At 37.8% G+C, this 72,089-nt stretch overlaps 3 protein-coding genes across 6 annotated transcripts; 2 read left to right on the forward strand and 1 right to left on the reverse strand.

Moving 5' to 3' along the window:
- Positions 1 to 12,081: 12,081 nt before the first annotated feature.
- On the forward strand, positions 12,082 to 14,548 carry si:dkey-246g23.4 (uncharacterized protein LOC559426 homolog). Its single transcript, XM_063004352.1, is given in 9 exon segments — positions 12,082 to 12,112; positions 12,343 to 12,365; positions 12,367 to 12,490; positions 13,838 to 14,020; positions 14,023 to 14,244; positions 14,247 to 14,370; positions 14,372 to 14,425; positions 14,427 to 14,456; positions 14,458 to 14,548. Coding segments are annotated over 9 exon segments (882 nt in total).
- A 13,167-nt stretch (positions 14,549 to 27,715) lies between these two features.
- Positions 27,716 to 38,770, forward strand: wfdc1 (WAP four-disulfide core domain 1). Of its 4 annotated transcripts, none has more exons than XM_063004777.1 (7): positions 27,716 to 27,978; positions 35,993 to 36,188; positions 36,426 to 36,509; positions 36,786 to 36,926; positions 37,180 to 37,230; positions 37,368 to 37,431; positions 38,521 to 38,770. In XM_063004777.1, exons 1-6 carry the CDS (start codon positions 27,859 to 27,861, stop codon positions 37,424 to 37,426), a joined length of 651 nt encoding a protein of 216 aa, XP_062860847.1. In that variant the 5' UTR covers positions 27,716 to 27,858; the 3' UTR covers positions 37,427 to 37,431; positions 38,521 to 38,770. The 4 variants fall into 4 exon arrangements, with proteins under 4 accessions (XP_062860847.1, XP_062860848.1, XP_062860849.1 ...); XM_063004778.1 differs by having other exon boundaries at positions 37,371 to 37,431; XM_063004779.1 differs by lacking the exon at positions 37,180 to 37,230.
- A 720-nt stretch (positions 38,771 to 39,490) lies between these two features.
- utp4 (UTP4 small subunit processome component) lies at positions 39,491 to 49,469 on the reverse strand. Its single transcript, XM_063004781.1, has 16 exons — positions 49,385 to 49,469; positions 46,614 to 46,774; positions 46,318 to 46,506; positions 45,774 to 45,948; positions 45,421 to 45,632; positions 44,918 to 45,089; positions 44,412 to 44,503; positions 44,230 to 44,326; positions 43,577 to 43,641; positions 43,320 to 43,442; positions 42,590 to 42,746; positions 42,365 to 42,471; positions 42,187 to 42,282; positions 41,443 to 41,628; positions 39,826 to 39,936; positions 39,491 to 39,697 (listed from the first exon to the last, which is right to left on the reverse strand). Exons 2-16 carry the CDS (start codon positions 46,770 to 46,772, stop codon positions 39,581 to 39,583), a joined length of 2,058 nt encoding a protein of 685 aa, XP_062860851.1. The 5' UTR covers positions 46,773 to 46,774; positions 49,385 to 49,469; the 3' UTR covers positions 39,491 to 39,580.
- Positions 49,470 to 72,089: the final 22,620 nt, after the last annotated feature.

Consider the following 72,089-nt stretch of genomic DNA (forward strand, 5'->3'; position numbering starts at 1 on the left):
GAGCGATCGAACGCAGCATTTAACCAATCACAGCGCTGCCTCACCTGCGTTCATGTCTGTGGAGGAGAAATAAATCCCAATGAGGTAAGTGCATCCAAAGTTCTTCAGATCCACACAGTCAGCTAATTATTTATATTTCTGGTAAATACTCAACGTGCTTTACGAAAAGTTTTATATTTTGCGTTATGTAACACTGGTGGCGTGATAACGCGCGCGGTAAGGTTAGTTAGCGTTAGCTAGCTTCTTGGTAGTGGTTAGCTAAGAGTTTTGCTTGGCATGAGCTGGTCTGAGTTTAGGAAGGCATGGATATTCCGTTGCTTGCACATATTAAAACGGGGAGTTCAGAAATGTTGTGAAACTTCTTTCCTGGTGTGCCGTATAGCACTTCAGAGTTCAGTCTTTACCTCATTTACCTAACACACCTGGTTCGACTCATCTGGTCAGTTGAGGTTGACACTTTGGATGCACTTACCTCATTGGGATTTATTTCTCCTCCACAGACATGAACGCAGGTGAGGCAGCGCTGTGATTGGTTAAATGCTGCGTTCGATCGCTCTGGAAAGTTTACTTTTCCTGGGATACCCGGATGTTTCACCTCAAGCTTGAATTCGTATTTCTGAGATTTGAATCTGAGAGATCTGAATTTTTAAAATCTGAATTTTTAAAATCTGAAAATTGCAAGTTGTAATTTTGAAATGAAATTTTTTCAACAGCAAATTTCACCACCTCACAAGTTCAAATCACAAAAAAGCATTGTTAAAATTCAAATTTATAAATTACGCCATTAAATATTTCAAATTTATAAAATTCAGATTGAAATATTTCAAATTTATAAAATTCAGATTCAAATACTTATGGCAGCGTTTGAGCTCCATATGTTTGATACTAAGACTACCTGTTGAAATTGAAATCAACTGGACATAAACACACATAAGGGAAATAATTTAAACTGTATTTTGAGGACTAAAACCAAGCCGTAACATCCAAGGAACCTCCCTGATGTAATTTTATAGACCTCATGTGTAGATCAGCACAAGGAAATAAAACATTATCTAAGGTCTGGAGTTTTCCCAGGACCACAGCTGCCTTAAATTTTTTAATGGAAATGTTAGCATTAAGTTAGTAAGTTGTTCTTTAGCGGCAGGTACAAGGAGACTGGTAAGAATTGAAGGACTGATACAAGAACGTCCTTGAAGAAAACCTCCAGAGAATACTCAACCTCAGCCTGGAGTGACAGTTCATCTTTCAACCAACAATCCCATCTTTCAAAGAACAATGAGGGGAAGCCACCATCCATCCGTACACCCCAATCCATCATCATTGAAATAGCCAATCATGTCTGTGTAGGTGATCGACCAGCCGATAGCATTGCTTAGATTTAAACCTCAGATCTCAGAGGTAGTGGGTAAGTGTATTTGAACCCTGTGCCACTCAAGCACCCCAAATGCCAACTGGCAGTTGGCATGCTAGAAAACAATTCAACCTTTTAGATAAAACAATAGTGTGTAAGTAAGGTCAGGAGAGACGGGTTAATGATTAATGATTTTTTAACAGTAAAGTCAGATTAAAGTGTTATGTTCATGATCCTATCACTACAGACAGGCAATTCCATTCTCCCAAGTAATCCTGGCCAAAAGTAATCAATTACAGTCATTTACTAATTACAGTCATGCTAGAAAAAAACTATTCCCCTTGAAACAGCCAGAATTAAGTGCTGGACCTTTAGATGTCTGTTGAGTTTGTGTTCTGATTTACTGAGGGAGATTAGAAGGAAGCTAAATTGTTAAAAAATGGGAGGTGGGGGGTGGGAACGAACCCAGAGAATACCATGCAGATATAAAGTGAGCAGACCAGGCGAGGATTAAACGCAGATCCAGTATGTGCTTAAGCTGTGCAAGCAGATTGCAATTATTATAGAGACAGTCAATTAAAAATGCCATCAACATATTTTTACAAATAGAATATAAGGGTAGTAGTGGTTTATTAAATCAATATCTGAATAATTCAAAAACATTGAAAAGCCAAGTCAGATTAATTTTTAAATGACTCACCTTAGCAATTTCTTGTTTGTTGTATTTATTTTTTCCAGATACTGAAAAAGTATCTGCAATAGTATCTTTTGTACTTAATAGAGCACTCTTTTGCTGTTATTACATGGGCAATGACCTCCAGTTTACTCATTATTTTTGGGTTACCATGCTCCCTTCTCCTACTTCAAATTCCAGATTATTTTTAGTTCTTTTAAGTTCAGAAAATTGGCAAGAAATTCCCAAATGTTTGCATAAAACTGTATTAAAGCTGTCTTGCTGACTTCTGAGTTTATTACCAAATAATAGACATAGTAAGTAATGTTTAGATTACAGGCAAAAAACAATCAGGAAACGTTTAAACTGAAGCGTGAAGTAATTCGTTTGGAAAAGTTTTAGGCCAGCGGTCTTTGCAATAGTTTTCGAATAAGTGGTAACTGCATATGACTAAAAGAATAAGTAAATAGTATGCAGTATTGTGGCACAGTAGCCACACAGATCCACTAGGTAAGTAGGTCAACTTTTTTCAAGTCAAGTCAAGTCAAATTTATTTATATAGCACTTTTTACAATGAACATGGTCTCAATCAAATTTACAGAATCCAGGACCAACAGACCAAAAACCCCTATTGAGCAAGCCGAGGGCGACAGCGGCAAGGAAAAACTCCCAACATTTTGTTCATGATTTTTACCTTGACCTAGGCAACCCAAACAATGCATCAAAACAAAACACAAAATGAAATATACTTAATTAATAAAAATGATGGCAATCTGGTCCTACTGTGGTTTACAACAGTGGTCCCCAACCACCGATGCTGCAAAAAAGGTTGCGGACCACTGGTTTACAAGAAGTAACATAAAGCCTCCACATGGGGGTGTACATGTACAAGTTCATTTCATGTTTATGTGCCTGTTAAAATTAGTTTATTTAATTATTAATATTTTTTCTGCGATTCATTTTTATGGCTCGCGTCCCACCCAGGGTTTAAAAACCCTGCACTAGGTCCAATCCCAACTTTCTGTTACTTACTGTTTGGAGTTTAAAAGTTCTTCCTGTGCAGGTTTTTTTCCCCTGAGTAACCCAATTTATTTTACCTCCGAAAAATCATTACGCTAAGTTTAAGTGTGAATAATTAATTGTGATACCTTATATTGGGCTGACACTCTTACCAGGGTTCCAATGAATTAACCTTGACCATAAGCAATATAAATCACTCGCTAATAATGAATGAATGAAACTATTCAGCCTTTTTTAGCAGAAATGTGTTTAGTAAAAGTGCCTCACCTAATTAATCAGTGACAACAGCCTGATTTAATTTGCAGCATTTGGAAAGAACTGTCAGACTAGTCATTTAGTCCAGCTAATGGCATCATTAAGTGATTAAGCTACATAAATAAAATCATTCTGCTCTGTGTCCTTCACTTATTATAGGGACACTACTGTAATAAGATGAATATGCAGCTTTTTTCCTGCCCCTTTTAGAACTCTTCTCTTTTGTCCCACTGAATATATGATGAGCCATTCAGTGTTTGATCCTTTACTACACATCTCCAATAACCCCAACTCGTAAAAACTCTCAAGTGAATCCATCCATGTGTAGATCTGTTCTGAACCACCTTGCAAGTCAATTTCACCAGCTCATTTTCCACATTTAAACCTAACTGCAAGAGATGTAGAGAAAATAGTCAAATTGGATAGTGACTGGATGTTCTCCTGCCTCTCCCCTCAACCATACTGGATACCCACTGTAATTTGTGATTACTCCAGAGACAGAGCGGGGGGAGAAGAAGAGTCTCTGTCCTCTCAGCTGTGGCACTGCCGGATTGCTTCTTAATCAGCTGAACTATCTTCTTAGACTGTGAATAAGCCCCTGATGGGCCCTTCATCTTGTTCGCCTGGAATTGCAGAGCAAACCTATCATCTTGCATTAGTTTCTCACTGCAGGCACATCTTTATGCACACCAACACAAACACACTCACACACCAGAAAATATATAGTGAATATATATTTTATTGGACATAAATTGTGAAAATTGTGTGTTACATCTCATCTTTGTAAAAGATTAAGGTTCATTATTTTGTTAGAGATTAGGAAACTCACTGTAAAGCAGCAGTGTATAAAAATTTTGCAATAAAAAGGAAAGAGGGTTTTATATCAGCCTACCACTGTGATACTACAAGACTAGCTGGGTCCTGAACAGGCACAATTGGCTGTGTCTGAGGAAGTGAAGGCCTGAGATAGGGTTTCTTTTCATTGCTGAGAAGGGGGGTTCAATTTAATGGTCAAACAGCCACACACAGACTTTAGATCACTATGAGCAATGCCAATGCCATTAGCCATAGTGATGTAAAGCACAATACTATTTGGCTCTGGAGCAGCAAACTGTATTTTTTTTATTAATAAATATATACATCTTACAGTCTGATCGGTAAATGCATTGCCAATGCATAGTGACAACTGTACGTTTTCAGTGGAAGAGGAATAATACAGAGAAAGGACCTCTTTGTGCTACAAGATACAATGACCTAGAAGGCACATTTCCAGAATGATAGTGCCTCTATGCACAAAGTGAAATAAATGGAGAAGTGGGCCATCCAAGACCTTTAAAGTAAATTCACTCTCTTCTGCTTATGTAGCTGAATAAGAGCAAAGTCATGCCAAATTGGGCACCCATGAGAGAAGGGTCTTAGTCAGAGAGGTAAGAAAAAACACAATGATCCTTCAGCAGGCTTTTTCATTATCCTTGTGATTAGCAACAAACCTCAGTCAAGCATTTAAGGTGCAGTGGCTTTTGTTTTTTTACAGCAGACTCTAAGTCAATGGGGATTTAAAGCTCCCTGGACTGTGAACAGTGACACAGCTTTATTGTATTGCACTCCTGTAATCAGTCGTTCTTGGATTACCATCTGGGCAAATTTCTGACTGTTTTTGGCAAATACAGTAAATCAGCATAAAGTTTTTCCCAAGCTTGACAAAGAAACAACTGTCCATGGACTTTTAGACCATAGTTTGTACTGATCTGAAGTATAGAGCTTTCCAAACTTTCCTATTTTTGTGCTACATGGAACTTTAAACACTGTTCATTCATTCACTGTCTGTTTTACCACCGTTTCAGCCTGGTCGCGGTGGATGATATTCACTGGCCGAAAGGTAGGAAACACCCTGGACAGGTCACCAGTCCTTTACGTTATACACTACACAACTAAACACCTAAGTTTACATATAAATGAATGAAAATACATTTACTGGAATGATCATAGGTTGTACAGATCCACTGTCTCATCCTGTTTCACTACGTCTATAAAAATAGGTTGTACCCATGAGACCTTTTGCGTTTAAATGATCTCACTTTTCGTTCCTCAGCCTGTTTACCTACTGATCATACGAGCAGAGTCTACAGTCTAGTAACAAACCTGAGGATATCAAAACCTCCTACTTTGCAACAGCTAATGTAAATATGAGTTCATACACTGGCTCTAGATTTCTCAGAGACATATAACAAGGTGTTGCAGACCGTTTGTGTAGTTCTAGCCAAGAACAAAAGAACATCAAACCATAAATCTCAGTCATAAATAAAGCTTTAAAGTCAGTGGAAAGGAAATAGCAGGATATCATTCCTCTGTCAATATAGTGAAATATTATTAGACTTGGTAGAATATAAAAAATCTTCAGCGCCAAGTTCAGACAGACTTCCTACCAAGTGCTATTTCTCTATGGGCTAACTGGAAAAGGATTGGGCTGTAAGTGCCAGCAAAAAGAGCATCAATACCATTAGTGAGGGTGAAATCACACTTACACATAGTGAAAGGAGTGTGGGAGTGTTTGACTTACACCTTTCACTAGCATGCACAAAATCCCCCTCCACCCACATTCAATTTAATTCAGTTTAATTTGCACAGCAGTTTTAGCCATACTTGTCATCACAAAATTCTCTCTTTACAGAGAACTATGTCCAGACCTTACATTGGCAAGCTAAAAATGACAAAGGCTAGCAGAAAATCCTATGTAAAATCCTATGTGGTATGTGACCACAGGGACCGTGTTCTTTTCTTAAAAGGCCTCATTTCATTAGCCGTAAATGGTACAATGCTGTGTTTTACAAACATAATTTACAAAAGGACTGGAAAAAGGATTGCAACTTCTTTAAGTAGGTTCTGGCAAACTCCAGATTAAGGCTGAGTGAGGTTCTTATATCCACTATTCGAATAATTCTTCATTGCAATCTTGCATCATTTTTTCTCTGTCCATGTCTGTGGAGGTCAGCTACAGTACCATGGGCAGTAAATTCTTAATAATGTTGCACACAGTGGACACAGGAACATTAAGGACTCAAACTCTGGACACAAACTTTAGAAGTCCATGCACTTTTGGTTCTTACAATTTGAACAATCTTGAACAATTTCTCCATTCTCAGTGTTTAAAGACGATTCTGTAGCCCCTTTTATTTCAGTAAGTGTGCTATTGATCGCCCTGTCTTACTTGTGCCTGTTTACTGCATATGATTATAAGTGTTCCTGGGACTACCCTCACACCCTGTGATCTGAGCTGTGCTATGGACCCTAAGACATTGAGTATTATCCTGCATTAACTTCTGGCTTTTGCCTTCTTATGCCACTACCAGCACTGGTTTGCTTATTTGGGGTATATGATATGATATATGATTATATAATATGTCCCATTATAACCTGAACTAATTTCTCCTCCAGTGTAGACACTGTAGACATCAATACCTTGATAATTAGATACACAGCAGGTTAATACATGCCTAGCATGCCAAGAGTCCAGTATAGACATTTCCACTACTGACCAGAAAAAGTCAGCATTTATAAATAATTTGAATCGATACTGTAGGTATTAGATTCCCCATGGTAAACAAACCTACATTTTGTTGGAATACAATAATATGCTGAACTGATATGGTAAACAAAAAAAGTTGCCAAACAATTCCCTACCTGTTTGGATTTACTGTGTGCATAATGCACCACGACTTTACTGCTGAGTGGAATAATCAGCTTCAGTGGAGTCAGGCAGTGAATACAGAATCAGAAACAATACATTAACAGTATTTAAATCAATGCTGGTTTGTTGTTAGTGATAAACACAGAGAGAAGACCTGACAACACAAATAACTCTGTAACTCTTGGGGTTCCAAATTATCTGTTTCCTTTCTGTTTGTTTGTGGGTGTATTCCAATACTTTAATACTTATCTGCTATGTGCTGTAAGTTAATCAGTAGAATAAGACGTACCACAGATCATAGAAATAAAGTAATACAAATTCAGGCCAAGAAAAAGGCAAATGTATATGAACATGAAAACAACTATTTAAAAATGTACAGTTTTATACAGCATGTTAGCCAAGCAGAATTTGCTGCACCCTGGTGAGCCTGTGATAATTCAGAGCTTTGGATCTATATTATAGGCACATCAAGAACTGACCACCGGCAATATATTATTCAGCAGAGGTTTTACCACAGCAGATCTATTATTGAACAAGGCTTCCCAGAATATATATTTAATTTAAGGTAAGGGTTATGTGATGAAATGTGTAAGTTCACCTTTTATCACTGTTACTGTTTTTGCCCAGCATACCAGTGAGAATAAAGTATCAGCAGTAGTACTGCAGACTGAAAAATATGGATAACCCAAACATCAGCAGGTATTAGCTTGAAAACAACTCGATTGTTTATTACAATGTTAAGAAGCCAAAATGCAAAAAAATACGTAGAAAATGTATATTAGCTAACAATACAATTTTTTATAAAGAACATCAACAGTTTACATGTACTTGTAAGGAACATGCATATCACAACAGTTTTGGAAGTTCTTTCAGACCTTTTTAAAAATATGATGGGTCAAAAATACACACAGAGTAAACTAGGTCATTAATTTGCATCTGTAAAACCTGCTAGCCCACTTGATCTAGGGTTCGAATCTCAGTGGTGCTATTGACCGGTCTGTCGTCTACATAGACATGATTGGCTATATCTGCAGGAAGGGGTGATCAAGCAGCCTAGCCATTGGGAGGTGCCCTTGTCAGTGAGTTCCCAGTGCTGGTCCCAAGCCTGGATAAAAAAATGAGGAGAGTTGCATCAGGAAGGGCACCTGGCAAAAAATTTGTCAGGTCAGGTATCCAGAACAATATAATCCGCTGTAGTGACCCCTAATATGTGAGCAATTGAAAGAAGGAAAATTGTTGGTAAAGTTCTGCAATTTTATTGAGGCAATGATTCTCAATGATTGTGATTTTTCTATGCCTTACTTAATATGGCTAATTTGGCTAATATCTTATGTTAAAAGAAAATTTGTCTGGATGGTCAGATGTTATCCAGAAACCACAAAAAATCTGTCATTAATTATAAGATGCTGGAACAGATGTCACGGCGCACATTCAGTCAAGCTTTAAATACTGTCATGCAAGAAAACAAGAAAAAAATTCACAGCTCCAAAATCAGCTACATTTCTTTAAGCTTGAGGAATTCTGCTGAATCAGGATGTAGAAAAATAGTATTTATATACATGATGTATAGGATCTACATCTATCTATCTGAATTTGCTGAATTTGTACAGTAGGTGTGAAATGAACACTAAGGTTTATTCTATGCAACACTGCAGTCGAGTAATTAGACTTTTCTCATTTATATAATGGGATGTCAATGATCAATTGGTTAACAACAACGATATCAGTGTTTGATTAATGCTGTACATGTGGGTTAAAACTGTCATTAAAATTCCTTTTGAACAGCTGAGGCTTGATTTGAACTGAGAGCAAAGCTACAGATCTCTACACACACATCAGAACTCGCACTGCTGAGTCGAGGCTCACTCACAGAGTAGGTGTGCTGCCATTTTCAATTTGATGAGGAAAACATTTTTGTACTTTTATATAAAGTATATGATTAAAATAACAAGAGACAGAGCTATAAAAAGATTACAACTGAGAGCACATGAGGATCTCTGTGTAGTGTTGGGGTGATTTGCAAAGATTTTGCATAACGAGGATAAATATTAATGGTTAATGTTCTCTATGTCTCTGTATCTCTTATACCATCTTTAACCTTATGATTCTGAACATGTAGTTGAGCACAACTGTTATATTAACACATTCTATTCCAAACTGCTGTAAATCTGTAAACTGTAGCACTGTTTATATAATAATCTGTTTCACTGAACATTTGCATGCACTTTTGCACCTTTATTGCTTTATTTCTGTTTTGCTGTTTCAGTCAAATATTTGAAATTGCTACCTCAATTGCTACCTAGTAAGTATTCCTTTATATACTTTTTAACTCTGAGATGTTAGATGTTGAAACTTAAATTAATTTGCTTGCATGCAGTTAGAATTTTAGATGTAGCTATAATGCAGTACTTTAGAAACTCGACGTACACGCCCTTCATATTTAGTTTTGGGTATTGCTCACATTCCAAATGCAGTAGGATGTTACACCATAGCTCATCCTGGAGCTGTTCTGTCTGTGAATGGAAACACTTATGAGCAGCAGCAGCTTTTGAATTACAGCCAGGCCAATGCATCGCTCAAATGCTCCTGACGTGTTTAACATACTGTAGGCTACAACTGCTTAGCGTCCCTAATGGAGTGTCCAAAATTGGAAGTGCGAAATTCAGCCCGCTGGCTAATATGAATATTGTGATCAGGCAAGATCTTTTATTTCAGTAGAATTTTTGATGAATCAATAAATCTTACGTCCCTGCCTAGTGTAGAGTTGATCTCAATATTCTTCAGTCATTGAGATACAATTGTTCTCTTCATTATAAATTTAAGAATTAAAACAAATGGATCAACATTGTAGCCCAAAATGACACTGGAATGAATACAGAATGAGCACTTTCTTTGCTTCTGTGGTTTGCAGATTAACCTTCAGCAAAAATGAATCGCTTCTTTAATGGCACTCTGCAATAGTCAGATGAGAGACTATTAACTATAAAATAGAAATTAAAATAAAGGTTTTATGGCTCCCAAAGGTTGGTTAATTATTTGTGACTAAATTTATTTCACAAGTAGTTTTCTTTCCTGCAGTTTGAAATTAAGTATCAAATATTACAGCATAATTGGCTTTTTATCATCGGATAGCAGGCTGATCATTTGCATTTATGTCTGTAACTATACCCTACAGTCTATTACATTTTTAGACAAATTAGGTATGATATATGCAGAGAGTCTAGATTTTGCCATGGGAAATATATTTACATAAACAGTATTTTTGTTTTGCTGAATTAGGCTGTGCATTTTATTACGTAAAGTTAAAATGGTGTTAGTGTCAACCCTAAAGATTAATGACATTAACTTCTGTTGCTACAGCTGATAAATCTAAGGTTTGGATGTTACCTATTATAACATAACTAAAGCTTGTCCCAGATTTTATTGTATGTATTTAATTAGGTTTACAACACATAGACTGTGATTGGTTATGTCTGAGGGAGGGGGATGGCCAAAGTCCTGTGATAGATTCGCACCCTGTCCAAAGTTAATTCAGACCCACTGCCACCTTGACCTGGATAAAGTGGTTAATAAAAATTAAATAAAATTAACTATATGGCTAAAAGCATGTGTACACCCGGTGTATTCATTAAATGTAGATGTTTCAGCCAGACTCATGTTTAACATTAATTATATAAAATAAATTAAATGATTCCAATGCTGTTGCTATAGTTTGGGGAAACGACCTTTCCTGTTCTAGCAGGACTGTGCTCTTATGTACAAAGCAAGGTCCATAAAGACATGGCGTGGCAACTTCAGGAGCCTGCACAGCTCTGACCTCAAACCTACTAAACAGTTTAAAGATAAATAAACAAATTAGATTGTTGATTACAAGCCAGGCGTTCTTGTTTTTGAAGTGCCATATTCATATGGTGTATTGCTCTTTATTGAGCTGCCAACAGCTGGCACTTGGTAGCTATTATAAATTAGGATAAAACAAACCTCATCATGTTTTGGAAACTAAACAAAAGCTGTTTTGAAGAAGAAGTTGCTAGACTGGACTGCAGTAACAACTGTTGTTCCCACTGTCTAATTTATTATGCCAAAGAAAAGGCCAAGCATGAGTCGGTGAAGTAGAGGCATGAAATCTGCTGCCACCCCTCTCTGAAGCATAACATAAAGATATTGAGACCAACTCACTCAGTTTTCTTAGCGGGATTATAAAGCATTATTGGAGGATAAGCTCTGTGTGCAGAGTTGTATGTACTATATAAAGAAATATTTATATTACTATATAAAGATTGTTATATTTGCATTTTTATTTTACTTCATTTAACCCCCAGCCTCAGTACTTGGTGGAACATCTTTTTTGTCTTAATAACCTCTAATAAGCAATTTTGCTATGTGCTAACAAGCTTCTGACTTTTTCTAGTGCACATGTTTCTAGCTCATTGAGGTTTGATGGCTTTCGCGCTGCAGCTGCTTTCTCAAAATCCTACCAAAGATTTTTAATGGGATTTAAATCTTTAAGCCGGAGAAGACCACTCCAGGATATTCCAAGACAGACTGTTTAACTAAGCTTTGGTTAAAGAAGCTTACTATAAAATGCATGGTTGTTGTCCACCCCAACTATTGGACATGATTTCCGTTCTCTATTTAGAAAGGATGCCTGTGGTGGTCACATATATACTGGTGTGGATGACAACTGGGTAGAGCCAGTGTTCAAAGTGGGTCAGGAACTCACCAGTACGTAATACATTGTACTTGTACATTTTACTATTTGCCACACCCTGACTTTTTCTTGCGTAACAGCACTTCTCACCCCCCACTTCCTGCCACTGGTTAGAGCAACACCATTACAAGAGTATTAAGTTAGTATTAGCCATTCAAAAAGAGCTCATTATGACATGAATGTCTGTTTTGATCAAGTTAGCTGTAGATGTTACCACCAGAGGGCAGCTGCTGCCTAAATGTTTTACCCAGCTGCGCACGGAAGTCTCATTGCTATGCAGAGACCGATTTGTATTTCATAAGAGAAAACTCTGCAAATGTCAAGAAGCCCGTTTCTACACCCCTTTTCATTATACTTTATCTGTACAATCTGAGAACTGAAGTATGACTGCTGCTCCAGCCATCTCTAGATCACGTACAGTCTCCCGACATTTGTGAAAGTCATGTTCCTGAGATGTATCAGTAAATAGTCAAATAATGCTCTGCTGAGTTGTGCAGCACGGCAAAAGTCTATAAATATTAAATGGATTCCCAGTTTGATTCTGTGTGCTCCTCTGTGAACTGGAGTTTTATGCCCTGTCAGTGTTGCGTCGGTCCCAGTAGTACGGTTTTTCATAGAGCGTCTCTTGTGTGTGTCTGGTTCAGCTCCAGTTGGCTCTGCAATGAGTGTGTGTGTGTGTTGGGCACAGAGCTGTGGTGATGCTGGGAGGATTACTGGCCAGCGTGGGCATGGTGACTGGAGCATACACTCAAAACCTGGTCCAGTGCTACATTACTGTGGATTTTTTATCAGGTAAGAGTACTGCAATTAAAACAAACTAAAATCCAGTCACTCTGTTTCTCCATTTGGGACTATAGTCCTACCATGTACCTTTCTTTATTAATCTTTTGATTTTGACATTGATTTCATTACTCAGATTCCCCAGGTTTTATGCCCTGGAGTTTTATGCTGACACCTACTTTTACTGAACCTGACAAAAGAGTAAAATTTAATTTGAACTTCAGGATGGAAAACAAGTAATATTGATTAAAAAAAAAGCAAGTACTTCTAATTACTTTAGTTGCTTTAGTTTTACTCTATGCTTAAAGACTTAACTAAACCACAGTGAGAGCAATTATTTCCAAATAGAAGGGATATATCCATTATCTATAATAGGGCTGGCTCAAAACCACTGTTTTATGTCCGATACCAATACTGCAAATTGAGTATCTGCCGATACCGATACCAAACTGATACCTTAATTTCTCCTCTCAAACAACTAGGCTGTAATAACTAGCTATCTAAATAATAATGCTCAGGCTGTGAAACAAATATTCTACAGGAATAAATACAGAACCTACAACATCACACTTATGCAAAACTGCTGTTTTTATTTTAACTTTTACACACAGAACATTTAGCAGCATGTTTGGTTTCACTTACGTTCGAGCAATCAAACGCGATGGACCAATTAGAATTGACGCAGAGTTGAGGATGTGAGAGATCTCCAAGCCGGGACAAGACATGTCAATGATGTCATCAAGATGCTGGCAATAAATGGCACTCTGTTGTCACGTATCTTCGTGTGTTATTTGCTTTACACACAAACAATGGCCTTATTTACATTAAGTGTTATCTACATGATTTGGGCCAATATCGGACCAATACCGATACAGAGTATCGGATCGGTGCCGGCCCTAATCTATATTATAGTAAATAGTCCATGTTTTAATAAATTGCATTATTGTCTATTTTTAAGTTTTGTTATGGTCCATTTATTTCTGTAAAAATTGTCAAGCCCAGAAGCAGGTTCTAGCTTCAGTCGATTTTACAGGTCTTCACATGTTTCAAACTTAGGAAAGTATTAGCTGTCATTTTGGTTTTCCAATTGATACAGTTGGGGTTTTAGAGTGGAATTTTTAAATAAAGAAATGAATATTGAGACTTACTTCTTTCTAAAAATAAAAAGGCAATAAGTAATGTAATTAAATTTCCAGAAAAGCAATTAATACAATTTAATGCATTTCTAATTAACAAAACCCAATACTACAGTCATTTATTACATTTCTTGTATAATTCAAAACTGCATATAACACTCATAATTAACTAAGCACATCGGCTCTGCGAGTGTCATAGTGACCTCTTTTTTTCTCTGTGCAGGTTTTGGCTATGCCCTTACCTGGACCCCCACTGTAACCATGCCGGGCTTCTATTTTGAGAAACGACGGCTCATTGCCAACAAACTTGCCAGTGCTGGTGAGTGCATCATCGCCTTCCTTTTTACACCTTTCTATCAAATACTGGTGGACAATTATTCCTGTAGGGGTGCCATGCTGGTGCTAGGAGTTCCACCTGTGTGTGTGGTGCTCTGCTAGGACCATTTAACAACTGCTCTGAAGAGCTTTCAACAGATAAAGTTATTGAGGTAGACTCCTCATCCCAAATTCACACAGAATCTCAGAGGACATTTGATCAGAGACTAAATTCGAAGACAAAATCCTGCAAAAGCTCGAAATATCTGAGGAGCAGAGTCCTGCATTATGTGGACTACATATTATTTGCCAACCTTGCTTTATGGTTTACTTAATTATTGGTTTATTTGCAGCACTGGGATTCTTTGGTTCTAGGCTTTTTCTAGTGTTGTATGTCCATAGGCAGTTGCATTGATGTTGCACCTCTGAAATTCTGAACCTCTGGTTGTGTTTTATTTGGCTGGGTGGTCAGTTTAAGTCTGGTCGAGACTAGTCATCATCTTGCTAGGCATCATCCTACTGCTCTGCCACCACCTTCACCCAGCTAGCACTGTTCAGTTATGGTTATGGACTGGTTTCTGGACCAATTGTGGTCATTCATTATCACGGTGCTGAATAAATGCATGTAAAACAACCTTACAAAACAATCAGATTCGAGCAGATAATTGAAATTGAGCATTTAATATAGCAGCATAAACACAACCAATATATTTCCTGAACTGAATATAAAAGGTTAGGTATTACCAACAGATTTCAAGATAACAATATGTACGACAGCTGTCTCACTGAATGTTTTCTATACATTGCTGGGTTTTTGTTCTGTTTTTTTTCCTTTACAAGAGCAGTCATGGCTGTAATAACAACGGTATTGCATTCAAAGCTTCCCAATAAACAAAACTTCTGTTCAGTTTTTATCTTGACTTCTATATTGCTCAGAATGAAAAAGTAAGCAGTTTTTTTGTCAAAGCAATAAACGATGTCCCTTTTCGCTGTGCTACAGCTGTGTTAATTTCATGCATTATTGGTCACTGGACAAATAGTCTTTCTTGTCTTTTGCATAATCAGTCGTGTTATGCTTTGGTGCCTCATTCGTAATTTACAGCATGTTTTATATGCTGCAATTCTCCACATGTCCTGCTGTATGGAATATTTATACTAGCTCACAAACAATAATCCGACAATCTATCACAAGTGCATGACAATGGCACCAAGTCACAGTAGTGAGAAACGGTAGGAACAGCAGTGTGCTGCATACTGCAACTGGAATCACTTCTAATTTCTGTTCCATTAATTCAACCACTGTCTTTGATTAATTGTTTTATAAGGCGACCTTTGTGAGTAAACAACTACTAACTGTATTTCATCTGTTGCTCTACACTTCACCCCCCTGTGGCTCATTTATCTATACCACATTGTGCATGAAAAAGAAACTAGCTCCAATCTCTAACTGTACACCTACGACAAGTGCTAACAGGGTATGTGTTTCTAATTAAAAGTCAATCAGTTTGAACAGCATTTAAAACTCCCAACAACAATGCTGCACCTGATATACTTATACCAGAACACACATTACCATGTCACTATCATGTTACTGTCATTGCAATGCTGAGAATGATTCACCACCCAAATATTATCAGGTTAGTGGGCATCCTATGAGGTCCCTTTCAATTCATAAATGGGGTGCAGAAGTATATGAAAGTGCACCGATGGGCTGAAGTTTGGTTTCTAAAATAATCAATAAATGTATGTACCAGGAAAGTGTACATAATGAAGTGCTCTTGAAGTATGAGGAAAAAAACTATTATATATGAATATACAGTAGATGTCCTGAAAGGTATTTGAATGGCATACTTTGAATCATCGTGTCCTCTTAGAATTAGGGGTCAATACAAATCAAAACAATTTTTCTATTTTTGTGTGAAAGAAGCTAACAAAGTTCAGACTATCCTATCCAGCACTGCTGGAATGTATTGAAAGCAAGATTTATTGCAAGCCAGGCTTTATTTCCCAACATTAATGGTTGACCTCACTAATGCTCTGACTAACTGGAAGTGAAAAGCAGCAGTTTTCTTAATGGAGAGCCATTACGGAGAGAGAAAGCTGTTGAAGAAGCCATGAGAGAATTACTGTTCATTAAAGCTCATAGTAATATCAATGCAATACATGGACAGGCTGATCAATGTCTGATTGATGATGCCTGAATGAGATCGAACAGGATCAGAACTCTTTTTATCTTGAATTTGCATTTAGCATTCAGCTGATGATTAAATACAAAGAAAAGTTAGGATCCAGTTTTTAAGCTAATCTTATTGTGGATATATTTGTTAGATGTTTTAGAAAAATGCTGCAGTGCAATCATATAGTATGGCATAGGCTTTCTGAAGACTGGTGTTGCACTTACAATCTTACAGCTCTGCCTGCTTCTGCTGTATCAAATTTCCAGAAGGAAATGACTCAAACAAAACCTATATAGTTACACATCAGTCAAAGACAGAAGTAATACAAGAATGACAGAATAATGAATAGAAATTAAATATATCTGCGGAGTAGAGTACAATAAATCTAATTTACATGAATAATTCATTTTAAATAATATCTGCGATTTACGGGCACTCAGTGAAGCCAGACCTTGCGACCCTTTCCAGGATAAAGCGGTTTATGAAAATGAAATGTATGATGTGTATGTGTATCCTGTATGTGGTAAAATAGGTTATTGTTTATGAACAAATGTCTTGGTGGATTATAAACTTTTACTTATAGACGAGGGCACTTAATTTGTCTTCCACAACGAATGAAAATTCTTCTGGTTTTATGTAAAATGTTTGAAAACTGTTTTGCTGGCAAGTGTGATCTATTCTCTGAACTGTGTATAACTGCTGCAGTGAGAAAACAGGTACTCCGGTGCCCCCCTTTACCATAAGACATGCAGAAAGTGGTTTGCTTTAAATTTCCCTATGTATTTACTTTTACTGCATTTTGCAGACACTTTTATTCAAAGCGACTAACAGTACTGTGAGAGTATATTGTATACGCAATTGAGGGTTAATGGCCTTGCTCAAAGGCCCAACAGTGACTAACAGTGGTTGGGCTTGAACCAGTGACCTTCCAGTACCTTAACCGCTAGGCTACAACATCCCAATGTATGAGTATGTGAGTGAACCCTTTCCAGGGTGAATTTCTGTCTTGCATTCCTAGTGTTTCCGATTGGTGCTGAATTCACCACAATCATGACCAGGATAAAGCAATAAATAAAAATAACTGAATGGCTGCTTTAGTTCGAAATAATGGCAGGTAGAAGTTAAACGCTTTTATTGAGCTCTCTCTAGTGGTGGGGAAAGATAAGCACTACAAGCGGCAATCTATGAAGCTTTTCTTTTTTTCTTTTCTTTTTTTTTACAATTACAGTATATTGCACATATGCTGCAGTTCCACAAACTTAAATTTGCTGGTACTAGTTGTATTGACTGTATTCAAATCCATGATCAAAATATCTATCCAGAAAGAAAAGCAGCTCTGTGATTTCAATGATTATGCACGCCCCCTAAGCCTTGAAGCTAAAGCTAAAGTCATCTCTTATAATCTGCACATTAACTGTTGACTCTGGGTTATAAAAGAAAACATAGTGCTACCATCACACAGGATACAATATCGTTTCACAGCATCTGTGTCTGAAGTGTTCTGTGTCCGCTGTCCTGTCAGTGGTCTTTACAGATAAGTGCTTTTGTAAATGAAAAACTACCTCAGGAACTGAGATGAAAATCTCACCCTGAAATAACACTAATAAACCTGGACAGATTCACTACTACAAATCGTGGGAAATAAATAAGGCACTGAGGTTTGTCCACAGTAAGCAGTTTTGCAAAAATTGCTGCAATCTTTAGACATATTTCACATTTTACACATGTGAGTAACCATACAAAAACTGTAGATAGGAAACAGCATCTGTCTGCCAACCAAATCTAGATCAAATCTATGTAGATAGTCAATACAGCTAGTTTAGCTCAATCTTTGCCTTTTTTTTCTTTATCTCCTTCTTCTTTAGGCTGCCCGTCACAACCGATCACTCGTCTCCATCTTGCCCTGTTGTAAACATCCTCCTCAGTCACACCAACCACCTGCATGTCCTCCCTCACCACATCCATAACTTCTCTTTGGCCTTCATCTCCTCCTCCTGCCTGGTGGCTACATCCTCTGAACACTTCTCCTGTTAAAACTCTCATCCCTCCTCTGCACATGCTCAGACCAGCTAATTCTCATCTCCCTAAATGAATGTGCATGTGTTAAAATTGTCTGTCTTGCAGTGGAACTATACTATATGGACAGAAAAATTGGGGCATTACTCCTAATTATTGAAAGCATGTGTTTTAGCCACAACAATTCCTCACAGGTGTATTAAATTAATCTTATAAAGAAGGATAGGGAAGGCCCTTTCCTGTTCCAGCCTGACTGTCCCCCTGTGCACAAAGCAAGTTCTATACTGACATGAAGCTTGGTTAAAAAAAAACCCAGTGGACAGCACAGAACATAAATTGAGATTTTCTTGACCAGCATCATTGCCCAGCTTTACAAATGCTCATTTGGCTGACCTGGCACAAATTCCCACAGATACATAAAAGTCTTGTGAGAAGCCTTCTCGAAGGAGTGGTTGTTATAGCTAAAAAGATCTCATAGTCTATTTTAATATAATTTGTTCTTGAAATAGCTCATGGTCATAGTGTTTGTGGACTGTGGAATGACTTTTCAAATTATTGCAAACAAATATTTACCACGCACAGCAGGTATGCCTCTTCTGGTGTCACACGCCACAGTGTCTTATTTATTTTGTCTAGCCCAGCTATTGAACTGGGGGAAAAGTTTTGCCTGCAGCCTCAGGTATCTATTGCACGTTAGATCTTGCCCAAGGGGAAACTGTCCCACAGCATCATTATAAATTCCACCTCACATCAAAGTACCGTGCTGGTCTGTGGATGCACAAACACACCCATAATGCAACCACTCAGAAAAGGAGGAGCACCCTTTTATTATCAGATAAAGTGAGGAAAGCAAGATCAAACAAAATTGCCCCTACATTTCCGCCCCACACATCTACAGATCCTGTTCCGGAGAGAAAAAAAAGCTTAGGCCTCTTGAAGCATTTAGTCCATAATTAAACTCTTTGTATTTGCCCTCTGTTTAGAGGTGAATATGGTGGCAAAAATCTTACCAAAATAATAGCATGAGTACTAAATAAGTGAGGAATTAAGGAGTATTTTGTTAAAAAAAAATCCATATTACAGTGATAATGGCAATGTAAAAAAAAAAAAAAAACATTATATAGGATATAAACCAGTTTTGTTTGTGTTACTGCTCATAATAATCTTCAACTTGTTTTTTAATTGCGGTTCAGATTTAGCCAGCACGAAAGTGTAGCATAAAGAATATAACCTGTTTCTATACATGTTTCTAAAATGATTTAAGTATATATATTAACTAAATGCAATTATGGCCTGTCCATATATTTTTTTTTACAAACAATATGGTCAAAAAATATGTGTATATAAAATAAGTTATATAAATAAACTACATGCTTACAGATTTGTGGCAACAGTGTAGGGAAGGCCCTTTACTGTTTTAGCATGACTATGCATAAATCAAAGTCCATGAAAACATGGTTTGGCACAATTGGTGTGAAGGAATTTCAGTGACCTGCACTGAGCTCTGACCTTAACCTCAATAAACACCTTGGGGTTGAACTGGAATTAATTGCAGGCCAGGCCGTCTTGTACAAACACCAGTACTTTAGCTCACAAATGCTGTTTTGACTGAATGGGCACAAGTTCCTACAGGCAAAATCTCAAATATTGTGGAAAGACTTCCAGGAAAAGGGTTATATAGCTGCAACGAGGGGGATTTTAAACAACATAGTAATGTCAATGGTTTTGGAATGGGTTCAGCAAGTTTGTGGTCAGTTGTCCTCATAATTTTGGCTATAAGTGTATATTGTCTGTTTTAATTTAATTATTCAAAGCCCTGAATAGTGGTAACTTCAGTCCTGGTGACTGTTTTTTCTCTTATGTTGTCAAAAACAATGTGACAATTTATAAGCTATTATGGTAAATAATACAAATCCAAATCCGCAAATTCCCTCCACATGTCAGAGCAGATGTGGAAGCATATTTTGCTCTTTTTTGCCATACAAGCTGAACAGCAGTTTGACACGAAAGGAAAGTGGAGCACTTGTTATATTAATGTGACTCAAATCACTTTTTCCAGTGATACTTGTTCAGAAAGCTAACCCCTTTGAAGGTCCTAATTGGAAATGGTTGACTGACCAAAGCTAAATGGCTCCATAGGACCCTCACTTCATAAGACACATAAAATGCCCTGTTTTAGCCTGGCCCCTTGAGGGTGGACTTCCAGCCAGCCTGGCCCCATAAAAACAGGCAGTCGAAATTTTTTGAGTGTGACCTTTCTTCTATGGGTCACGGTGTGGAATTCAGCTCATCTTAAAAATCAAGGTGGCTGACGGGTGTGTTGGTGAGGGACTGAAGAAGACTGTATGCACAGCTTCAGAAAATTAGTGAGCACATACTGATATTCAAGTTTTTTGTTTTAGGAACGTTGTTATTAGTTATTTTGAGTTATTTTAAGTGTGTTAATATATATTGCAAGAAGGTACAGATTTGTTTTTCTACTTACATTAGCTTCAGAGCACAAAGCATGACCCCATGGTCAAAAGATACCCATTATAACTAATAAATTTGGCTATTTTAGCCTCATCCATCGTCAGTGTGAATAAGATTAAGCATGCAAATCAATCATATTAAGCCTTAACAGACAATCACCGCCAGAATTAATGCCAGTTTTACAATATTAACAAATCTTTGCACTGCTCAAGCTGATTATTTTTACTAACTGCTTTCATTGGGTCAGGGTGATGGTGGAACCAATACCCACTCAGAAACACTGGGCCCACACAAGGACACAAGAAACACACCCAGGACCGAGCACCAATCCAAAACTCCTACCGTTTATCCCAAGCTGAGATAAATTATCCAGAGTGTCCAATTAGCCTTCTGCATACTTCTGGAAAGTTGGACAAAACTGGAGTACCAGGAAGACATGTAGACATGAGAAGATCATGCATCACTTCTCACACAAAGACTTAGAAGGTGGGGATCAAACCCAGGTCCTCAGCAGCACCCACTCTACCAGCTGCATCACATGTTACTCTGCTCAAATATTGTCTTGGATATTTCCTTAAAGTAAAACAACATTAAACACCACAGTTGTTGTATCTGGTAAAATTGAAGTTCTTTTAAGATAACTGGGTCCCCGTTGCCCTGAACAGTTTTGTGTGGATGTGCAACATTCTACTACTAATCACAGAGAGGTCAAATAATAAAGAACAATTGTCAGCAGGGAGTTCTGATAGAGATAAAAGCAAGAAGAAAAACTCTGTTGAGCGAAAAAGAATAAATCAATGATAGAAGAACGGATGTTTAGATAATTTCCCAATGGAGTGTATTCTCTCCTTGTCCTCTCGCTTTTATTCTTTTGTATTTTCACTAACCCTGGTGGCTAGGTGGGCCTGATTAGGGCAGATGAAGGAGAAGTTTCCTAATGGGGAGTGAAAGGGACAGCTGTAGGTAGTTTAAATAATGAGCTGTTATTCAGTGATACTGTACTGAAGATGAAGGAAACTTTAGTTGAAAAACGTTTGTAGAAGATAATGCCATTTGACAGTGGCTGTGTAATTAATGGATATAAACCTTCATTCATCGCTTTCCTGTTCCAGCATGAATGTGCCCCTGTAAAAGACATAAAGAAAATATTGGTTTACAGAAACCTCAGTTTCACTGAACAGCTTTGGAATGAACTGGAACATCAGTTGAGGCCTTCTTGACCAACATCAGTTTCTAGTCATACAAAATTCTCTTTTAACTGAATGGGCACAAATTCCCACAGGCACACTTCAAACTCTTGTGAGAAGCCTTCTCAGAAAAGTGGCTGTTGTTATAGCTAAAAAGATCACATAGAGGTGGATTGTCCAACAAGCTCTCAGTCAGGTGTCCAAATACTTTTGACCGTATAGTGTACATCCCTTGCAGCTGTAACAAATAAAAATTCTGCTATATTTTGAAGGCACTGGTGGTAGGTTCCCAGCTCACAAGAGATGAGGTCAGGGCTTTGTGCAGGCCACTGGAGTTGAGCAGAGTCATGAACTGGAAATGGCCATCCCCAAACTGTTGGCACAAAGCATCCAAGTTACTTTCTATAATTGTATAGGCTACACCTGTAAGTTATGGGTGTGTCTGAAAACACACCCTAATTACTGTTATTTGTATCAATCATGAAGTGCTTGTTTTAGGCCTTGTTGGAACTACAACTAGTAATTTTTTTCTTAGGCGTTCAAATGAGGACACTTGTTTTTGTGTTTTGATCTTGCTTTATAACTTAACTGTGTCTCAGTTTAGGCTCATAGACAGATGCCCTTACATTTGCCTGGACATTTTTTGTAGTTGAGAACACCAGCTGTAGCAGGTCTGAATATGGTTTTAGTACAGAGATTTCTTTTAGTTGTTTAAATCTTTTAATAATGTTATAGACCGTGTGTGGTGAAATCTTTAAATTCCATGTAATGATGCACTAGGAACATTTTCAGACTATTTGCTAAGGCAGGTTTTGCAAAGTGGCAATCTACCAAATCATTATGGCATTACATGTTACCTATGTCCTGCTTACTTGTGGAGTTTCCCCAAAACAGCTGTTTTTGATCATTCTACAAACCTAACAGTTTAATCTTCCCCTGATCTCAACTCATTTTGGAATGCGCTGTAAGCAGCAAATTAGTAATTAGAATATATTTACAAAAACAAGCTAATGTGGTAAAACAATTTTTGCTGTGCTGTGAAAGATGGTTCACAAATCAATTCTTACTGTTTTGCAGTTGTTTGCAGTTGGGGTTGTGTTTATGTGGAACACAGCAAGTAAAATGATTAATTCACAACAGGCTCTAATGGGCATACATCATTTTTCCATTACTTTAGAACATCCTCTTTTACAGATTTATATCACGTCTCTTTACAGCAGATGGGATGGCGCCAGGCCTCTTGTTTACTTTATCAAGTTAATAAAGCCTATTCCCACACCAGAGCAGATAATCTCAAAGCTTCTCACAAGATGTGGGTAATCACTTACTTATCTGCACTGCACTGATACATACACACACACACACACACACACACACACAATTTACAATACCAAATGGTTTATGGTTTATAATTATTTATAACACATGTAGAATATTAATTAATAGTAAAGCAATCCATCAAGGAAAACACACAATTTACTCTCTAGGTGTCACATGGCTGATCGCTGCAATGAACAAAATTCACCCACATAAGACACACATACAGTGCCTTGCAAAAGTATTCAGCCCCCTTGAACTTTTCAACCTTTTGCCACATTTCAGGCTTCAAACATAACGATATGAAATTGTAATTTTTTGTGAAGAATCAATAACAAGTGGGACACAATCGTGAAGTGGAACGAAATTTATTGGATATTTTAAACTTTTTTTAGAAATAAAAAACTAAAAAGTGGGGCGTGCAATATTATTCAGCCCCCTTGCGTTAATACTTTGTAGCGCCACCTTTTGCTGCGATTACAGCTGCAAGTCGCTTGGGGTATGTCTCTATCAGTTTTGCACATCGAGAGACTGAAATTTTTGCCCATTCTTCCTTGCAAAACAGCTCGAGCTCAGTGAGGTTGGATGGAGAGCGTTTGTGAACAGCAGTTTTCAGCTCTTTCCACAGATTCTCGATGGGATTCAGGTCTGGACTTTGACTTGGCCATTCTAACACCTGGATACGTTTATTTGTGAACCATTCCATTGTAGATTTTGCTTTATGTTTTGGATCATTGTCTTGTTGGAAGATAAATCTCCGTCCCAGTCTCAGGTCTTTTGCAGACTGCAACAGGTTTTCTTCCAGAATGGTCCTGTATTTGGCTCCATCCATCTTCCCATCAATTTTAACCATCTTCCCTGTCCCTGCTGAAGAAAAGCAGGCCCAAACCATGATGCTGCCACCACCATGTTTGACAGTGGGGATGGTGTGTTCAGGGTGATGAGCTGTGTTGCTTTTACGCCAAACATAACGTTTTGCATTGTGGCCAAAAAGTTCGATTTTGGTTTCATCTGACCAGAGCACCTTCTTCCACATGTTTGGTGTGTCTCCCAGGTGACTTTTTATAGATATCTTTGAGAAATGGCTTTCTTCTTGCCACTCTTCCATAAAGGCCAGATTTGTGCAGTGTACGACTTATTGTGTCCTATGGACAGAGTCTCCCACCTCAGCTGTAGATCTCTGCAGTTCATTCAGAGTGATCATGGGCCTCTTGGCTGCATCTCTGATCAGTCTTCTCCTTGTTTGAGCTGAAAGTTTAGAGGGACGGCCGGGTCTTGGTAGATTTGCAGTGGTCTGATACTCCTTCCATTTCAATATGATTGCTTGCACAGTGCTCCTTGAGATGTTTAAAGCTTGGGAAATCTTTTTGTATCCAAATCCGGCTTTAAACTTCTCCACAACAGTATCTCGGACCTGCCTGGTGTGTTCCTTGGTCTTCATGATGCTCTCTGCGCTTTAAACAGAACTCTGAGACTATCACAGAGCAGGTGCATTTATACGGAGACTTGATTACACACAGGTGGATTCTATTTATCACCATCAGTCATTTAGGTCAACATTGGATCATTCAGAGATCCTCACTGAACTTCTGGAGTGAGTTTGCTGCACTGAAAGTAAAGGGGCTGAATAATATTGCACGCCCCACTTTTTAGTTTTTTATTTCTAAAAAAAGTTTAAAATATCCAATAAATTTCGTTCTACTTCACGATTGTGTCCCACTTGTTGTTGATTCTTCACAAAAAATTACAATTTCATATCGTTATGTTTGAAGCCTGAAATGTGGCAAAAGGTTGAAAAGTTCAAGGGGGCTGAATACTTTTGCAAGGCACTGTACTTATATACATGACATATAAAACCAGCGCTGAATAGCACTAGTAGAAGACACAAGAATGAATGGAAGGGGGTCTTATTTTTAAGGAAAGCTCAGTTCTTCAAATACATTCTGAGAAATCAGGAAGCTTCTAGAGCAGAGATACATCTGCATATCCTACACAAAGGTCTTTGTCATTGTAGCAAATGACAGCCTGCGATGTAATACTAGCCTTATATTAAATCTGAAGCAATGTGCAAGCAAGATCAAAGCAAATTAGCAAATTGTATGAGACACTTTATTTGATGTTAATGTAATACTGGTTCATGTGACTGATGTAAGTGAAGCAAACTGCTGGTAACATCAATAAGTGCTCAGTTCTTTGTTTCATTTTATCTTTTTACAGAGCCGGGGAAGCCACAGAGACCAGATTTCTATCTGAATAGAGATTTTATTGTCAGCTGCTGGAATGTCAGGAGCACCTAACAAATATACTTTTGAGGTCAGTTTGCATACACTTGAAAATAATGTATGCCATGGTAGCCATGGGATTTTATTTAACTGTTTTTTTATGTTATTGAATAAGTATAGACAAAAAAATATCTTCCCACTTTAAATACAGCACACATTATTCTTAGTTATATGTTCCTTTGCTCATTTTTCCTCTGTTAGCCACTTTTGAAAGCCATGGGCAAGCTTCTGGCACAATGCCATAAGTAAGCTTTTTTCTGGTTTCAATATTTTACCTTCTTGTGGGCAAATAACTCAATCTTTGTAATGTCTGGCATACAGGTGCAGAAATAATTACAAATCATCCATGATATACATGTTCTCTACAAGTGTACATAAACCTACAAATGACTAAATTCACTTTACTAAAATGCATTGGGGTTAAAATGTTTGCATTGTGATGATACCACCACATACTTGCTCTGACCAAATTTCCTTTTACACAGACACTATGTGAAGAGAAAACGATATATAGAAGTAATGTTGCATAACCACACAACCCACAAATTACAATCATATGTACCGAAGCACAGTTCTTATAGCCACATGGACACTTCTGTTCAGCAGATGTGTATAGTGGTATTTACAGATACAGTCCTTTCCCAATTATTGGCACCTCTGCTACAAAGAGTAAAAAGTTTTTTTTTATCAAGACCACAAGGCAGAAATACCCTGGACAGGGTGCCAATCCATTGTATGGCTTCGGCCATCCCCTCTCAAATATAGCCAATCATGTCTGTATAGAGACCCAGCCAGCCAATGACACTAATACTGGCGTGGGTTTACAATATAGACATTATAGATGGTCTGACTGTGTGACAGACACAATTACACTGCATAATTTTAGACAGTTTATAGAAAAACACAATGTATGAATGCCCTTCCAAGTTGCTGACCTAAGCAGATACTTATGCTGCCATATATTCCGCAGACTGTTGCAGTTATTAACACAATGAAGTGGCACCCCTACCTTCAAATGTGCTTGGTCAAATGCCAGCTGACATTGCTCTGCTAGCCATGTCTCAAGTGAAAGTTTTAGTGTGCCATATGTTCCACCATAATCAATCTGGGTGAGATTAAAACTGAGCTGGAGCTCCAGCAGCTTGAAATATCTTTGACTCAAAAACTTTAGTCTTCCAAGAATGCTGACTCTCGATTTATTATCTAAACTGACTATGGACACCACCATTCATAAAACACAATATAATTTACTGACAGGGCTTCTGTTTGTCTGGTTCGTATTTACATTGATTACAGGAATATGCTTGCTGCTTCGCTTCTGTATGCCATATTAGAATTTAAACGTCTGGACTGCCATCGCAGCTTAGGAAGAATACGGAGCTCCCTTGTTATTCAGTCAGTATATCGGTCAGAATAAGGCATCTCAGTAGGCAGCATTTTAAGGCATCTGAGAATTTAGACAGCAGTAAAATGCTGTCTATGTAGAGCTTACCAGGTTTTTAGACAGACCTGCTGTCAATTCTTCATTCACTCACTAATCTATAGGCCATGTATCTCAACATTAAAGGGCGTGATGACAGTGATTTGAAGTTGCTGGGACTTTTCAACACTTTCAAAGTGCTTATATGAGGGAAATGGGCACAGAGGGGGGTGTCCTACTTTTGGAAGGAGCATTTATGTTCAAAGACAAGAGGCCCCTGGCCTATAGTTTAACACACATTGTTTTTACTCCTCTGGGAATTTTAGTAGTCTAATAGCTTCAGGATAATATACTGTACGCAGTGAGTTACATAAAGACATGATTTTAGGGTGTGGGAACTCCACTGGCCTTTAGTTGACCTCAACCCAACGGAACTCCTTTTCAGTATAAAGTGTATACAGTCATATGTAATTAAAACAATATCAAACTTAAAACGTAGAGAGAGGGAGGCAAGAAAAAACTCCAAATATCCTGACCTCATCTTGGTATCTTCTGCCCTCTATAACTAAGTCCTTCATAACCCTGTGCTTTGGCTTTCCGTCGCTTCTCCCTTCCCTTAGAAAAAAGCATGTGCTGCAGCAGCAGACATACTTAACCCCTCCTCATAACCAATGTGCAGACAGCTGCCTCATTCTCCCTCTCTTTCTTGAGTCCTGCTACTTTCCTTTCCACCCCCCCCCCCCCCCCCCCTTTCTCCTCCTTTTAACTTCAGATATAAATCACTCTCTTTAGTTTGAGCAGGTTTGTGTGAGTTAACAGGGACAGAGACCTCAACTCAGCACTGGCTGAGCACTTCCATGCTGTGGGAAGCCACAAGGAACTACACACATTCATTCACATGTTGACTTACACACACACTGAGGAAACCACAGTGCAAACACACCAGAAACTGGCCAGCAGAGCCTAAACAGCAGGATATACTGTCAAAGTTTGGGACAAGAGAAGACAACAAAAAGGCAGAGGAGAAAACACTGAGGAGTGAGTGGAGTATAAGGATCATGGCACGAATCTGGAGCCGGTTAACCTGGGCATTACTGTTCTGTCTGCTGCTGCTGCAGCTGTCTGAAACTCACTCAGGAATTAAACACAGACTCCGAAAAAGAGAACTCAGCCACAAGGTGAGGCTTCATCTAAATATTTTCTGAATCCACTGATGTCAGGACACTGTGAAGGCCACTGTAGTCCTTTCACACCAAACTTGTAAAGCTATGTCTGTATAGACATACTTAGGAGTAATTAGGCGAGGTGCCCACATACTTTTGACCTTAGTGTGTATTAAAAGATATAATTAGAATAATTGTAACTATTGAGCTTAGCATTAAATACACAACCATATGTTTTATAATCTGTTTTAGGGGTCTGTGATGTTTTATTATAAAAGATGTTATAATTGGTTTAGTAGATTTCATGAAGCATGTAGCATCACAATGAAAAAGAAGGGGCTTTGTGATTTTCTGAATGAAAAAAAGCTACCAAGCCTTAGCAATCATCTAAAACATCCTTGTCAGAACAATTGGTTTGCATGTGGAAAGTTCAATAACCACAAAGATTGGTGCACCACACAAGATTTTCGTGTTGAGCCAAGAAACAACCCCAAACAAAAAGATGAAATAATTTAAGACCTTTTGATTTAATACTATTTACAATGTATAGATGAATGTCATTTTTTCTTGCCTAGTTCAATTAGAGTAGACTGAACAGTAAATGTATTAATTCTTCTCCACTTTACTCAGCCATATGACATTCTCTGTGAACTGATGACAAATAGGTACATTTAACATTAAAAAGCAGAGTTGGCATTAAACTAGAGCTGATAATAGCTGACCTACTTTTAGTATTTCTCATTCCTAAAAGAAATTGTTTAGTAGGAGGTAAAAAGCTGAGCTGGGTGCAGGGGGAAAATTGTCAAGTCAGCACTATGTTCTGTGTGGGCCAGACAGTGACCAAGAAACAGTGTGGACAGTGTGCAAATAGAAAATGCATCCTTTTAAAACATGTAATAAGTAAGAAATGCTACATGAAATCAGTATGTGTCCATGATGGTTTCCTGATCCAATTCCCGCCCCACCTAGCATGGGGAGGGTAAACTCCGATATGCAGTCAAATCTAAAGCATCCCAGAAGGCACACACACATCTGGCCTACACCGGCATCATGTGAACAGAATAATGCATATCTGAATGTGTGACATTAAAAGTCTTAGCACAAAATCTCAGTTAAATTAAGCAATGTCAGTTAAGCAATGTCAGTTAAATTGGTAAAAAAAATGGGGGAAACATACTGTGGACTGGAATAAAATTCTGTGCTATGAAGGAGTTAACAGATCTGGTGCAGTCCTGTGCTCCCTACAGAGGGACTTGCACAGTAATCCCAGTCAGCTGAGAAAGAGATCTTTCAGCACATTAAAGTAAAGTAAGCTTACCCAGCTAGCACTTTGTGGCTTCCTGATGTAAGAACAAGGGTTTTCCATGGCATCTTTAACTTACACACTAAAAGGCGGTGTAGGTTTGCTATTTGTTTTTAGATTTATAAGCAAATAATAAGTTCCAAGACAAACAACTTGGACCAACATCTAAGGCAAGACTATTACTTACAATGGTCCAGACAAAGACAAGACCATGACTGGAGAATACAAGACCAAGATCAAGACTGTTTACTAGCTGGCAACAGAAATGCCAAACTAGTGTTTTACTATGATTTTATAGTAAAACCAAGCCTCATGTCCAGACAAACTGATTCAACTTTGTTGGATTGCATTCCTGGGTTTTTGAGCATCCATCAAGACATTTAAATGTAGCTGTTAAAACACTTAAAATACAAGACCATACAATACAAATTCAAGGTTACAATAATACAATGATAGGCTTAAGCCAGTTGTACAGCTGGAGTAATGCCACACAGTCCTTGAAATGTTTTCGTTATACACTAAATGCCACATACAGCAAAGAACAAAAACAAACTTGAGGTTTAAAACTGTGCTTGATGCCCCGCTTTAACCACCATAATTTCCACCCACCTGTTTAGATAAAAAATGGTCCTAAGTGTCATAAGTAGAACTGGTTCTGTTTTTTCCTGAATCTATTCATTCTGAATATGTTAGTCTTACATATCTTTATTTTAATACTTAATTTACATATACTGTATCTTCTGTGACAGGTCACATATCACAGTCCTAATGGGCTTTAGAATTACATGTGCATTAAAATTCCCTACCAAAAGCTTTCTGTAAATGCTACATTTTACACAACATACTTATTAACGTAAAAATGGCTAAAGTATATCTTTACTATATTGGAAGTTAAATCTACTAAACACTGAAGCTGTCGATTTACAAAGCAGCATGAAATATAAAAGCTCACTGGTTTTAAAGTGGCCACATAATTTTGCTAATAATTGCCACTGTGACCTGCAGTCAGATACTGTGTTTATGTCGGGATTGTGAGCATGCAGAGACGAGCAGTAAACAAACCGCAGCCCTCATTAATGAAGTACTTCTTATCTTTAAATTGCTTTGGTACAGGAAGGATTTTAGAAATCGTTTAACCACTATCATGGTTAAACTGGTGGCCAAGCATAAGTGGCCTCATTTAATACACTTTTAATATTTTATAGTCACATAATAAAAAACAGTAGCCATAAAAATCCACTATTACACTAGTCACTTTTAGTAATATTGTGCATGTTTGCTTTCCTAAAGATTAAATCTTTTCCACAAGTCCATAATTAATAGTTATGTATACATAAACGCATTAGAAGGACATGTTTACATTTGTATTAACTACACAAAAGCTAACAAGTAATCCCATATGAGGCAACAAGTCTGCAGTTTGGACTACAATGTAATGGTATTTAAAAGTTTCTATAACTGAACTGTGAATAAAGCCTACATTTGCATTTGGACTTGATTAAAGCTTGTTTCTGGACAAAGCACTACCATCATCAAGCAAGCTGCTGCTCTCTGGGTCTGGCTGTTGATCTGGTGCTGATGACAGTAATTAAGTTGTTTGACAAATGGTTCCATGTAAGGCTGTACATAATCAATCATGACAGACAAAAAGGCAGATCATACAGGGATCTATCAAAACAAAACTTATGCACATGTGTGTATAGCAACTGTAGTGTCAACATGAAAGCTAACTCATATCCAGGACATTTTAGGCAGTTTAGAAATCCCTGCCTGACCTCACTCTGTGATATAAACAATGTATGGTCATCTTATATAATACATTTACAAATATAACTATACATGTTTAAGCAGCAAAACAGTGCTGAGTCTGTCACCATAGTAAAATTGGCATTAGCTGGAAGCCCATGAGTTCAGCATCAGAATAGAAATACCAAGGTTTCACTTTACTCATTAATAGAGGGATGACTTACTTCAAACCTATTACAGACTTTTAATAGCAAGCAACAAGAAGCTTGTATGCTGACACAGTTAGCTGAAAGCTAATTTGCTTACCTCAGATTTAGGAAACATTTTAACTTTAAGGTTCTTCTTATGCTGCAAACAATAAAGTGATAGCAGCTCCCTAGTGGACTTGTAATTTCTGTTTATAGGTTTTATTCTCTCGATAAAAAAGCATGTTTCTTATTTAACTTTTTTACTCTGCACAGCACAAATTGCTCTGTGTTTTTAAGCTCACAATTGCCCCTATTTTTTAAACTAATTCAATGTCATTTTCTTTCAATTCTATATATTTTTATTTATTCATTTTATTGTTGTTGTTCCTTGCACTGCTCACACTGTGCAAGTCATAGTAGATCACATTAGTGGGTGGACGTGTCCCAAAAAGCTGGCTGGTGCATTGCATTGTGGGGGTTGTACTGTAGTTTTAATAAATGACCTCTCATTTGAATCGTATGTGAATTTCTCAGGTTTGCTGAGGTAATTTATATTGTGACAGAAACTAAACTAAAGAAATTATCAGCATCTTTGCATCTTTTGGTTAAAAAAAAGAGACTTTTTTGAAGTAAAAAATTATTAATTTCATTTACAGCTTAAGTGGTTAGACTGGAAATGTATGTTTTTACAATTACAAAGGTTGGTGAGGCTACATAATGGGGCTAAGAATTTTAGAATGTGGAGGTTCAGCTCAACTCTCTCACTGAAAGGTAGATAAAGATGCAACATTATCTGTTTTGTCAGCAAAATTTTTAAGGTATCTTCTGCAAAAACCTTAGATCCAGAAGTTTTTTATAAACATTGAATGATTTACACTTTTAAAAAAGGTTTAAATTAACTAGTTCATGAGATGTGTACTGCATGTTTGGCCTGGTGATTAAAAGATCAGTATTACATTGTATGTACTTTTACAAACAAAGTGGAACTTGATCAGAATTGTGTCAAAAAAGTGTCTAAAAACAGCTCCGGGCTGGTCTGTATACGTTAGTCAATTTATAGGAAAATTTCCATCTTCCACATACTGCTCAGAAACATGACAGATCCTCTTGCCATACAGTTCCAATCGTCTCAAAATGCCATGGTTATAGAGAAAACCAGATATCACAGTAATAAAGTGAGCTATGTCTAGGCCCCCGGACGACGTAATATATGGGTGCCTCCACCTTGAACAGTTTTTGTTCCATTTGGTATCATTGGACCCCATGTCTACGTAGAGTCCAAAAATCATACACACCTTAACAACCCCCAATTATTCCCCCACCTTACAACACCCCTATTGGCAGAAGAAAACCAGAGAGAGGCAGATCTGAATTAGATTTATTTAGATATGCAGAGGTTTGTTGTGACTTTTATTGGCTCTGAGTGTACCAGGGCTGTCAGTAAACACGGAGCAATCATGGAACAGCTGGCATCACCACATCAGATCTTAAAAAGACAAACAGGAAGAACAAGGCCTAGTATGAACTAACACGTGAAAACATACCAATCATTATAACATTTACTAAAGACTGGAAAGGAAAACCATGAAATCTTGGGAAGGTGGTGTGTTCTTGCCTTTAAATGATGTCGTACTCTAACAAAGGTTAAAAACCTCTGTAGTACAGTTTCCTTACACCAAGTCACTGGATAGATAACCTGGGTAACTTAAACAGTGAACGAAGTGAGCCTTTGTGCTAAAGCATCTATGTCCGATTCGAAGTATATTACGTTCTTGTAAATGCCTCAGCACATTATTCCCAATTAGGCAATCTGTCTGCAATTGACTGCAATTTGTGGTTTAGGGCTTGGTCTGCAGCTCAATGTTACAAAAGAGTTTATGCTGTTCTGTGGTGAAGCCTATGCAAAAGAAGCATGTGCATAGGACAATATGAGTTAAACCAAGATCATATCATTAGCATAAAATTACATGAGGGCAGTCAAACTTTTACTCACCAACTTGCATACTGCCATGTTTTGGAGATAAGGGTAAACAAGAAATGGAAAAATTGCCAAACACCACATATAATAAGGTGAGTAACAAAATTAAACCTGGGTCACTGGAACAGAGCAGCACCAGAACTACCTGCTCTACCATGTTGGCCAAAGTCGTTTGTGTACATATAATAAAATGTACAAGGTATGCATGTAACTTTTTAGTAAGTTTCTGCTTTATGCAGAGCTAATAGCACATTTACCTGTCTTGAATTTAACAAATTAGGTCTTTAAAATGTATTAAAAGAGCTTATCAAAAATCTTTGCTTGTTATCCTTTAATAACTCCCACCAAGGAAATTGACCATTTGAATACCACTTATTTACAGAAGTGTGGTTATTATTCATAATCACATAAAGACTGCCACAAAAAAAGTGTGCTAAACATTTGCTTTTAGTTTAACGGCTGCTTGAGTGGAATGTTACTTGCCAAATAAATGTGCCATATTAAATTTGCTGAGTGCAAACCTATTATCAAAGAAATGCATTGAAAGCCTTTCCCCACCCTGCTATAAAATCTAATGAGAAAGTGCAGAAAAGTAATGTTGCCTCTCAAGAATAGAGAAATGCAGAGAAACACATGTATCCACATTTCTAATGGATCCTCACTGCATTTGTACTTTTAGAATGTAGGTTAGCTTACACTTGGCAAGATTTAACAGAGGCTTATTAGGCAGCTTTAAACTGTAGTCAGACTCAGAAAAAGAGGTCACTGAGGACAGAGGAATGGAAGGTGAGTAAGGACAGACTGATGCATAGTGGTTTCGAAAAGACAGTTCTTCCCCAAACTGTACCTCTTCTTGGAAACCTAGCCCAGGCATTCTTCTGGCCCAGAGCAGGGACTCGTGGAATTAGCCCACATTTCTTAACTCATGCACAAAGAGAAAGGAAATGCTTGTAAAAAGCTCCACTGCTTTTCTGTATCAATGGGATAATGTTTCTTAACAGTGGGTCCTTTATGTCTGTGGTATCATCGTAGCAGCATACAGGGACAACACTAATTCTGCCGTGAACTTTAACCTCAGGGGGCTTTCCTGCTTCTCCTCTTAGAAAGAAGGCCAACCTCACTGAACCGAAAGCAGTGAATTTATGAATTTATTTATATAAAAATTTATTTGTTTTACACTAGTACAAAACCCAGTCAGAACTACAGTACAGCATACAGTACATACTCCAGTGCTCGAACCACTTACAAGACTTAGCTATACTGAATTCTACACATTATTATTATTATTATTATTATTATTATTATTATTATTAATAGTGGGAAGTTCTAAACAGAAAGGTGAATACATAAACGAATAATACTCTGTATTATTTTTGGATGCTATTGTGAGGAAAGGTAAATAAAAAGCAGCTGCTTAAAAAGTTCGTGTGGTGCCATCTAGAGGGTGACATCAAACATGGCAAAAAATTTATTTATTTATTAGGATTTTACACACTTTGGTTACACTCATGACAGAAACTGTACGTAGTTACTGGTTACACAAAATTCATTAGTTCACAAGTTCAATGCCAAACACAATCATGGACAATTTTGTATCACCAATTCACCTCACTTGCACGTCTTTGGACTGTGGGAGGAAACCGGAACTCCCGGAGGAAACCCACGTAGACACAGGGAGAACATGCAAACTCCACACCGAAAAGACCCAGAACGCTCCAACTGGGGATGAACCCAGGACCTTCTTGCTGTGAGGCGACACCCACTGAGCCACTGTGCCGTGACAAAAGATCACAAATTGCGTTTTTTTATTGATGTTATAATGAGTAGCATTTATAGGTAAGGCTAACCCTTTAAAGCTCAAAAATAAAAGCCCCGTTTTTAATGTTCTCTTCAAAATCACAAACAATATTAGTTCATTCATGCAGGGGAAAAGCTTCTTTGAGCATTGATAAATATAATTTTTTAATGCAATACTAATATCTAGCAAAAAATAATGTTACATTAGCATTAATGCTAAGAAAGTGATCACTGACGTTGTCAACATTTTACTTTTGTATAACATATATCATAAGGGATCAAACTAGAATAAAAAGCTGAAACTAATAAATCACACGGTGTCCTCTTTTGGTCTACAGTGTTTATAAATTTGTACAAATTAAAGAAGCTACCCAAGTTGGTCTGCAGATTTCAAAATGTGACATCTGTAACCACATAGTCACTCTGTTTTTAATCCACAGCTTCTATTTTTTATTTACAGCTGAGAATCCTGCCAGTGATAGCTCAGTGGTTAAGGTACTGGACTAGTAAACAGAAGGTTGCCGGTTCAAGCCCCGCCACCACCAAGTTACCACTGTTGGGTCCCTGAGCAAGGCCCTTAATCCTCAATTGCTCATTGTGTTCTGCTCATTGCGTGAGTCGCTTTGGATAAAAGCGTCTGCTAAATGCTGAAAATGTAAATTTCTTCTTAGCATGAGGTTGGCAAAAGACCAATGTTTCATGTACATTATGGGCACAAAACACTCACCACCTGTAATCTATTCAAATTACTTACTTGTACAAATTACAAAGAATGAGGAGGCCATGCTACAATGTTAAGTACTTTGTAAACCACCAAATAAATAATCTGAGTTGCAATCTGCATGTTTGACCCATCAGATTGTTCATATTTTTAGAACTTTCTCAATTACCTCAAAAGTACACTAAGAAGGCTGCAATGACGTACATGCTCAGCATATAAAAATCTACATTCTACCCAAAATGATGAAGTCCAGTTACTGCAGACTAATAAATTAATGTTCTCTATGTATTTCTCAGGACTTTGAGTACCCCAGCCCCTCTCAGATCATGCAGCACCAAAAAAACGACAGATGCCCACCTCCACCCCAGATGCTCCCTGATCGGGCTTGTGACGTGCCAGGCTGTCGCTCAGACTCAGAATGTGAAAGACACAAACGCTGCTGTTACAATGGTTGCATCTATGCCTGTCTAGAATCAGTTCAGCCTCCTCCTGGTAAGAACATGCTCTCATTTAAATATTGTACACATACACTATATGGCCAAAAGTATAATAATTGAGTTCAGGTGCTTTAGTCACACAAATTGCTAACGTGTAAAAAAAAAAAAAAGAAATCAATGACAAAATAAACTGTGCTTTAACCTTTGTGGTAACAGTTTGGGGAAGGCTCCTCCCAATTTTATTCCAAAGCCATGGACATTAATATGGAGTTAAATTTCTCTTGTTGATCAGTGTTGGACTGGTTGGTGCAGCCAAAGCCACGGTGGCTTGGAGGAAATGGCTGGCTCTTAGATGGACCAGAGGAAATTCTACAGGGTGAGTAATAACCACTGTAGCATCTAACACACTACCTGTCCTATACTCCGAATAATGCAAAAATCTAGACATTATTCACACCCAAAAGCATGGACATTGTTTTAGAGTTAGCTTACCACCTGTTGCTTTAATAGTAATAATAATTTAGAACATGAATGTGGGAATTCAGTTACATTTAGAACTTTGGTAAGTCATTGCAAACAGGCTAGGACCTAACAAGTCAGGACATTTTGTAAAATGCAATCAAAACAATAATCTGTGACATGGTGTTTGTAGCTGAGGCCTGCAGCACTACCAAGGATGGGGACGAGCCCTTACATTGTCCTACAGGATATGAATGTCACATCATCAACCCTGGGAACCCTGCTGCTGGTATACCTAACCGAGGCCAGTGTATCAAACAACGGGGGAACTCAGGTCAGGCTGCAAACCCATTTCTTCATCCATCTGCCTAATAAATCATCCACATTTACCATCAGATCAATGCAGACTGACAGATGAGCAAACACATACGCTTAGACATGAGTAGAAATAAGGCCTCACACTGGTTTGATTTTACATGGTCAGTATTTATCACTTCTTTAAAGCACACTTCTTTAAAGCACACTTTTATCCACATATCAGTATTGTGGGTTTAATATTAAAATCAGTTAAACTTTTATCCCTCTAGATGGCCGTAGCCTAAGGCACAAGTACTTCAAAGGTTACAAGGATAATTTAGGTTAGTATGACTATGAGTCCAAACATTCAGCATATTAGCCATAGGGAGTTAAAATCAAAGTGTATGCCTGATCAACTCATTTTTATAATTATTATTTGTATTATTATTATATTCTATGCTGTTTATGCTTTTACCAGCAGGAAGTAGCTCGGACAATGCACTGGGTTATGAGAAACATCACAAGCACTTAGGCTAAAGCAGGTAAGTGTTTCTAGTCTTAACAGTCTCAAAATGAATCATATCCATATCGTTAGTGATAAAAACTGAATTTAAGATTTTCTTTATGTAGCAACACAAGTGCTGTAAATCAACTTCTCAGTTTCACTGCAAATACGGTGTAAATCTTGCTTACCCCAGTAAAATTATGTTTTGTTTAATACTGAAACTGTCCAAACTTTACTGATATTCACATGGCTTGCTAAAAAGGTTTCTTAAAAAGCTGGCTTAGGCACGTAACCTTTAAAGTTCTCACAAAAAGTCCTCGTTTCATTTCAGAGACTTATTTATTTTAAATAATGATTTTCATTTAGTTTTATCTGGTCAGTGTTGGTGACACCTAGAAACACCAAAATTAGCTCTGAACAGGACACCAATTCATTACAGGGCATCACACACCCACTTACACACCTACTACTACTGTCTAAAGCAGTCAGTTCAGCTTGTGTATATTTTAGTGTGGTGGGGTAAACCTGTGTACCCACAGGAAACCCACTTGAACACAAGGATAACAGGCAAAACTCCTTACAGCCACTGGGCCACCCTAAATTTAACTATTACTAAATAATAATTTAATTAACTAATATGGACCAATTATTATATTTTTTATTACTATTTTAGAAAAATAAAGGAATCTGGATTAGTATGCAATGCAGCTTTGGCCTACCAAGGCAAAATTGGTTAATAAACTGTCAAAATATTAACTTTAATAGTTTTACAAACTGCCAACTGTAATAAGTGTATTTAATGTTTTCTTAATTGGACCAGAGCTGTCCAATTACAGATACAGAATACACTGTCAGTTGCTTTTTGCACTTTTTTGCCATGCTGCTTAGCTCCATTGAACAGTCGAGATGATTGTATACCAACTCTTTTCAACAAGGCGAGGTGACCAGCGCCAGCGCCCTCTGCTGTTTAAAGTGAATATCGATTCATTTTACATGTCCAATCGATTTGAATCGTGGAATTTTTAAATCGGTTATTAACTGTATTGTGGTGAATCATTACATCCCTAATCGTTATAGAATTTTAACTCTTTTGTTCCTCTTGTCTTTCTATAAATGACCTGTATAGCACTCCATGATCCAGCCAGCAGAAACGGGACTTTATTAGCCAACCAGATCCATAAACACATGGACCACAACTGGATGTTCTTTCTCTGACTTCTATTTTTTGTTGCTTTAATAGGTGCTAAATAACGAAAAACAAAGTTCAACATGTGCTACCTCTTCCAAACACACCACAGTATTGTTAAACAATTCATACTCTATAAGTCAGTCTTTGTCAAATTCAAGGTTGTGATCATTTTTAAGTAAAAATAAACAAGGAACATTTTGTACAAGGAACATGCTTTTGCATCTTTTAATGTTCAATACTGTTTGAAGGACTTAACGCATTGTTGAAAATAAAATATAAAATATGACATGTGGACGTTTAAGTTATGGAACATTTACTATTATTTATAAATTTAATAAAATCTAAAATTTTCATATTTAATTTTGTTAGAGTTGACAAAACATTTTTTGCCATGGAATTGGCCTAAGACTATACCATGGTGCCTGTCCAACCCTCACACACACAGCTTAATAAAGACAGTTTATGCAGTTCTTAATTTGTAGCCTGTGTTAGTAAAGGTAAATAGCATCTTATACATTACGGTTATTACGTTATTTACAGAGTAACATTGGTACTATTACTACAGTGGGCACCACAGAGCAGCATGGGTCAAAGTAACATGGGTTTAGACTGAGTTTTGCACGTTTTTCCCATGTTTGTGTTGCTTCCCTTCTGGCAAGTGGCCAGTACAAATAAATAATTAAATGAATAACACATACACTATATGGACAAAAGTATGGGAAAGTATTAGAGCATCAAAGTAGCACATTTTCTACAACTACAACTAATCATTTTGTGGACTGGGATATACATCTCGAAATAAACTTGATTGCCTGTCTGCCTCTCTATTCTCTTTTCCTTTGATCTCAATTATTATAAAGCTAATAATCACAGAGCCAAACTAAAATACAAAATTTTATAACAAACATTACTGTAAATATTTTGTTTATTACTGTATTGAACAATACAAAGCAGATGAATGATCTTCACAATCTCTCTCACACACACATACACACACTTATGTAGCAAACTTTTTCTGTCTGACTGGTGGTGGAAGTTCTGCAATAATGTCCATCAGAGGACGCTCTACCACCACCAGCGACTGATCATCCATTAGTCCCGCAAACAGCAGCTCCTGAAAGAGAAAACAGGATTATCCTTTATGCACGCCAAATGCAAACCATCACTGCAATTTCCTTCGGGATCAATAAAGTGTTATCTTATCTCTTATTTATTATAGAATATAGGTACAAGTGTGCATACTTTGTACGCCTTGCAGGTTTTGAAAGCGTGGCTTTGAGATGGTCGATCCTTCTCCGGTAGGCTCCTCAGGGTCAGCTGATTGAAGAACTGAGATCTGTTATCAGGAAGAGGCTGCAAAGAGATGTATGAACATGTATTAGCCATGAAATCACAAGTGGCACAGTAAACCAAGGTCAGAGAAGATTTGGCTAAAATAACTTAAATACCCACTAAACCACAGTGAGCAGAAAAGCATTTCAGAACAAACACCACATTAAACCCTGAGGCAGGTGGGGTACAACAGAAGACTCCTGTCGAGCAGGAACAGAAATCTGAAACTATAGTGGACACAGGCTCACTAGGAGAGCTGAAGACTGGTATGTGGCCTGGTCAAGAGACAGAATTTAGCATAAGCAGCGAAATTAATGGACTTAACCAGTCTTTTGTCAGAAGTGTAGATTGCTGATGGTGGTGAAATTATAATTTGACACACACCTAAAAGTAATGGTTTTGAAACCTAGTGGACTTCATGCCATAGCATACTGAGTCTTTTTCCAAAAGAAAATCAGTGTAAGCATGGTGTTCCTACAGAAATAACAAGTGAATGTGAACTCCGTCCCTTATAATGAGCTCACTAAGTTTCATTGAACTCTGCATAGCCTGAAGCAAAAGGCAAATGGAAAAAAGTGTTTATATTACATTATAGCTGTTTCATTGCAACATTTAGAATTGGATTTTGATGCTATTAAAAGGACTAACATTTGTTCAGGCTTTGTCCAGCAGCCAGTATTAGACAAGGAATTTGAGAGACAGCATGTGCTGCATTTAGAGTCTTAGCTCTTTTTTCTCCAGTAAATCTAGGCATAGTTTTTAATTCATGGTTACAAGATCAGCAGCTGAAGGGCTTTAACACTGTTTTACACTCGCTTTATGTTTTGCTTACATAGTACACTTTTGATTTGTAACAAATATGAAGGGGCTGAAATTTCACTTAGAACCCAGTTTTAACACCATATGTTTCAGCTGCAGGTATTATTGAGAGTAAAACTAATATAAAAGAACTATTAGCTGTAAACTACATCAAGTTATGAGAATACAGCCAATCCCTTGTGTGACAGATGTTGAATGACTGCTGCCAAACAACACTGTTGCTTATTTCCCTGCTGTCTTTTCAAGCAATAATTCACATCATCCACACCTTTTTAATAATCTGAGGGACAATGGGACACCGTTTTGGGCTCTGCAACTTAATCAACAATCCACAGTTTGTGATACTTCTTTAGAATAAAAATCTTCATCCTTTTTAGTGTCTTTAAGATACAGTATATGGCTAAAAGTATGTGGACACCTGACCATGAGCTTGTTAAACAGTCACCAACATTTTTTGCATGACTTTCTAACAAGATTTTGAAGTGAGGCTGAAAAATTTTCCATTCTGTATAAAAAAAGACTTTGTAAGGTCAGGTTCATGGGCCTGGCTTTTGTCACAAAAATTATTTAGTTTCTTACACCTCTTAGAAACAGCTTATCTTAATGATAAAGAGGGGTGTCCATATCTATTAGCCTTTTCCAGCCTGGTGACCTGGATATACACTGTACATGTATATAGGTATATAACATACAGTATGTTTGACTTACCAACGTTTTGTCAATTAGGCAGAACATGTACATGTCATGGAGAATAATGTGGGCAGGGTTTTTGGTACTGAAGGTCACATTAGTGACCGGTGTGTCTCTCTCCAGCCACAGGTAATGAAGGCCGTTTCTTTGTACCAGTCGGCTCCAATCAGTGTACTGTTTCTCTTCTATGCTGTACTCAAACAACTGCAGAAAAAAACAACATACATTAGTTACATGGTTTAATGAACATTGAGACCTTTGGTTGTGCATGTCCTCAAAAATTAACACTGACTGCCCATAAAATGCAACAGCAACATAAACAGTATTCCATCATGTGATGCAGCATTTACCACAGACATCTCTGACATGTGAGCAGTACCAACTGCCTCTTTTTACCTGCACGAGGCGAGTTCATATGCGGATCAGCCTTGTGCACAGAGAGCCACACCCTGATCAGAATTATTCCCCAACTTTACTAAGGTGCCATCAATCAGCCAGCAGAGATCATAATTGCACCAGTTATGATCAACCCTGGTCTGGCTCATCCCACCCTGAACAACAGCCAATCGTTGTTCATGTGGCCGCCCAGCCCAGCTGGATGTCAGAGCTGAGATTCGATACGATGTATTCGAAATCCCAGTTCTGGTGCGCTGGCGTGTTTATCGCTGTGCCACCTCAGCGGCCTGTCAAGAATGTATTTGAAAATGAAATGTAATAAACTAATATTTCAAAAATGCTACGAGGAAGTATAGGAAAAAGTACCTGATGATCTGCATGCACCATGAAGAGGTTGTTCGTTGTTGGGTGAATGGCCATGGCACTAACTCCAGAGTTATAAACAGGCAATGTACAGTGTACCTGAAACACACAGAACAAAGAATGAATTTCATGCATTCACACATGTTCAATTCTATGATTCAACACTAGCAAAAATAATTACATTCTTCTTCTTCAGGTTGTAGACTACAACTTCATGGTCACTGTTTGCTGAGGCCAGCCATTTTCCATCCTCACTTACTGCTAACAGATGAATAGCCTGACCAGAGCCTTGAATCATGAATACAATATGAACAATTAGCAAAAGCACAATATGATACAAGTCATGTAGTCAAATATGAGTGACCGTCATCTTATATGAAACCAGACTAAAACTAAGTCCCTTTACCTGACGTAGGCTTGAGGGTGCTAACAAACTTGCAGGTGGTTTGGCTCAAAGCTATCATGTGAACTGCAGAGCCAGTGGAAGCTGCAAACAGGTGAGAGGAGTCTAAAGAGAAGCAAAGCTGATTGGCTGAGCTTAGAACCTTCGGGAGCTTAGACACCTACATAGAATAGAAAAATGTTTACAAATCATGCTTCTAAACTGTATAAGTCATGTTATCATCATCTGCACTGTGAAGTACATCACATTAAAAGTAGCTCTTCAGCAAGGGACTTGCACTTTTTGCTTGCCGTTTTGCTTGCCATTCTTATTTATGTATTTATTGGAAATTTAACATCATGTTTTACACACTTTGGTTACATTCATGACAGGACAGGTAGTTACTGGTTACACAAGATTCATCAGTTCAAGTTTAATATTAAACACAATCACAGACAATTTTGTATCTCCAGTTCACCTCACTTGCATGTCTTTGGACTGTGGAGGACACCAGAGCTCCCGGAGGAAACCCACACAGAGAACATGCAAACTCGACACAGAAAGGACCCGGACCGCTCCACCTGGGAATCGAACTCAGAACCTTCTTGCTGTGCTGCTACCCACCAAGCCACCGTGCCACCCTGCTGTCATTCTAATCATTTCTTTTGCACATTTGTTGTGTCATCATGACTGATCATTGCTGTCACCTGCAAATCCACAAGTCCATAAGTCTGCAGAACATGTGAAAACTGACCTTAGTGATACTGACGTTGTTGTTGTCACTGTGTAGTCTGTAGAGTCGTAAACTGGCCACCGTAGAGAACGCGACCCACTCTCCACACGGAGACACAGAACTGCAGCAAATATGCTCTTCACCCTACATTCAGATTATTACATTAATCAAAGTTGTACAACATTCATATCATCCCCAAATCTGATAAGACATGCTATGACTATTGTATGACTGTGTAGGAGTATGTAAGAATGCTCGAAAGATACCGCACACCTTACCTTCGCCTTTAAATGGAGTAATTTCTCTGGATTTCTTTTAATATGTAAACTGTTACCAGGAATCCCTGCAACAAACAGTGGATTTTAGCATGCAGGCAAACAAAGCTAGAATTAACATAACACCAAAGGGTTTCATGTATAAAAGTGTAAACAGTAGTTGTAAAGACATTAGCATTTATACATTAAATGTTGACTGGAGCAAGCAAGTCAAACAACTGTGGATACTGATACAAGAAAAAACAAAACAAACATTGGATAAAGGCTTGTGGCATTAACAATTTAAGAAAAAAAGAATGACAGCGCTCCCAAATGTCTTTAGAAGCCACACAATGCAGAACCATGACTACCAGTGCTAATACAACTCCTCCAACAGTGCCAATGCAATCACTATGCAGAATTACACATGGTTACAATGCACCCTTAGTGCTAATTTGGTGTAAATGTAAGGGAGTAATTATAATAGCTTACTGCTATTACTAAAGATAAATAATATAATGAAAGAATCAGTTACCCAAATACAAGTTTACTAAATACCATCATTCAAGACTTATGAATCTACTATACAACATTTGTTCATTCTTTCCCCTTTCCAAATTGTACATACACGACTGACCAGTATTTATTCTTAGAAATAGTAGGTAAGCAGTTCATACCGTGTCCATCACTCTCTCCTAGTCTCCAGAGTTCCAAATGGCTTGGATACTGAAAAAGCAGCAGGCCGGCTTTCTTGGCACAAGACACCAAACGGCGCTACAACACATTAATAATTCACAATTTTTGCAATTTCACAATAAAACTAGTTCATTCTGCATAATGAACAAAATGTAAAACTTACATGTGGAAAATGAATTTTGCGCAAGGCCGTAGCTGGTGTCTTCACATCAATTTTGTCCAACAGAGGCCTCACCACAAACTGTGTGTCCATCCCTAAGATTTAACAATAACAAAGACAAGCAACCAAGAAAACAGATCAATCATTATGATGTGTAAGTGTGCTCACGCACATAAATTACCAGTAGGAAAAAATTGTGTGGCTATGTCTCATTATATTTCCGCTAAATTAAATGAAGTTAGTGCACTACTGTCATTGTTGTTCGGGCTGAGCCTATTTTCTATTTAGTATGTGGTTTAGGATGTAGCACAGTCTCTTATTCAGGAACACACATACCATTAATGTAAACATTTTGTAAATGATATAAGTCAGTGTATAGTTCAGGCTATTGCTGATACACAAACAACAGATTAGGAATGTTTAAAAAAGCATCTGCTAAATTTATACATGTAAATATATTAAACAGCAAGTATATGCCCAGCCTGATTCTCACTGAGCAGAGCTCTGACCTCCTGATATGACTGCCGTGTTGATCTCCAGCACAGCTCGGACATCATGCGTGTGGTTTTTGAAGGTTCTGGTACGGACCCACTCTTTCCCCTCTTGTCCAAGAACAAAAGAGATGAACTGGAACTGAACCACTGTTCCTTCTGATGTACCTGCAACAACACTGGTTTCATCCTAAGGATTGTAAAGAGACAACAGACATGATCTAAATAGATAACATGATGCCATTTCTGATATGCACACTTTCTGGGTATTTTATCCCCATTGTTATGGTCTTATGTTAAACAAACCTATTACACATAAAATAAGTCTTAAAATAAATTTTAAATGCAAAGCACAATCTCCAACAAAATCATTCAGATGTACAAAATATAAGTTTAGGCACAAATAAATGCTCACCTTAAGTATTAAGGAAGTATTTGTCTACATAACTTTGTACTAATTGTATTGTTTTTAGAAAGCAACATTCTTTTTTTTTCTTTTAAGAATCAAAAAAGTTTCTCACCTGTGAAACTGATAATGTCAGCACATCCCATTTGGTAATCTGGTGGCTTTTAATGAGAGTCCCTGTGTGTCCATCCCATATCTTAACCTTCCCAGACGAATCTCCACTGATGATGGTGCCATCCGAGAGGTAAACCACGCTCCATACTACACACTCCTTACTCTTCGATGTTCCTATTCCACGTTCAACCAGCATCCTGTGTACTGACTGACCTAAAAAGCAGAACAAGTAGAATATATTCCAGCATGAAGTCCAACCCTGCACTTCAGAAACAGCAGAAGCTTATTACAGAGTGAGTGACACTGTCACTGTGTAAAAAGATCTGTGCATCAGTTCTGACGGTGAGAATTTACCTGTTTCAGTGTCTAAAATACGTATCATGTCCATCATTCCGACAGCAATTCTTGTGCCTGAAGAATGCCAGGAAAGGGAGATAATGCGTCCTTTTTGCTTGCCCAGATTTCTTTCGAATTGGATTCTACCTTCACACAGTTCAAACAGTTTCACAGTTCCATCCTCACAACCAACCTGCAGAAAGCACAACCATATAATAAGATTAATGCACGTTAGATGAAATGTTAGTTAATAGTGGGTGAAGAAAAAAAAAGCTAACCAATGTGGTGACTTATAATAGGAGTAAAGGACAGTGGGACTAAATGAGCAACCCTGGAAATTTAGTCAGAACAAATTTGTGGAATCATAATCTAGCCAAAGTAAAAACATCATGCATTACAGTATTGTGACATGCAGAGAAATTAGGCATCTGGTATTTAAACTTAATCAGCATATAGCAAACATATTGTCATTTCGTATGCAAAAACTGTTGTCAGTTTGAACACTAGGTGTAAATTTTTATGTACTTTTTAAAAAGCCACACAACAAAGAAAATATACTTACTGCCAGATGAGTTCCTTGTTTGTTACTTGCAATGGTCCATACTGGACCTCCGTATGCATCTATCGTGTACTTGACCCTGTTGTTATCTAAATCATACTCAACAATCTCTCCATTTAGGCCTGCACTGAAGAGACGCCCTCCAACCCAGGTCAGAGCCTCAGTGGAGCACTGTTCTCGACCAGGGATAACCTGTGAACAGAAACAAATGTAGTGAGCATTCATCGGTGGTGTGATCCAGTCTGAATAAGTCAGTATAATGAGCACAATAACCCAGCACCTATTAACTGCACACAAACCTTTTCCTGAAAAAAGCTGTCAGCCTGGTTAAAAATCTCCACAGATCCATCCGTCCTTGCCAATGCGATCCTTTCACATTGCGGTTCATAGGCCAAAGCTCGGATAGCTGAGGGCATGTAGTCGAAGAAGCGGACACGGTGAACCTTAAACTCCCCCATTGCTGCAGGGAAAATTATGCAAACGATACCGTAAATTGTCAGGCCAATGGACTATAACAACAAAACAACTACATGGAGTACTAAGCAAACAGGCAGAGACAAAAACATTAAATAATTAGTATAAATAGCATCAGTTAACTATAAATTCACCAATGCAGGTGACATAAAAATACCACAAAATAACTGACAGTAAGAACAACAATCACATTTAGCCACAATTTAGAGCAGCAAATCCATTTTCTGCATGTGTTTCTGAAATACAATTGGGGTAAAACCAGAGTAAAACCAGGGTACCAAGAACAAATCCATGACAACAAGAAGAAAACACATAAACTACATATGGACAGTGACTGGAACTAAAAATCTAACTAATGACCACTAGACTGACTCCACCATTATTATTTGTACACCTGAACCTAATACATTAATAACTTATTTTAAATAAATAATATCATTTCACATAAGATATTTTATTAATGTGGGTTGGATAAAACGATTAAAAAATACTGAGGTTTGTAGACAGAATTAGTATCCTTATCCCAATGGGATATCAACTGAAAGGTTAAAAGTTCGAATCCCAGCTCTGCCATGCAGGCACTGTTGGGTCCTTGAGCAAGGCCCTTAACCTTCTCTGCTCCAGGAACACTTCCAAACCAGCTGGGATATGTGAAGAAAGAATTTCGTTGTACTGTACACATGTACAGGGGTTGGACAATGAAACTGAAACACCTGGTTTTAGACCACAATAATTTATTAGTATGGTGTAGGGCCTCCTTGTGCGGCCAATACAGCGTCAATTCGTCTTGGAAATGACATATACAAGTCCCGCACAGTGGTCAGAGGGATTTTAAGCCATTCTTCTTGCAGGATAGTGGCCAGGTCACTACGTGATGCTGGTGGAGGAAAACGTTTCCTGACTCGCTTCTCCAAAACACCCCAAAGTGGCTCAATAATATTTAGATCTGGTGACTGTGCAGGCCATGGGAGATGTTCAACTTCACTTTCATGTTCATCAAACCAATCTTTCACCAGTCTTGCTGTGTGTATTGGTGCATTGTCATCCTGATACACGGCACCGCCTTCAGGATACAATGTTTGAACCATTGGATGCACATGGTCCTCCAGAATGGTTCGGTAGTCCTCGGCAGTGACGCGCCCATCTAGCACAAGTATTGGGCCGAGGGAATGCCATGATATGGCAGCCCAAACCATCACTGATCCACCCCCATGCTTCACTCTGGGCATGCAACAGTCTGGGTGGTACGCTTCTTTGGGGCTTCTCCACACCGTAACTCTCCCGGATGTGAGGAAAACAGTAAAGGTGGACTCATCAGAGAACAATACATGTTTCACATTGTCCACAGCCCAAGATTTGCGCTCCTTGCACCATTGAAACCGACGTTTGGCATTGGCACGAGTGACCAAAGGTTTGGCTATAGCAGCCCGGCCGTGTATATTGACCCTGTGGAGCTCCCGATGGACAGTTCTGGTGGAAACAGGAGAGTTGAGGTGCACATTTAATTCTGCCGTGATTTGGGCAGCCGTGGTTTTATGTTTTTTGGATACAATCCGGGTTAGCACCCGAACATCCCTTTCAGACAGCTTCCTCTTGCGTCCACAGTTAATCCTGTTGGATGTGGTTTGTCCTTCTTGGTGGTATGCTGACATTACCCTGGATACCGTGGCTCTTGATACATCACAAAGACTTGCTGTCTTGGTCACAGATGCGCCAGCAAGACGTGCACCAACAATTTGTCCTCTTTTGAACTCTGGTATGTCACCCATAATGTTGTGTGCATTGCAATATTTTGAGCAAAACTGTGCTCTTACCCTGCTTATTGAACCTTCACACTCTGCTCTTACTGGTGCAATGTGCAATTAATGAAGATTGGCCACCAGACTGGTCCAATTTAGCCATGAAACCTCCCACACTAAAATGACAGGTGTTTCAGTTTCATTGTCCAACCCCTGTATATGTATATATGACAAATAAAGACATTCTATTCGATTTCACTTCTTTGTGGCAGTTGTAGCTTAGCGGTTGGGGTACTTGACTAGTAATCAGAAGGTTGCTGGTTCAAGCCCCACCACTGTCAGGCTGCTGTTGGTGGGACCTTGTGCAATCAATTGCTCAGACTGTATACTGTTCCAGTACTGTAAATCGCTTACGTCTGCTAAATGCCGAAAACGTTTTAAACCCTGTAGAAAAATACACACCACTGTTCCAGTCTATATTTATATTTATAGTTTTATATTCTCTGTATGACTGTAAATAATCCAGTATGTATTTACTGTTTAATAAATGTACAAACCAAACGCAGCACTACTTTCCGGCATGTGTAACAATAACAAAACGACAGAACAAAAGTATTTTCCAGTATAAGTAACAAATCAAGCCGATGTTATTTAGATTCACTGCTGGCCAGTTGACAGAATCAAAGTTAGTTGTTAAAACGAGTGTTATTCTTCCTGCTGTAGTAAACTTTACTAGCTCATGCACACCAGCTTCTACTAGTAAACACCCAGTAATCACAATCACACAGCAATAAAGCTCGCAATTACACACAATCAAACAGATATGCAGCGAAATAAAAACAGTATAGCGGGTTTACCGTTGTTAAAATCAAATAAATAGAAGTTTGTTTAGATGCAGTGAGCTTTCATTGCGCGATGAGATCCACACGCTGTACCGCTGCTGCACCACGTGGAAAACCTCTAACCCGGAAACACAGGACATACAAACTTAGCATACTAGCATAAAAGTCTTTCAGGGTTTTTACATTATAAAAAGCAAAAACAGAATACAGACTGACAGATGCTTCATCAATGTGTATAGATATTCAATACATCTAAAAATAGGGGCATTTTTGTGGAAATGATAGTGTAAATTATACGTATGTAAAGTAGGAACGCATCTTACGCACTTTGCGCACCCCACGCAAATTCACGAACCACCCTCAACGTAGGTCAGGTTCGTGAATCGGAGCATGCGCAGTGAGGCTCTCCCTCTGTGTGTATGTTTTGAAAAGCTACTAGCCTTTCACTTTGTGCTTATAAATGTAAACAAATTAGCATCTATTTTAAATTTAAATATTCGATCTCTATTAAAAATGTACATATTTATTCACCCGACAAGCACAACTACATGGTATGAGTTAGCCGCTTGGTGGTGATACGCTATGATGGTAACGTTGTGAGAAAGTAAAGCACCAGAAACAAGAAATCTGACCACTTTACACATCTGAATGTATCTACAACCCTACTGAGAACAGCTACTTATAAAAATGGATGTATTACAATATTAATATGATAGGGTTATAAATACAGAGTGCTTATAGAAACAGTAATCACTGCAATTAGCTTAGCAGCTAACACTAGCAACTAAGCTAACAAGTTCCGGTGTTGTTGACCGTGGATATTAACTCACAGCTGTAATGTCTTTCGTATAGTTAATGTATTGCACATGGTGCACACGTCTTTACTGTATATCTTTAATAATTATTATTATTATGGTTTATGAGTTATTTGGATGTTAGTCAGTATCTCAGCTGTGAACTAGTTGGCTAGGCTCTGTATTGACACCTTCACAAGGCTGTTCTAACCTTATTACTTGTTCATAGGTGTTTTTCAGTCACCGATGCACCATTGTTGTTGTATTTTTTTATACAATTTTTTTTTATTTAAATCAACAATATTACATAAACATACACATAGCATATATGAACACATTATCAAAAATATGACCTCGCACTAATTTTAACAATAGACAAAGTATGTTGAACAACAGCAAAGAAATAAAAAATATAAACATAAAAGAAAAAACAAAGCCAGAGGAATTACAATCATCTAAAAAAAATCTTGTACCAATAGTATATCATATAAAATGAAAGTCAATAAAAAATAAATAAGTAAATAAATGAAAATCTCCTTATAGAAATTTAAAGTGTTTTAAAACAGTTACCAATTTACATAATTTCTTGTTTAAAGAGGGGCTAAAAGAATGTATTGTTTGTAAATATATTTTCAAATCTAAATTTATAAAGGAAATAAAAAATAAACTGCTAAAATACTTAAATGATTTAACTTCAGGATAAACTTGAAGTTTATAGTAACCAGACTTCATAGTAACCAGATTTAAACATGATCAGTTCAGTCTTTATACACTAGAGAGCAGTGTTTATCATATTGTGTTGTCATATGTCATATTGTATAGCTAACGACTAAAAATGTGCATAAATTGGGGTCAGGGCTCCACATGGGGTCGCCTGATATGTAGATGGATTTGCATGAGACTTTTAAGATTTTAGACAAATAAATTCAATTTAATGCAAATACCTAAAGTCTTTAAACATGATTTTATTGTAAGGCTACTTATTCTGGTAATTATTTTATTTCTAGCTTCTGACAGTCATATTAACAGCTATATTAACAGTACTAACTATCAACTAATCACTTACCCAACATTCTGTAGAACATGCACTTATTGTCAGTACTGTGCTGACAGCCCACAGGGTTCAGTCAGGGTTCTAAGCGGCTAGAATTTAAAAAGTATATATATATACCCCCTTACAAAGACTTGAACAGTCTATAATTTTTATGGAAGGTTTATTTTAACAGAGAGAGACAGAATATCAACAAAAAATCCAGAAAAAAAAACATTAAATAAAGGTTATAAATTAATTTGTATTTAATTAAGGGAAATAAGTATTTGATCCCCTACCAACCAGCAACAATTCTGACCCCCACAGACCGGTTATGTGCCCATGAGGCACACAAATTAGTCCTGTCCCTGTATAAAGACTCCCTTGAGATCATTGACAAGCTCCTCCCGTGTAATTCTGGGCTGACCTCACCTTTCTCAGAATCATTGTTACCCCACCAGGTGAGATCTTGCATGGAGCTCCAGAGTGAGGGTGATTGACTGTGATCTTGTATTTCTTCCATTTTCGAATGATCGCACCAACAGTGGTCTCTTTCTCACCAAGCTTCTTGCTGATGGTCTTGTAGCCCATTCCAGCCTTGTGCAGGTCTACAATCTTGTCCCTGACGTCCTTTGATAGCTCTTTGGTCTTGCCATGGTGGTCGAGAGATTTAAATGTAAGAAACTGATTCTGTGACAGGTGTCTTTTATACAGGGACAGGACTAATTTGTGTGCCTCATGGGCACATAACCGGTCTGTGGGGGTCAGAATTCTTGCTGGTTGGTAGGGGATTAAATACTTATTTCCCTTAATTAAATACAAATTAATTTATAACCTTTATTTAATGTTTTTTTCTGGATTTTTTTGTTGATATTCTGTCTCTCTCTGTTAAAATAAACCTTCCATAAAAATTATAGACTGTTATACAGTGTATCACAAAAGTGAGTACACCCCTCACATTTCTGCAGATATTTAAGTATATCTTTTCATGGGACAACACTGACAAAATGACACTTTGACACAATGAAAAGTAGTCTGTGTGCAGCTTATATAACAGTGTAAATTTATTCTTCCCTCAAAATAACTCAATATACAGCCATTAATGTCTAAACCACCGGCAACAAAAGTGAGTACACCCCTAAGAGACTACACCCCTAAATGTCCAAATTGAGCACTGCTTGTCATTTTCCCTCCAAAATGTCATGTGATTTGTTAGTGTTACTAGGTCTCAGGTGTGCATAGGGAGCAGGTGTGTTCAATTTAGTAGTACAGCTCTCACACTCTCTCATACTGGTCACTGAAAGTTCCAACATGACACCTCATGGCAAAGAACTCTCTGATGATCTTAAAAGACGAATTGTTGCGCTACATGAAGATGGCCAAGGCTACAAGAAGATTGCCAACACCCTGAAACTGAGCTGCAGCACAGTGGCCAAGATCATCCAGCGTTTTAAAAGAGCAGGGTCCACTCAGAACAGACCTCGCGTTGGTCGTCTAAAGAAGCCGAGTGCACGTGCTCAGCATCACATCCAACTGCTGTCTTTGAAAGATAGGCGCAGGAGTGCTGTCAGCATTGCTGCAGAGATTGAAAAGGTGGGGGGTCAGCCTGTCAGTGCTCAGACCATACGCCGCACACTACATCAAATTGGTCTGCATGGCTGTCACCCCAGAAGGAAGCCTCTTCTGAAGTCTCTACACAAGAAAGCCCGCAAACAGTTTGCTGAAGACATGTCAACAAAGGACATGGATTACTGGAACCATGTCCTATGGTCTGATGAGACCAAGATTAATTTGTTTGGTTCAGATGGTCTCAAGCATGTGTGGCGGCAATCAGGTGAGGAGTACAAAGATAAGTGCGTCATGCCTACAGTCAAGCATGGTGGTGGGAATGCCATGGTCTGGGGCTGCATGAGTGCAGCAGGTGTTGGGGAGTTACATTTCATTGAGGGACACATGAACTCCAATATGTACTGTGAAATACTGAAGCAGAGCATGATCCCCTCCCTCCGGAAACTGGGTCGCAGGGCAGTGTTCCAGCATGATAATGACCCCAAACACACCTCTAAGATGACCACTGCTTTATTGAAGAGGCTGAGGGTAAAGGTGATGGACTGGCCAAGCATGTCTCCAGACCTAAACCCAATAGAACATCTTTGGGGCATCCTCAAGCGGAAGGTGGAGGAGCTCAAAGTCTCGAATATCCGCCAGCTCCGTGATGTCGTCATGGAGGAGTGGAAAAGCATTCCAGTGGCAACCTGTGAAGCTCTGGTAAACTCCATGCCCAGGAGAGTTAAGGCAGTTCTGGGAAATAATGGTGGCCACACAAAATATTGACACTTCAGGAACTTTCACTAAGGGGTGTACTCACTTTTGTTGCCGGTGGTTTAGACATTAATGGCTGTATATTGAGTTATTTTGAGGGAAGAATAAATTTACACTGTTATATAAGCTGCACACAGACTACTTTTCATTGTGTCAAAGTGTCATTTTGTCAGTGTTGTCCCATGAAAAGATATACTTAAATATCTGCAGAAATGTGAGGGGTGTACTCACTTTTGTGATACACTGTATATATAAAGCTCTTGTCATGTGTATCCCAAAAAGGAAGGTAGTCCTTTATATATTTTCTTCTTACCAATTTGTATGTGCATTGTAATTGGGTCATATTTCTCTGTTTTTGCACTGACGTGGGGCTTAAAGAGACAGCTGAGGGTGGAGGAGTACTGAAGATTTTTTGTGTTGTGAGCTGAATGAGAGGCTGCAACCACGAGACTGCATGGCACACCAAACACAACACAACACAGTTATTGTCACACTCTGATATACCATGCTTTACAATAAAAAAATGATGGATGAAATTTGGATGAAATTTTGCTTCTAATAAGAAAACTTTAAAGGATGTAACAAAAAAGGTAAGGCTTATTGTATGTATTATTGGTGGCTGATGATCATGCGTGCTTGTAAACCTGAAAATGTGCCTAAGATTATTATGCTATGTATTTTATATATTTTAAATTTACTAACATAACAGTTGACATAAATTTAAGAGTAAAGTACTGGTAATGTAATACTCACCAGTATAGCAATCATATTTATTAGAAGGTCTCATAACATATGCTACCATGGCTTTACAACAGGAACTTCATTAACTGTATATTTACATTTAACACTGCAAAGTTAAACTAATAGACCTAAGATAATTATAAGGCACTAAGGTGAGTTGTGAGTAGTGGTAGCACTTCCAAACTTCAAGGTGCTGGATTTGATCCTGAGCTTTACTTACTAGCAATACTGACTACCAGTTGATATTGAGCTTTAGATACTGTCTGTGTAGTTATGGGTCTATGTGGTTTCTAGCAGGCACTCTGGTTATCTTACCGCTCAAAAGCATACCATTATATGGAGTAACTAGCTGTGAGTGTGAATGAATGAATGGCGGTCCAGGATGTATTTCCATTTTGTCCAGTGTTTCTGGGACAGGCTTTAGATTTATCATTACCCTGATCAGGAGAGAGCAGCTACTGATAATAAATGATTTAATTAATCAATCACTTGTATCTCTAGTACTACACCTGTTGATTTTTTCAGTGTAGTGGTGTAAGAATTCCAAATTTAATGTCAGGCTTTGAGTACTAGGTTAACTGTGATGGTTTGTGGCTCAATTAAAGGGAATTCCAGTAGTCATTATTTTGGATATGTCTGACTGTTGGGTTTGACCAAATACTTTACTAACTATAGTGAACCATAATCCATAGTTTATATAGTAGCATTTTGTTAGGGCTGTCACTACGTGTGTGTGTGTGTGTGTGTGTATGTGTGTGTGTGTGTGTAGACAATGACGCTAATGATGGTACAGTGATACAGGGTGACCTTACAGTAATGAGATGTGCTGACAATAGTAGCCACTGGATCACAATTCCACTTTCCATGCATCTCCACAGAGATCTTTCTTTTCCCTTCTGGGTCTTGAAGGACAGTAGAATATTGTACAGACCCGCACTGTTTGTGCATCGAGTGGGAGTGATGTAGATGTGATTGCTCACATGATGAATATAAATGAACAGTACTCAAAAACAGATTTAGCCAGACTGCTGTAGAAACACTGCCGTAATATATCTCGCCCTTGAGGTAGATATCAGTAACAGCATCTTTTAAGTACTGACTGAGAAAGAAGAAATCTAAATAGCAGCTGGTGTGGACTACAGAGTTTGGATTAATGGATTGATAGAGGGATTCAGTGATGGATTGATGGAACCACAGTTTGGTTATCTGCACTGAAACGTACTTTAAACCTGAGCCTCAGCTGTCTGACTAGGTCTAACATTAGCACGAAAGCAAAGACAAATGTCTTGGAACAGCTGTTTGAAAATAAAGCCACTGTGGTCTAGTATATCCATCAGCACAACATTGCATAACATGCATATGAAGACATCTGTGATGCACTGGACATGGCATACATGTGTCAGTAGTAAAGGTTAGCAGTCTAGCAAACAAAAACAACACAAGTATATATAAAAAATACTATGCGATACTTGGCTTAGGGTACAGGACAATGCACAACACAAGAGCAAGTAAAATGTTTAGAAAATTAACATTAAGGTCTTGAAGTGGCCCGCTTAAAGTAATCAGTGTCTTTTTCCATGGCTGATATACCTGTACTGTAGGTATTGCGTAACCTTTTTGCTTTTATATCCCAACAGATTTTAAAACTGTGTAATGTGTTCCCTCATGTTCTTTTCATTGAGTGATGATAAATATGCATGAACAAAGAAAATCATAAAAGGGTGAATCACTATATATGGGGTGACCCTGCAAACACTGAGTTATTCCTATTATTTCAAAGCTCCCATGAGAATTGCATCACTGTTCCAAATTGTCGGGATGTTTTCTTAGACAAAGACCGCATGACTTTATGAGCATGCAGGGGGTGAATGTTAATCTCAGGAATTCATTGTTAGCCGACATAAAACATCTTATGTTTTCATGCCTTGTGCCTCAACAAATGATCTGGATGATTTACAGTCGTGGAATTGAATAGAGAAACTATGTTGCTTTAGCTGTTATCTGCCATTAACCTTTAGTAGACCCTTTTATGTGAATGTGCATTAATGTGGGGTGTAGAATGATGAATAAAGGTCATGCTTTTATACTGGCTTATACTTTCCGTAGCTTCAAGCCTTTAATGACTGTCATACATCTTAAGGCCGTACATTTAGTAGATTTTACATTTTTAGAATTAATTATTAAATTAATGATTCATATGTGCTTAAATATTCTTTCAAATGACAATAATATTAATTACACATTAAGCCTAAACCAGTATTAGTATATTATACTTTATATATTATACTTTACATTCTTTATAGAATACATTGATTCAATATGCTGAAACAGTCCATGAGATGATCCTACTGGACCTTCTCCAAGTCATGTGTTTCTGCTCTTCTTAAGAAAGATGATGTGGTTGATGTAAAACATAACTTAATGAAGAGGCCATTTAAGCAAAAAATGTATATATGGAAGTATTTATCAGTCCACAATAAGACAAAAGACAGAAATCTGTACTATAACGGGCCACCATGCCTTATAGCTCAGCAGGGGCACATATTACAGTATTATGCCCACCTGGCATGCCATTATGGCTGGCATGGAGCAAATAGGAGCGGATTGACAGTACTGGTTTCTTTAATCAGCAGTCTCTGTGCCTCATAAAGTGTTAATTTGCTGTAGCCACAGAGGCCCTTTAAATTCTTATTGATTGTGTCATGTTAAAGTGTCCATCATTTCCCCCGGTTTAGCCTCCACTAGATTGCATTTTTTTAAACTGCATTTTTTAGTTTGAGAGCTTGGTTGCCACTTGCTGGTGGATTGCGTAGCTGGTATTGGTATCACCAAGTTTTAATTCTTTCTCCTTTCTTATGTACCAATTTCACAACTTTCACAGAGGGCTTATTTGATGCCACTGTTAATTTACATAACCTGGTTTAGTATCCTAGATTCATTTCAGGGTTCCACTCACAATGACCCATCCAGTTACATCTACAAAAGTCTCTGTTTATGTGTCTATGGCATTAATGGCATTGAGCAAAACAGTGGTATTTTACAGAGAAAACCACTGCCCACAAATGTACAGTGTATCACAAAAGTGAGTACACCCCTCACATTTCTGCAGATATTTAAGTATATCTTTTCATGGGACAACACTGACAAAATGACACTTTGACACAATGAAAAGTAGTCTGTGTGCAGCTTATATAACAGTGTAAATTTATTCTTCCCTCAAAATAACTCAATATACAGCCATTAATGTCTAAACCACCGGCAACAAAAGTGAGTACACCCCTAAGAGACTACACCCCTAAATGTCCAAATTGAGCACTGCTTGTCATTTTCCCTCCAAAATGTCATGTGACTCGTTAGTGTTACTAGGTCTCAGGTGTGCATAGGGAGCAGGTGTGTTCAATTTAGTAGTACAGCTCTCACACTCTCTTATACTGGTCACTGAAAGTTCCAACATGGCACCTCATGGCAAAGAACTCTCTGAGGATCTTAAAAGACGAATTGTTGCGCTACATGAAGATGGCCAAGGCTACAAGAAGATTGCCAACACCCTGAAACTGAGCTGCAGCACAGTGGCCAAGATCATCCAGCGTTTTAAAAGAGCAGGGTCCACTCAGAACAGACCTCGTGTTGGTCGTCCAAAGAAGCTGAGTGCACGTGCTCAGCGTCACATCCAACTGCTGTCTTTGAAAGATAGGCGCAGGAGTGCTGTCAGCATTGCTGCAGAGATTGAAAAGGTGGGGGGTCAGCCTGTCAGTGCTCAGACCATACGCCGCACACTACATCAAATTGGTCTGCATGGCTGTCACCCCAGAAGGAAGCCTCTTCTGAAGTCTCTACACAAGAAAGCCCACAAACAGTTTGCTGAAGACATGTCAACAAAGGACATGGATTACTGGAACCATGTCCTATGGTCTGATGAGACCAAGATTAATTTGTTTGGTTCAGATGGTCTCAAGCATGTGTGGCGGCAATCAGGTGAGGAGTACAAAGATAAGTGTGTCATGCCTACAGTCAAGTATGGTGGTGGGAATGCCATGGTCTGGGGCTGCATGAGTGCAGCAGGTGTTGGGGAGTTACATTTCATTGAGGGACACATGAACTCCAATATGTACTGTGAAATACTGAAGCAGAGCATGATCCCCTCCCTCCGGAAACTGGGACGCAGGGCAGTGTTCCAGCATGATAATGACCCCAAACACACCTCTAAGACGACCACTGCTTTATTGAAGAGGCTGAGGGAAAAGGTGATGGACTGGCCAAGCATGTCTCCAGACCTAAACCCAATAGAACATCTTTGGGGCATCCTCAAGCGGAAGGTGGAGGAGCGCAAAGTCTCGAATATCCGCCAGCTCCGTGATGTCGTCATGGAGGAGTGGAAAAGCATTCCAGTGGCAACCTGTGAAGCTCTGGTAAACTCCATGCCCAGGAGAGTTAAGGCAGTTCTGGGAAATAATGGTGGCCACACAAAATATTGACACTTCAGGAACTTTCACTAAGGGGTGTACTCACTTTTGTTGCCGGTGGTTTAGACATTAATGGCTGTATATTGAGTTATTTTGAGGGAAGAATAAATTTACACTGTTATATAAGCTGCACACAGACTACTTTTCATTGTGTCAAAGTGTCATTTTGTCAGTGTTGTCCCATGAAAAGATATACTTAAATATCTGCAGAAATGTGAGGGGTGTACTCACTTCTGTGATACACTGTATGTTTCACATTTGCAAAAGGCAATTCTAGATGTTACACAACACTGCTTTAATGGAGATTGATGAGACAAAAGCACCACACTATGTTTAAAGGAAAGAAGATATTTCACAACACCAGTTGTACTATTTATTTTTTTATTAAACACATGTGAATGTGAACTCTGAGCTATAGACTTCCCCATTTATCAGGTATTACAACTAAACAAAGTATAGGAACCCTTAGAAGAAGGATTTTACAAATTTATGTATTTGAGGAATTTATACCAGATTTCTGTTTATCAGTCTACCATTGGATCAACAAAACTTCTCCCAAGAAAACACCCCCGAAAATTTGGAACAGTGATGCAATTCTCATGGGAGCTTTAAAATAATAGGAATAACTCGGTGTTTGCAGGGTCACCCCATATATAGTCATATGACCTTTCAAGATTTTCTTTGTTCATGCATATTTATCATCACTGAATGAAACGAACATGAGGGAACACATTACACAGTTTAAAATCTGTTCAGATGTAAAAGCAAAACGGTTACGCAACACCTACAGTATATCAGCCATGGAAAAAAAGCATAGTGGAGGGAGCACCAAAGTTTGGGGTTGATTTTTTTGCCATGTGACCTGGGCAACTTTTAAATCTCAATGAACTATGTTTTACGAATTGTTTTAAGTAATCTAGGATCTGTTTATTCCTGAAGTTATTTTATTTTTTTTAATCATGTCAAGTAATTTAGAAAAATCTCGCTTCCACAGAACACTGCTGACGTGGATGTTTCACATTTCAGCTTTTTATTGTTATCCACCAGACAGATTTACTGCCTTGCCACGTCTCTTTTTAATTCCATCCCAAATCCCACGATTATAGGCCTGTGGCAGTTTTTCTCAGAGCCTCTGGGACACTTAGCATTCCTCGAGGCCACTCTTATTGTTTGAAAAGCAGTACAGGGTGCAACTGCGTGTCATTTATTCCACACATACTATTATAGTGCTGATTTTGTCTGCATTTAAGGATTCTGGCTGGCACAGTGCCAGGACTCTATGGCAGGTTTTTATTTGCTTAGAGTTGAATCTGTATGCTTAAAGAAACCACTTCATGCTGTCAGTAGGATTTTTTGTTTTAAGAATGGCTAGTCAGTGTTTGTATAGACGCAAACATTTTGAATAGATGGGCCACTCCTGTACAGATAAGTAACTTCTGAGAGTTTAGTGTAATCTTAACAAGCCCCAGCAGGATTGTTTTATCATATGGTACTAATCCACGGTCTTATCCATATGGCGCATGGTATTATATAGTACTTGTTCTGATCTCACTATAGACAAGCCCACTACTGCTGAGATCTCAGACATGATTCTCTATGTCTGAGGGAACGCGGGCTGAAGGAATTCCTTAGCACTTAAAATTTGAAACAGATTACTGTACTAATTTAGTCAATAAATATTCATGTACAACACATACAACATATAGTCATGTGAAAAACCCCTTCTAATTAGAGTGTGGCTTTAGAAAGGTCCCAACCCAAAATAACCCCTATCATGTCCAATACAGATGTGACAAAATGATAATAATGAGAAAAATAATAATAATAACAATAAGAAAAAAGGAGTATCATCAATGATGATGGCAAAGAACAGTAAATCTCACACCGCCTTGCCAAAAACACTTAAAGACATTTAAAAGACAAAACAATAGTCAAAAAATAATAAATTGATATATAAGCATTTTTAATTCATTATAATAAACAGTTAAATAAGGTTCGGTGGTTTTAATGATTTATAAAGGATACTATAGGAATAACAAGAGTTAACATGTTACTGAGTTATTCTATCGATATTTTGTTCTTTGGCATTATGCAGCTTGTGTTTATGACAAGGTAACTCTGTAAGAGATTTGGTGTTCCTGTAGACCATATTAAGCCTTTTCTAAGTTTCATAATGTCCCCATGTATGACAAGGTTTAAAAGAAGTTAAGCATTTAAACACTACTGCATTTTTTTCAACAGCTGTATGGGGTCAAGAGTGGTTAGTGGTTCATTGTTATGCTGTGTGTTAATTTTATGCTGCCATTCCTGAGCATTCCCAAAACTAATAAGAGTAGAAGGATAGCATCTGTAAAGATCATTTGAGTAAGTACACAGATACGTTTGTTTCTAGCCAATACAACCCTGCAGTCCTTCAGTGAAATCGTTTAAATGAATGCGCCAGCATTACTCCACTGTTCAGTGTTTCAGATTTTTAGTAGTTGAACACTATTTGAAATATCTAAAGAACATGGACCAAAGCTTGTGTGGTTGACTTTTTGCAAAAGTGACAAGTCCTTGTTTACCTGACTTCACCATCCCTTAATCCCTAGTCTCATCTCAGGCCCAACACGAAGGCTGAACAGGATTACAGGGGTTACTCAGTGTTGAGTTGTCTGTCAGACTGAGATGCAAACACAGGCCAAGTTACCAGGGCACTTAGGCGTTTGACCGACTCTCTCTCTCTCTGACCTGACTAAGCACCCATAGCATTTTGGCCCACATCAGAGTTTCCTTTCCTTTGCTCCCCCCACACAGCATGCTGAGTTTGTGTTCCTATGCGTTTGTGAGGGGAATACTGAACTACCTGATTACCGCAGTAATTCTGTTCTAGTTTCTTGCCAAGAACACGGTCAAGACGAGGCCAGCAGCTTCCGCCACACAGTCACACAGATCTAAGTGAAGTGCTTTGGCTGAAAGCTTTTGGATCATTAGATTTAAATTCCCTGTGCATTTAAGCCTCTGTAAAATGACACTCCAGAGCTGGCGGGGTGGATGTTTAAACTTGAGCTAGAGGAACAATTCTTTCTTCTTTGCTTCCTCTCTCTCATTCACTGTGCCAAACTAAAGAAAGAGAATTGTACAGTGTTTGTTTGTTTGAAATATATAATCTAGCTTTTTATAACCTAAACTCTACTTATTTTATGTCAGAGTGTGTGTATCTACAGTATGTGTGTGTGGGTCCGTGATCCTTTCTGTGGAAATCTCACTTGAATTACTTTGCATGCCTGTATGCATGTGTGTGTGTGTGTGTGTGTGTGTGTGTGTGTGTGTACACTGTTAATTTGTTACTCAAGTGTGTTTGTGCTCATGTGCTCTATTTGTGAGGCTGTTCTGAAATGTTGTGAAATTTGATGCTAAGTAAATAATCTGAAGGGACAAACTAAATTCCTAAAAATACTCGCACGCCCCTCAGAACCAGGATACGTTGCAACTTAAAGGCAGTTTCAAACTTTTTTAGAGGCAAAAACATCATCTTACCTCACTATGTACAATGGACATACCGTTTTTCTCTGTCTAAAGAACATACGTATATAAACAACTGTACAGAAAATGTATATGCTTTGGTCTTGAAATACACTGTTAGTGTTGGTATGATTTGGTAAGTTTAATAGTCTGTTTTTAATACTTGTGATGCCATTCTTCACTGGTTCACAAATGCTTTGTCTGAGAAGAAATAAAACATGACTGGACAGTTCAGTAAATGTAACACAGATGAACCAGACTGGGTGTGAGCTGGATTTTTATGGGGTGCTGAGTGACATTACAGCTGAAAATACAGTATTCACAACCGTCTGTTTTGGATTCTTGTTGCTATATGATTAGCACTGTCCCAAGACTGCAAGGTGAAGTAATGCAGTCATGATGATGCCATTCTTGGGAAGAAAGCCATAGCACAAAATATTTATAATATTCCCATAATTTAAATAAAAAGTCTGATTTGTCCTTTCATGCCTGCTGTGGATTCCAAGCATTTTAATTTAGTAGAGTAAGTATTACTCAGTGGTTACATCACATTCTCATTCCTAAATGTTCTTCAGTTTTACTAAACAGGATAACAAGCAGATTAAGTATCTAGCTTTATTTAATGTAAATCGTCTATATATACACATTTCACAGATTAAACTAAGTGTGCTTTTAGTTCTCATATTTGGTTCACAGAAAAGCTGGTCATCATAACAGCAATAAAATAACATTAGTGCACTAAAATTGCTCCTTTATTTTAGCTCTGCTTTGTTTTAATCAGACTGTCACTGCAGATGCAGCTCAACAGTTTTACAACTGGCCAACATTGTGAAATCACAAATCAAAGCTCAAATAATGGTTTTGGTTGTAATATATCCTTGCATGAGAAGTCTAAAACAATAATTATTTTACTTTTTTCTTTATTTTTCATGTTTCTCTGATTTTTCTCAGTACAAAGTGTGTCATAATTACTGTACGTGGTAATTACACATACTGGTTGTTACAGATGTGATGGATAGACACTGGGCTAATAAACACTGGAGTAATCTTTTAAGAATGTTGCAAACCAAGCAAACACTCAGGTACACGAGATAATAAGCTCCGTTCTCAAAACTAAGAAGCATAATGGGAAGATAAAGTCAGATTATTAGCATAAGGTATTTTACAGTTCAAGTGTTCTCAATAGCAGTTTGTTACTCCTGGCTCACTTGAGGATCATTAGTGCTAAGTGCTTTACACTTTTGCTCTGATCACTGACACTTATGAAAAGTTTTAACCTGAAGGATGTGATTACAGTCTTAGTAAGTACTGTCTAAATTAAGGGAAATTTATTCTACATTCCTCTTAAAATTATTTAAACAGATTTTAAGATCAGTTAACCTATTTGTAGACATTTATAGGTAACATTCTCTCACTATAGTGTCATATCATGTTATATCTTTTAAGCATTACATGCTTGAAATGAGTCATTTTAAACGAAATAAAAACTAAAGCATTATTAGAGCTCCAGTGCATTGCTTTACAGTGTAAAAGACAAAGCTTTACTTTGATGGACACTGAGCAGTCAGATCGGGGACTTTGTCTTCTTTCTGCCTTTTGTCTGTTAGCTTAAACTGAAAAAGCTTCTTTGTATCCGGCTGCAATCACATGTCACAATATTTGAACAGCTGCAGTGTGTGTGTGTGTGTGTGTGTGTGTGTGTGTGGACTGTACAATACAGTACAGCTACTGAAAATATTGTAGCTCTGTACTAAGTTCTTAGTCTTTGAAACTTAGTGTTCTTCAGCTTGTGTTTTGTATTAGAGATTTTATAGGAAAAAATCCAATAAATACACATGAAGGCAAAGAACCAAGATTAATTCAAACATTTTCAGTTCACAATTTCATAACATTTACATTTTCAGCATTTAGCAGACGCTTTTATCCAAAGCGACTTACATTTATAAGCCAGTGATAGCTCAGTGGTTAAGGTACTGGACTAGTAAACAGAAGGTTCCCGGTTCAAGCCCCGCTTACCACCAAGTTGCCACTGTTGGGTCCCTGAGCAAGGCCCTTAATCCTCAATTGCTCATTGTGTAAGTCGCTTTGGATAAAAGCGTCTGCTAAATGCTGAAAATGTAAATGTAAATTTATGACTGAATACAGTTTGAGAAATTGAGGGTTAAGGACCTTGCTCAGGAGCCCAACAGTGGTGGTGGTGAGGCTTGAACCAGCAACCTTATGATTACTAGTCCAGCATCTTAACCACTAAGCTACTACTAATATTACTACTATTACTACTACCACTATTACTACTATTACTGCTACTACTGTTACCTCTACTACTATTACTACTATTAGTTCTACTACTATTACTTCTATTACTCATATTACTATTACTTCTATTACTAATATTTCTACTACTACTATTTCTACTACTACTATTACTTCTATTACTCATATTACTATTACTTATATTACTACTGCTACTGTTACTACTGTTACTTCTATTACTACTAGTAATAGAGCCAGTGATAGCTAGGGCCAGTGATAGCTCAGTGGTTAAGGTACTGGACTAGTAAACAGAAGGTTGCCGGTTCAAGCCCCGCCACCACCAAGTTGCCACTGTTGGGTCGTTGAGCAAGGCCCTTAACCCTTAATTGCTCATCGTGTTCCGCTCATTGTGTAAGTCGCCTTGGATAAAAGCGTCTGCTAAATGCTGTAAATGTAAATACTACTATTACTTCTACTACTACTATTACTGCTACTGTTTCTGCTATTACTACTACTACTATTACTTCTATTACTACTACTGTTTCTATTATTACTACTACTATTACTTCTATTACTACCATTACTACTACTATTTCTACTATTACTACTACTACTATTGCTTCTATTACTCATATTACTACTACTTCTATTACTACTATTACTCATATTACTATTACTACTATCACTACTACTATAACTGTTTCTACTATTACTATTACTATTACTTCTATTACTTCTATTTCAGCATACTACTACTACTACTACTACTACTATCACTACTATTACTTCTACTACTATTACTACTATTACTACTGTTACTACCACTATAGTGACCACATTCTCCTGTTAACACTGACAAAAGTTTTTTTTTTCAACTGCTTATCCTGGTCAGGGTCAGGGTTGGTCTGTTTTTTTTCGGAATCACTGAGAGCAATGCAGTAACACATCCCAGGCAGATTAAAACTTCTTATTTTCTGATGTTAATAATTGTTAAAGCATCCTTAAAATTGTAAACACTGCATGTGTTAAAACAGATAACAATGTAATGACTACTGTCTCCTTATGTAACAGGAACAGATGATGTCTGAGAGGCGGCAGTCATTTGGCAGTAACAGTATTGTGATTAAAATGTGAAATAGACAAAAAATCATGCAGCAGCAGCCAGACTTCTGGAACCAGTTTAAACATGATTCATCAGTCAACAATCTAAACAATACAATCTAGTTCACATCTTTTTAGCCAGAATATAATTTATTTAATTTGACCAATCATTGTTATGGAACATTTTAATTCTAATGTCAGTGGTTTCTTCCCCCATCCACAGCATGTCGTATCCTGTTGTCCACATGAGGGCTCACTGAATGAAAGCGAAAAGTATGTAAATTACACGCTGTGGCCTTCACCAGATTCCAACCCTATTCAACACATTTAGGAGATTTTTGCTCCACCACCATAATCAAAACATCAATTGAAAGAAGATCCTTTGCAGAATGGATGTTCTTTCCTCTCAACAAACTTATAATGTTGCCTTAGCATGTGTTTAAACATAAGCGCTGATGCTGAAATCATAATTAGCATCACACTAAATGGTGTGGTCTTTATGTTTGTCATGTGTGCATGCATGAGTGTATATTTACACTATTCCTTGCAGAACTGGATTACAGTTTTACTTACAGCTCTCTGTATCACTGCCATGAATTATATTAAAGCTCTGCATATTCGTAGCATGACATCAGAGGAACAGGGTTCAGCCAAATGTTAAACACCACGTTTACTTCTGATGCTTTATAGTTTTTGGCAAATAAAAAGTATGAGTTCATGAAGTACTTCTGAACTGAACATGTGTTTTAATTGGTTAACTACTTTTAGATTGCTGGGTCATGTTGGGTCATGTTGTTAAATGCAATTAAACCAAGAATCTGTGATTTGCTAACTTTTTTTAACTTTTATTGAAGTGAGATTTTCAATGTTTTCACTGACCAACCAAATTTTATTTTGTAAATATGAACACATTTATTTGTTAGCCCTGCCCTAGATGGACTTTTTCTGAATTCCCTGGTAGATGGTACAAGATACTGTGGTGAGAATTTCTTTTTAAATGGATTGACAATTCTCTTATGAAGTCTGGCACAAAGCGAAAAGTTTGCATGCTCTCCTGGTGTCCACATGGATTTACTCCTAGTCCTCCAGTTTTCTTCCACAAGTACAAAGACATGCAGTCAGGCCAACTGGAACCACAAAAAATGGCCAAAATTAATACTAATGGCATTGAACATTGTGTAACTTGGTAAAAGCCATGCTCTGGCTGGGCTGGGTGTTCTGTGTTATGTAACTGTAAGGTGGTAACTATCAATTAGCGGCTCCTTAATACCTTAAATCACCACTTGTGTTAAAACAGAGTAACAACAAATGCTTGCACGTAACTTATGTGAAAAGAACATATTGCTTAACAACATTATTTTAGCATGTCTGTGCCAACATTTTATAGTCTGTGGACCAGATGTCTGGAAGAGGTTAATGAAAGTGAAGAAATAGCCTGTGCATTGCGATAGCTTATTGATTACTGCACGTTCATTTATGCATTATTACGATAATTGAGGTCATTTATTTAGGAGATTTTGGAAATCTGCATGGCAGAGTCAGCAGTAAACCTACAACCTTACAACTGATAGCCCAAAGCTCTACCCACTAGGCTACCACTGTCCAGTATCTTAATGCTTCGACTGCTGCTAACAGACTGACATGTACCAGATATCCACACAGCAGCATCTTCAATAATAAATCAATTCCTGATCTGCCTAAGTCCAGCTTTAGACTGAGACACCCTGATCAGTACTCACAAATCACTTACAAATAAGATATCAGCAATAAGATGAAAGAACTGTCTGGTGTTTCTTTATATACAGTATATATATATTTCTTGTCTCTACTGTTCATTTTAAGACAGCTACCCTTTGGTTAGTAAAATGTTCGGTAAAGAATTGTGTTATAAGGCAGAAGAGGACAGATACGGCCTGGCAGACCTTCTAGTCAGACTTCTCTGACTAGATGGAAGTGTAACAAAATGCACTAAAGTTTAATGCAGAACCCAAAGTGGAGACAAATGATGATATTAGCCATTGTTGTTGGGTCACATTAAGGTCACAATGCGTTTACATCAGTTTACTCAACGAAATCTGATTTTGACAATAATCAGATTACTGGGGTTAAATACACTTAAGGAAGCTAATTACATGAGTCAGTCATTAATCTGATTTCTTTGTGTGTGGACTTGTATTAAAGCTGTTTATTTTACACTAAGCTAGAATACTTCACTTAATTATGTTCACTTCAACTGTTTTACTGACCAAGTAGTGATGATTATATATCAGTATTACTTTTGGTTAAAAGCATACTTATGTTGAGGTTATTATATTGAGTTAACTCTTAAGGTCACTCTATTATTTACATTTTTAATTTTCTTTTTTCAATATCCAGAACCAATGTATGTAGGTGTTGGCAATCTAGCAAATGTCAGCATGGCCACACTTACATTTCATTCTGAGTGGTTTATTCCTGACCCTGAAGGCAATTAGGGAATTCTGCTCAGCCACAGGCTTTAGTTCTGTCATCCAGCCATTATTTTGGTCAAATCTTTGTAAGAAGAATATGTAAAGTTGGTGCCAAACGCGGTCATGTTGATTCCTGTTTGGGTACGTTTCTTGGTTTGAATGAGCAGTAAGAGAACACAGTTTTGTGAAATAATAGATAAACTTAGCTTGGATCTATAGATTAATGATTGATGTTTGCTGCTGTTTCATGTTCCAGTTAGTATTTTGTTATTTTTGCCTAATAAATAATCATTTCAATTCTGAAATTTCAGAATATTAAAGCCGTCAGCTAACTTAACCTCAACATTTTTTTTACACAGATCACATATCAGCAAAAATACATAATTTAAACCACCATCTACGTTTAAGCTTTCTGTGCAGAAAGCAAATTTTCACCCCTAGAGATTTGCATTTGCTATTCCCAGCATTTGCACTACACTGTTTTAGCAGGAAGCACTACAACATCCTGATAGCTTTCAGCTCAAGCAGTGTTGTTTTCAACAGGCACCATCTAGACTGATCAATACCAATGATTTTGAGATGCTCAAAGTACAACAATAACTGAAGGTAAATATAGAGATGCTAGACAGAGGAAAGGCCTTATTTGGTTATAATGTATAAAGCAAAGACCAAATGTAACAATTATCATTAAGCAGTATAAGTAAACAGCGTTACAGAGCAAGAGTGCTATACATGTACCTTTTTATGGTTGCCAAACTGGAACCATCACCACCCTGCCACCTACAATGCAAGAGAAACTAAAATGTAGCCATGAAAAGATGGCTAGAAAAAATGTCTTACAAACATTAAGCGCAGACATGGTTCGAACCCAGATCCCCATGAACATGGAGTATTTTAACACCCATAGAACCAGCTGCACTACAAAGTTGCTTATCAACCATATGGCTTGTATTTTTTTTTTTATGTATCTTAATCTTAATTATGTATATACTATTTTATTAGCAGTTTTTACATCACAACTTAAAAATCCTTATGTTATCCTGTATTATGTATGAAACATGCAGAAGTCCAAACATACAGTGTACACACCATGTACATGGACAAATGCAAATTGTTCATCTTTTCCCTCTGCATGTGAATTTAATTATAATATATAATATATATGTGATGTGAGCTAAAATAAGGGGTTAAATATTGAGAGGCAGCCTATTTATTAATAATTTTTATATGTGTAATAAGTCTTTTAGCTTCGTGTTCACCACAGTTTAACCACTGACCGCCTGTCATGCTGTTGCTTGCTCATGCTTGTGGACTGCCCACTACCCTTGCCACCACCCCGGGGACAGTATAAACACATCACTTCATCCAGTCTGTAGGAACTGTATTGAAATACTGACAGCATATCTCTGCTTAATTCAGGTCTGCAAAGTTGATCTGCATGTATATTTCAGGTATAGAAGTGTATGTATACCCGCAGTGAGTCAGCTCTGTGTGTGGTCAGTAAAGAGCAGTAAACTCAGTGACTTGTGACGGACTCTTAATAGCCGTGATGTTACAATGCCCACGTACATCATTACCAAGGCCTTTGTATTGACTCAGAGGAGGGGCTGGCTGCCTAAATCACTCAAGAAAACAGAGAGCCCAGTTAAATGGTTTACTGGTGCCACTATCCTCTGCAACCAGGGTGAATGGCTTTTAACCTGCTTATCAAATTGTTTTACATAAAGGGCTGTCACAGTTTGGATTTGTATTAAGTTAGAATCAGATATTCATTGTGCTGGTAATAACTAAAAAAATACTTAAACAGGTGTCTTGAAAATGTTATAAACATTCATAAGATTAAGACCTATATGAAGCCAGGTTTGTTGGCCAGGCTGTCAGTTGGTGAGTCATAGTTTATTACTGAATTAACACATTTCATTGTTTTAAAGTCCAATGGCAGTGTGATTTACACCATGATTTACCTCATGCTTGGCATTAAGTATGGTTTGTGTGTGGCTGCTTGACCATAAAAAAAATTCTGAGAATTTTTGGTCTAAAATAAATAAATAAACATTTCTACATTTCTAAATTTTTTTAAGCTTAATTCATGAGCTAATGTGGCCTAGTGCCTAAGCTGAGCTGTTGTTGCTTCTAGACATATCCAAAGCAGTTCTACCAAGACATACTTACTTGACCTCCTATGACAGTGTCATGTTTGTGGTCACTTAACCTGCATTGTGAAACTATATTATGTATTGTGGTTACTTTACTTTATCTGTTCATTTGCAGATATTTTAATGCTGATTTTTTAGACTTGTTGATCCATCGATGTAAATAAAATGGCTAAATCTATCAAATAATATAGGTATTTGACTTTATGCAAAGTAGTACATGTTTTCTACCATAATAACAATTCTAAGAATTGTTTAAGGAGGTTCACATGATGTATGCCACAGTTACAGGCAACTTTATAGATTCAAGAAATATTTATGCTCATGCTTTAAATAACATTCAATATCATTTCCTATTAGCAAATTCAGGCATCACTCATGCACAGCTTGTTTGTCAAAGTTGTGTAGCGACTGTTAGTCACAATGCACTCAAGTAGCCGTCAGGTCCATGACACAAAGACACTCGTTCATTCACCCACAGTTCCTGTACACTGGACAAATTAAACCCCTCTGTGATTACTCCAGTGTTGGAATACATCAGGCCTTAGCTGCATAGTTTACAGCAAGGTCAGATAGCTTAACACAATCCAGCTTTCACAAACAAAATGCCAATTAATGCAGATTTGTCTGAGTTCCCCTGTGAATTATAATTTTGGTCAGCAAAATTATTTCAGATGACTAAATGTACTGTTTGGCTCAGTGCATGTAAAATGTCCCTAAATGATATCATTATGGTAATAAAGCAGTTGGGCAACCAGGCAGTAGATAAGTGGAGATTTTCTTTATCTTGACTCACACAGTGGCATGTTGATTTTGAGATTAAACATACACTGGACACAAAACACTCATTCAAACTTACTTATGGTAGTACTAGTGTATATTCTGCGTAGGATCCAACATCTGATATTGTTTTCTACACCTCATTTAAGATAGTTTAAGCAAATAGCTTGGGTAATTTCACTTACTTATGTTGCCACATTGCTGCCATTTTTCACATCTCTAAAATAACTCTCCTTGACTCCTTGATTTTAGGTACAGACTGCTTTAGAAAAATATCCCATCTAAGTAGTGGTTATTCTGAACATTTGGGAACCACCCAACAAACACCATCCATTTATTTTATCCTGACAACTCACTCTTCTACAGTATTACTGTTACTGACCACCTGCTCCATCTACCATATTCCTTACAATATATGTTCATATTGGCACTGGATGGCACAATGGTAAATGATGCTAGCCGACTACCACTGTGATTCAGGGTACGAAACCCCAGGTCGGCGTCTACACAAAGACATGACTGGCCATAACTGAAGGAAGGATGGCCGAGGCCCTGTGATGGATTGGTGATATGTACGGTAGGTGTTACTGCACTGCGCCCAGTTATTCCTGGGAAACTTGAAAACCTCTCCCCCAAAACTGCGAATTCATACAAGTGTGGTAAGGACAGTGTTAATTAGGCGTATGGCATCATATCAGCATTGTAGCTCACAACAGCAACAGTAATAAAACAACATTTCTTTATTTATAAGATTGTTGCAGAACAAACAACATATGGACACAGTCACTGGTTACATTTATAGAATGTGTAGAGTATATATGTGGTATACTCCATTATTCAATCAATTTTGTCATGTCCAATTTCCCAATGTATCCATGACCTTTGCTGCATACACAATGCCAATGCTAATCACTGATGCCAGCTTTATCCTGTATACCAGCAGATTCCTAAAGAGTGTTAACATGAAAAGAACATGCTTGGCATGCTGTATTTCTATGTGACAGCACCTCAGACTGTTGGAGTCCTTGTTGCAGTAGCAAGTTGACTTGAACTTGAGTTTTTACATTGGTGGGCCAGCAAATTTATTTGCTGTTTTTGATGGCTGAACAGGCCAAACTAAATCTTTTGG

This window comes from Trichomycterus rosablanca, chromosome 11, assembly GCF_030014385.1.
Source record: "Trichomycterus rosablanca isolate fTriRos1 chromosome 11, fTriRos1.hap1, whole genome shotgun sequence".
Lineage (NCBI taxonomy): Eukaryota > Metazoa > Chordata > Actinopteri > Siluriformes > Trichomycteridae > Trichomycterus > Trichomycterus rosablanca.

Bases quoted from the DNA above. Each gene is read 5' to 3' on its own strand.
- wfdc1 (XM_063004777.1), top strand. From the start codon at position 27,859: ATGGCACGAATCTGGAGCCGGTTAACCTGGGCATTACTGTTCTGTCTG. The intron at 27,979-35,992 runs GTGAGGCTTCAT...TGTATTTCTCAG, and splicing joins AAAGAGAACTCAGCCACAAG to GACTTTGAGTACCCCAGCCC. The intron at 37,231-37,367 runs GTTAGTATGACT...TGCTTTTACCAG, and splicing joins AGGTTACAAGGATAATTTAG to CAGGAAGTAGCTCGGACAAT.
- utp4 (XM_063004781.1), bottom strand. From the start codon at position 46,772: ATGGGGGAGTTTAAGGTTCACCGTGTCCGCTTCTTCGACTACATGCCC. The intron at 44,504-44,917 runs GTCAGAGCTCTG...GTTAAATCTTAG, and splicing joins CACGGCAGTCATATCAGGAG to GGATGGACACACAGTTTGTG. The intron at 43,443-43,576 runs GTAAGGTGTGCG...ATCTGAATGTAG, and splicing joins TACTCCATTTAAAGGCGAAG to GGTGAAGAGCATATTTGCTG.